This window comes from Apium graveolens, chromosome 7 (assembly GCF_009905375.1).
Source record: "Apium graveolens cultivar Ventura chromosome 7, ASM990537v1, whole genome shotgun sequence".
Taxonomy (NCBI): domain Eukaryota; kingdom Viridiplantae; phylum Streptophyta; class Magnoliopsida; order Apiales; family Apiaceae; genus Apium; species Apium graveolens.
In genome coordinates, this window is record NC_133653.1 from 204,569,652 (window position 1) to 204,641,740 (window position 72,089).

Below are 72,089 nucleotides of genomic sequence, written 5' to 3' on the forward strand. Positions count from 1 at the left end.
TTCCTGTCGTTTGGTACCGGGTTTGTGATTGTTGGAGTCCGTTTCGAGCTCGCCGGAGTTTAGCCGTCGCCGCCGTGTTCATCGCGTTTCCGGCCGTTGTGGTCGACGAAAACGAAGGAGAAAGGCTGAGGGGACGTCGTGGTATTGCTGTGCTTCGAAACCACAGAAGAATCGAGCCTGGAATCAAGCGTTTCGTGCTCACCGGAATCAAACGCCGGCGTCAGGTTCTGGGTTTTTGGCCGGTGTTCTTCCCGACCCGTTTGGGTTGGGGACGACCCGGTTGCAACCCGGTTTCGACCCGGGTTTGGTCCTTGCAACCCAAAACCTGTTCCTGATTTTGTGTTTCTGATTAAATTAATGATTTATTTATATTTTAGTAATTAAAAATCAGTTTTAATAATTCTAATAATTAATTAAAAATTAGTTTTATATTTTGAAAAATAGTATTTATAATTTCTGAATTATTTTATTAAATTATAAATTCGAATTTATTTATTTATTTAATTATTTAATTATTTATCTAATTATTTATTAATTATCTAATTAATTAATAATTGGGTAATTAATTAATAATTAGGTAATTAATTAGTAAATAAGGATTAGAAATAATTAAGTGAGGTGATTAATAATCTAATAATTAGTTAGTGCGAATAATGATTCGATAATTAGAATTATTATTCGAGCATTAGTTATTCGAATAATATTGTGATAATCATTCGTATCGTATAAATAGTTATCGGTAATTATCTGTTTAGCGAATTGTATGAGTTTCAATAATAACAGAATAATTCGATAATTAGGCGAGAATCCCGAGTAGCTCGTAGTTATACGAGTGATTAATTGTTAAGTGATTTATAATTCGAGTAATTCGTAGTTATTCGATAAATAGCGTATCGGTTAATTAAGTTGATTGATTATTTGTAAATAATCGATCTGATCGAATAAGTAATAATAATTTGTAATAAATAATAATAATTCTTAATAATTAGAGATTAATTATTTTAAAATATAATAATTATTAATTAATTATTTAAAAATATAATTAAGGATTGTTTAATTATAATTAATTATTTATAATTAATTATTAATTAATTAAATCATGTTTAATTTATAATAATTCAACCGTTAGTCCGATTTGAGTGAAACGAAGACCTCTAGACTCAGAAAAATGAGACGAATCCAATAAAAATAGTTGTAAGTTATAATTTCTTTCGAAAAGAGAGTGGTTGGGTGATAATTGATAGTTCGTAGGTCCTAATAGGGGTATAATTGAGCCGAATAAATCCCGAAAAATTATAATAAAATCAGATAAGACTAGTAATGCAGGTATAAGTCTAGAATTGATTTTAAAAATAATTATAAATCTAGAAATTGATTATGTGCTTTATGTGCTACGTGCTTTACGTGATTATGTGAATAGATGTGCTGTATAAATGTATGTGTATATATGCGAGTCAGATAGAAACGCATGGGTAGACTGATAAAGTTGTGTGATATCAATTCAAGATACACGTATATAGTAAGTTATCTAAACGCCTATCTTTCCATGATTTGTTTAGTGTTAGCAAGGCAAAGCAAGCTAGGGTCAGAAGGCGGTGAGTTAAACCAGGTTAAGTACGCGCAAGGCAAGTTTTTTCCCCTATTCTAAATTCAGAATAGTGATTTATATTTCTTTTCTATCGTATCAGTTCTCTTTGATAATCATTGTTCATATACACTGTTACCAATTTATTATTGCTTGTTTCCAATTTCATTTCAATTCTTGATTCACCCAATTTATTGAATTCCCTGTTCATATTTCAATTCCTTTACCCTTGTTACATATACTCTGGTATATCCTGGTGTTGGGATATATCAATAGCATTCCGATTGTTCCGGATGCTAAGCCTTGGACTGGATGGTTACTATACAGGCTGGGTTTTACCCAGACCATTATTTAATAGGCCATAGTTGCCTGAGTACTCCTTATGTTGGCTGAGTCTATGCAGTTGGGTATAGATCCGCACTATATTCTGACTGATCAGCAGGTTATAGTGCATATGTTGGTTCTTGTTTCCAGTCTTGTTCATTTGGTACTCGCCAGCATTGGCAAATTACTATCCTATACAGATTCAAATGGTTGTTCCAACCAGCAGCTTATTGGTTCACTCATTTCTCTTTCTTTATAATATATATTTTGTTGCAGGCTTGTTGAGCAATTTCGGCTCATCCCTTTTTATTGTTACTCCTATTGTTTTACAGTTAAGGTAGAGAATGAAACCCATCAGGACCCGCATAGTCAAGAAGTGAGTCAAGCAGCGGGACCCTCTTATACCAAGAGTGTTCCTTCCTATTCCCGAAGAGAGCTTTGAATTGCCAGATCAGGTGTACCCGGATAATTAGTAATGTTGGGTTGAATAAAAGTCTTGTGTAATTGAATAAAAGTTGTGTAGTGAGATTGTAGATAGAATAAAGTTTTGTAACAAAGAGAGTTCTTGAGACAGGATTTATTTAGTTGGGTTTGTAATAAAGTGTAGTATGTGGTTCTTGTTTTCAAACTCAGACCTTAAAAGATCATGAGTAGTGATAATTCAGGGTAATTATTATATTTATATTCCGCTTGTGCAGGTTTAGTTGGTAATTGTTGTTAATAATGCCCCAAATCTATACCCCGGATTTGGAGGGTGTTATAGTTGGCATCAGAGCTTAGGTTTGACCTTTGAAAACAAGAACGTTAGGGCTAAGATAAGATAGGAAAATGAGATAGGATGAGAGTAAGAGTGTTAGGATTATTTGTTTATGTGATTATAAGTTATGAGTTTTAGGATTGCATTTTGATTGTTTTTGTGTTATTATTTTTATGTATATTAGATGGCTTCTTTATCATCGTCTACGGAGAGGACCGAGATAGATCCAGTGGATGCACCGGTATTAGCCCCAGTGTCAGAGCAGATCTTACCTCCATTGCCACTACCTCCACCATTGCCACCTGGACCACCACCAGAGATACCACTTCCCCCAGAGGTACCAGGTTTTGCAGATTATTTTCCATATTTTGAGCCAGAGATACCAGATTTTCCACCTTTAGAGTTTCTGATGTTCGATATTCCTGACATGGTTAATCTTCCGCAGTGGGAGGATTTAGAGCCTCAGATTCCTATGCCACCAGTCGAGATTCCAGAGATGCCACAGATGGAGCCAGAGGCAGAGCCGCCAGTGTATGCACCTATGGAGCAGCCTGTCTTATTCCCTGCCCCATTAGCCATTTATGCACCTGTTCCGGGAGTTTATCAGTTTCCTCAGCCAGAGTTTATGGATGAGATCGTGGTAGATGGACCATTACCTTCTCGAGGTTCCAGCACTGATCTTCGTGAGCATCATACAGTGACTTACCAGCGCTTTCTGGCAGAGAGGGAGGAGAGGATTAGATGGCAGAACCAGTGTAGAGAGATCCTTGGATTGTATGAGACGCAGGCAGATGGACCTGTCAGAGCATTACGACCAGATTATATACTGAGAGAGAGGCTACATCAGATTCACCGGATTAGTTCTCAGCAGCTTACTGATTTGAGACAGCAGGATCTTAGTGCGGAGACAGCATATCGCAGAGCATTGTGACTTATCGAGGCAGTGCTAGAGGCATTGCAGGAGGAGTTGAGCCACGTGCCACCAGGATTTTGAGACTAGCAGATCGATGAGTGTGGTATTATGTATATTTTGTAGATAGAGGCAACATAGTATTGTATGACTAGTTTGTATGAGTGTAGCTACTGATTTTGACTGATAGTAGTAGCAGTATGACTGTTATATCATAGGTTTTTGTATCAAGCACTGACACCTGTAGCTGGTGTTCTACCTATATATATATATGAGATAATCTTTTGCACATTTTCTTTATTTTATTTCCAGTTATTTAAGCATTTATATTTATTTCAGTACCATTACATATTTACAAATGTCATTTTATTCACGATCATGTTGTACCCTTATGTTTTTAAAAAAAAAAAATTTTAAGCACATCATACTGTTTTATCTATTCAGTTATTTAATAAGCTATTTTATTTTCCCAAATCGACTGTTTTAATATACGTTTAATATATTGTTATTAAAGAAGACCCATTGTTTATTTACTAGAAAGATGGCACCCAAAAGAAAAGCACAACCCGACTCATCGAATGGAAACACCGAGGGCCAAAACAATAATAACCAGATGGATCAGATGTTTAATCTCATGCAACAATAGATCTTGATGATGCAACAACAAATGCAGCAGCAACAGCAGCAGTTCCAGCAACAGATGTTACAGCAAGCCGCTCATCCAGGACGTTAAGTACCACCAGCAGCACCTACGGTCACCTTCAAGCAATTTCAGTCGGTGAAGCCACCAAAATTTATGGGTTCTACGGATCCTACAAAAGCGAGAGCTTGGCTGAAAGAGATGGAAAAGGCTTTTTCGTTGGTAAAGGTTGAGGAAGAACAGAAGACGGATTTCGCTAGCTACTTTCTGAAAGGCGAAGCTAATTACTGGTGGGAATCGAAGAAAGCTTTGGAAGGAGAAGATGTGGTGACCTGGGATAGATTCACTGATCTTTTCTTGGAGAAATATTTTCCTCGTTTTATGAAGAACCAGATGGAGATCAAGTTCCTGGAGCTGAAGCAAGATAACTTATCGGTTGCGGATTATGAGACCAAGTTCACTGAATTGGCAAGGTTTGTTCCAGAGCAAGTGGATACGGACGAGAAGCGGGCCAAGAGATTCCAGCAAGGACTGAAACCATGGATTCGTAGCAGGGTAGCTGTGTTTGAACTGATAACTTATACGGCTGTTGTTCAGAAGGCTATGATTATTGAAGGTGAAAGTGAAGCAGCTCAGAAAGAGAAAGGACCAGGAAATTTTCAGAATCATTTCAACAAAAGGCCGGGATTTCAAGCTCGAGGAAAAGTAAACTTTAGGAGGCCAGAACAAAACAACCAGAGGATGGGTAATCGACTACCTGCCCCAACTCAGCAAAGGCTTATTCGACCGCCTGTACCTGATTGCAGAACGTGTGGTAGAAAGCATACGGGGATTTGCAACAAGCCAAATGTCACGTGTTTTAAGTGCAAGCAAAGGGGACACTATTCTGGAGAATGTCCAATGGGAAAAGCAGAAGTTACTTGTTTCCAATGTGGGAGAAAAGGACATATCGCCAGAGACTGCAGAGGAATTGCAATGGTCGCTAGTATTTCAAGAGTTTTAGCGTTACCTCCACCTCCACTACCACAGCAAAATCAGCCTAGAGCAAGGACTTTCAATATGTCAATGAAGGAAGCGGTACAGAGTCTGAATGTGGTTGCAGGTACACTCCCTATAAATTCTGTAAATGCTTTAATATTGATTGATTCAGGAGCTACTAGATCTTTTATTTCTGAAGATTTTATCTCTAAGATAGATTGTGAGATCCAGTGGTTAGATGAAGTGTTAGTCATAAAATTAGCAAATGATGATCAGGTTGCAGTAGATAAAGTATGTCCGAGTTGTGATATTGAGATAGGGAGATGTCATTTTTCAGTTGATTTGATACCTTTTAGGCTAGGGGAGTTTGATGTTTTTCTAGGAATGGATTGGCTATCTAGTAATAATGCTCAGATTGACTGTGCGAATAAAAGAGTGAAATTGCAAACTGAAGAAAATGAAACGGTAATATTTAAAGGTGAGAAGCAAAAGCAGAAATTCCTATCAATAGTGCAGACGAGAAGATTGCTACGCCAAGGATGTCAAGCTTATTTAGCCTATGTACGGGATGCTGATAAGGGTAATCCGAAGATTGAAGATATTCCTATAGTTTGTGAATTTCTTGATATTTTTCCAGACGAATTACCAGGACTTCCACCAGATCGAGAAATCGAGTTCACTATTGACTTGATGCCAGGGACTGAACCAATTTCGAAAGCTCCATATCGAATGACACATGTTGAAATGAGGGAATTAGCAAAGCAGTTGCAAGAACTTCTCGACAAAAGAATTATAAGGCCAAGTGTATCCCCATGGGGCGCACCAGTATTGTTCGTGAAAAAGAAAGATGGTAGTATGCGACTGTGTATTGATTATCGTGAGCTGAACAAGTTAACTATCAAGAATAAATATCCTTTACCTCGCATCGATGATTTATTTGATCAACTAAAAGGAGCAGCATGGTTTTCAAAAATCGACTTACGATCAGGCTATCATCAGTTAAAGATCAAGGCCGAAGATATTCCTAAGACAGCGTTCAGAACGAGGTACGGACATTACGAATTTCTTGTGATGGCTTTTGGATTGACAAATGCACCTGCAGCGTTTATGGATTTGATGAATCGAGTATTCAAGAAGTATCTGGATAAGTTTATCATTGTATTTATTGATGACATCTTGATCTACTCAAAGACAGAAGAAGAACATGCAGCGCATTTAAGAACGACATTGGAGATATTACGAAAGGAGCAGCTCTACGCAAAATTTTCAAAATGTGAATTTTGGTTGAAAGAAGTACAGTTTCTAGGGCATATCATCAGTAGAGAAGGCATTCAAGTTGATCCAGCAAAGATTGAAGCTGTTTTGAATTGGGAAAGACCAAGGACGCCGACAGAGGTTCGAAGTTTCTTAGGATTGGCAGGATATTATCGAAGATTTGTCAAAGATTTTGCGAAGATAGCAACACCGCTGACCAAGTTAACTCGACAAAGTGAAAAGTTCGAATGGAATAGTAAGTGTGAAGAAAGTTTTCAAGAGTTGAAGAATCGGTTGGTGACCGTACCAGTATTAGTACTGCCAAACGAGCAAGGAAATTTTGTTATTTACAGTGACGCTTCGTATCGCGGGTTAGGATGTGTGTTGATGCAACATGGTAATGTCATTGCATATGCTTCGAGACAACTTAAACCTCATGAGCAGAAAATATCCTACGCATGATCTGGAATTGGCAGCAATTGTATTTGCATTGAAGCTTTGGAGACATTATATGTGCGGTGAAAGATGCGAAATCTACACGGATCATAAAAGTCTGAAGTATATCTTCACGCAAAAGGAACTGAACATGCGACAACATCGATGGCTGGAATTGATTAAAGATTATGATGTTACAATCAGTTATCATCCAGGGAAAGCAAATGTTGTAGCGGATGCGTTGAGTAGAAAAGAAAGGTTAAATCGGTTAACTTCATGTGAAGAATTGGTTAAGGAATTCGACAAATTGGAGATTGAGATTCGTATTCCCCATGAATCTGCAGGAACTATCTACGCTATGACTTTTCAACCAGGGTTGCTAGAAAAGATTCGCCATTGTCAAGATAAAGTGATGAGTCAAGACGACAACTTAACGGGAGAGGAGATTACAACTCAGAAAGATAATGAAGGAATTTTACGTTTTGCGTCAAGAATCTGGATCCCTATCGTGGCAGAATTAAAAGAAGAGATTATGCGAGATGCGCATAATTCGAAGTATTCCATTCATCCAGGAAGCACGAAAATGTATCGCGATTTGAAGGAAAACTTTTGGTGGCCGAATATGAAGAAGGAGATAGCAGAATGTGTGAGTAAATGCTACACGTGCCAGCGAGTTAAAGCAGAACATCAACGTCCGAGTGGGTTATTGCAACCATTAGACATTCCAGAATGGAAATGGGAACATCTAGCGATGGATTTCGTAGTGGGACTTCCAAGGATGAAAGCAAATCACGATGCAATTTGGGTTATTGTTGATCGATTGACGAAATCAGCACATTTTCTTCCAATTAACGAGAGGTTTTCACTGGACAAGTTAGTGCACTTATATCTTAAAGAAATTGTGATGCGTCATGGAGTACCAGTATCGATTGTATCGGATCGAGATCCTCGTTTCAATTCAAGATTTTGGAGACAATTCCAAGAATGTCTAGGAATGAAGTTGAGTATGAGTACAGCCTATCATCCGCAAACCGACGGTCAAAGTGAAAGGAGAATTCAAACGATTGAAGACATGCTACGAGTTTGTGCGATCGATTTTGAAGGCAGTTGGGATGAACATTTACCCCTAGTGGAATTTTCTTATAATAACAGTTATCACGCCAGTATTGGAATGCCACCGTATGAAGCACTATATGGGAGGAAATGCAGATCACCAGTACATTGGGATGAAGTTGGAGAACGCAAGATTTTGGGTCCAGAATTAATTCGGCAGACAAAAGAAAAGATTGAACTTATTCGAAAACGAATCGAGGCAGCGCAAAACAGGAAAAGCAGATATGCAGACCAAACAAGGAAGGATATGGACTATCAGGAAGGAGAACACGTATTGCTCAAAATATCGCCATGGAAAGGATTGACCAGATTTGGCAATAAAGGGAAATTGAAGCCACGATATGTTGGACCATTTGAAATTTTGAAGAAAATTGGGAAGGTTGCGTACGAGTTAGCTTTACCACCCCATATGCAGCACATTCACAACGTATTTAATGTATCTATGCTTAAGAAGTACAATCCTGATACAAGGCATGTAATAGAATATGAACCAGTAGAACTTCAGGCAGATTTGTCGTATATAGAGCAGTCGATAAGGATTTTAGATCGGCAAGAGAGGGTATTAAGAAATAAGTCTGTGTCATTAGTAAGAGTCTTATGGAGAAACCCAGTGGTTGAAGAATCAACCTGGGAGCTTGAGAGTGAAATGTTAGAAAGGTATCCTCAGTTATTTGCATAGTGTGATTCTGAGGACAGAATCTTGTTAAGGGGGGAGAATGTAACGACCGAGGAATTACGCTTGTATTATATTATAATAGTGATAAATTATGTGTATTATTATGTGATTAAATGTGTTAAATTATTAAACCCTAACTGCTATGTGCTATGTGTTGGCTGTTTTGATCCAAACGTGTTTTGGATATTTATTGAGCGTTTTATCGTCAGTTATATATATTATATCAAAACCTGTACAGCTCAAAACTATGTTTTAAAAGCCCATATTTCAAGCAAAATCATTGGCTCTATTTTATTAAAAATGCCCTATACCATATCGCTATTCTGAACCCCTAGACGTTTTACAAATTGACCTTTTTCGCGAAAAATGACTTTTCCGGACCCCTTCGGGTATCAAAACCCCACAAAAAAATTATATTTTTATTTTATATGATCATGAAATTATCATATATTAGTTTTCTTTGTATTTTTGTAATTTTCACAATTTTTGGGAAATTTTGTATTTATTTAGTATTTATTGGATATTTAAAAATTCAATATTAATACCCAAAAATTATAAAAATTGGGGCCAAATATTTTTATTAGGAGTGTAATTAGACCCTTAATTTTACTTAGGGTTATTATTTTCATAAATATAAATACCTGATTTATTAGTAATTAAATCAGTTAATTATACTTAAAAATCAGAAAATAAAAAGAAAATCAGAAAAGGAATTAGGGTTAGGATTTTTGGTGAAGAACAGGGCAGCAGAATCAATCGTGAATTTGAAGGTGATTCCGGAGTCCAAATCGTTCATGTAAGTAGTCAAATTGAAGCTGGTGATTCGTAGTTTATGATTATGTCAACGTTTTTGTTGATTGATTTCTTGATTTTTGATTTGTTATTTCGGGTTTAATCTTTGAATTCGGGTTTTGATTTCTGTTGATTGTTTGATGATTCCGTTAGCATAGTCGTGTAGATCGTTGTTTTTCCTGTCGTTTGGTACCGGGTTTGTGATTGTTGGAGTCCGTTTCGAGCTCGCCGGAGTTTAGCCGTCGCCGCCGTGTTCATCGCGTTTCCGGCCGTTGTGGTCGACGAAAACGAAGGAGAAAGGCTGCGGGGACGTCGTGGTATTGCTGTGCTTCGAAACCACAGAAGAATCGAGCCTGGAATCAAGCGTTTCGTGCTCACCGGAATCAAACGCCGGCGTCGGGTTCTGGGTTTTTGGCCGGTGTTCTTCCCGACCCGTTTGGGTTGGGGACGACCCGGTTGCAACCCGGTTTCGACCCGGGTTTGATCCTTGCAACCCAAAACCTGTTCCTGATTTTGTGTTTCTGATTAAATTAATGATTTATTTATATTTTAGTAATTAAAAATCAGTTTTAATAATTCTAATAATTAATTAAAAATTAGTTTTATATTTTGAAAAATAGTATTTATAATTTCTGAATTATTTTATTAAATTATAAATTCGAATTTATTTATTTGATTAATTATTTAATTATTTATCTAATTATTTATTAATTATCTAATTAATTAATAATTGGGTAATTAATTAATAATTAGGTAATTAATTAGTAAATAAGGATTAGAAATAATTAAGTGAGGTGATTAATAATCTAATAATTAGTTTATAGTGCGAATAATGATTCGATAATTAGAATTATTATTCGAGCGTTAGTTATTCGAATAATATTGTGATAATCATTCGTATCGTATAAATAGTTATCGGTAATTATCTGTTTAGCGAATCGTATGAGTTTCAATAATAATAGAATAATTCGATAATTAGGCGAGAATCGCGAGTAGCTCGTAGTTATACGAGTGATTAATTGTTAAGTGATTTATAATTCGAGTAATTTGTAGTTATTCGATAAATAGCGTATCGGTTAATTAAGTTGATTGATTATTTGTAAATAATCGATCTGATCGAATAAGTAATAATAATTTGTAATAAATAATAATAATTCTTAATAATTAGGGATTAATTATTTTAAAATATAATAATTATTAATTAATTATTTAAAAATATAATTAAGGATTGTTTAATTATAATTAATTATTTATAATTAATTATTAATTAATTAAATCATGTTTAATTTATAATAATTCAACCGTTAGTCCGATTTGAGTGAAACGAAGACCTCTAGACTCAGAAAAATGAGACGAATCCAATAAAAATAGTTGTAAGTTATAATTTCTTTCGAAAAGAGAGTGGTTGGGTGATAATTGATAGTTCGTAGGTCCTAATAGGGGTATAATTGAGTCGAATAAATCCCGAAAAATTATAATAAAATCAGATAAGACTAGTAATGCAGGTATAAGTCTAGAATTGATTTTAAAAATAATTATAAATCTAGAAATTGATTATGTGCTTTATGTGCTACGTGCTTTACGTGATTATGTGAATAGATGTGCTGTATAAATGTATGTGTATATATGCGAGTCAGATAGAAATGCATGGGTAGACTGATAAAGTTGCGTGATATCAATTCAAGATACACGTATATAGTAAGTTATCTAAACGCCTATCTTTCCATGATTTGTTCAGTGTTAGCAAGGCAAAGCAAGCTAGGGTCAGAAGGCGGTGAGTTAAACCAGGTTAAGTACGCGCAAGGCAAGTTTTTTCCCCTATTCTAAATTCAGAATAGTGATTTATATTTCTTTTCTATCGTATCAGTTCTCTTTGATAATCATTGTTCATATACACTGTTACCCATTTATTATTGCTTGTTTCCAATTTCATTTCAATTCTTGATTCACCCAATTTATTGAATTCCCTGTTCATATTTCAATTCCTTTACCCTTGTTACATATACTCTGGTATATCCTGGTGTTGGGATATATCAATAGCATTCCGATTGTTTCGGATGCTAAGCCTTGGACTGGATGGTTACTATACAGGCTGGGTTTTACCCAGACCATTATTTAATAGGCCATAGTTGCCTGAGTACTCCTTATGTTGGCTGGGTCTATGCAGTTGGGTATAGATCCGCACTATATTCTGACTGATCAGCAGGTTATAGTGCATATGTTGGTTCTTGTTTCCAGTCTTGTTCATTTGGTACTCGCCAGCATTGGCAAATTACTATCCTATACAGATTCAGATGGTTGTTCCAACCAGCAGCTTATTGGTTCACTCATTTCTCTTTCTTTATAATATATATTTTGTTGCAGGCTTGTTGAGCAATTTCGGCTCATCCCTTTTTATTGTTACTCCTATTGTTTTACAGTTAAGGTAGAGAATGAAACCCATCAGGACCCGCATAGTCAAGAAGTGAGTCAAGCAGCGGGACCCTCTTATACCAAGAGTGTTCCTTCCTATTCCCGAAGAGAGCTTTGAATTGCCAGATCAGGTGTACCCGGATAATTAGTAATGTTGGGTTGAATAAAAGTCTTGTGTAATTGAATAAAAGTTGTGTAGTGAGATTGTAGATAGAATAAAGTTTTGTAACAAAGAGAGTTCTTGAGACAGGTTTTATTTAGTTGGGTTTGTAATAAAGTGTAGTATGTGGTTCTTGTTTTCAAACTCATACCTTAAAAGATCCTGAGTAGTGATAATTCGGGGTAATTATTATATTTATATTCCGCTTGTGCAGGTTTAGTTGGTAATTATTGTTAATAATGCCCCAAATCTATACCCCAGATTTGGAGGGTGTTATATTCTTTAGCTTGAATCTGTTCACAGAAAAATCCTCTAGTCTAATCTTCTAACCTTTTTACAGACTCAAGAAATAAAATACAGAATACAAAATTAATTATCAAACAACTAAATCTTAGGGTTTTCAATATGACTTAGTCTTGTTATTGTACATGCATGTCTTTCACAATAATATGTTTTACCAAAAATATTTTCAATCAGGATTATAGTGACATATATTTTTCACATTTATTTCTTGCAACAATTTTATCTATTATTAACATCCCATTCGATGCTCACATCGTAATAATCAACACATTCAGGCATGTCTGCCAAATAACTTATTTACCCAACGTACTCTTAAAGTACTTGATCATGATCCTCTTTACGACCTTTTGATGGCCACAATCAAAAAGTTTTTCAAAATTTACTTATTAAAAGTGTGTCAAGTCAAGTCAATCGATGAAATAAAAAACAAACTTTCGACCACTTGCACGTATAATACACTTATTATAATATACTTATTATTTCCTAGTTCTATATTAATCACTTTCCCATAATTTTAACGATTAGAAAATTTAATTCCAATAATTTTTCAAGTTCAAACTCAACGAACTTAACTTGTTCAATCCCTTAATATATGGACTTTTCGAATATATAAGATTTGGGAAAAATCTTTTCGTCAAATGTTTTTAAAACAAACTACCAATTTTTAAAATAAAGACACAAATTTTCAGTTCGTCAATTACAAACTTTTTAAACGAACTTCCACTTCTTCTCAAAATGCAGAAATAATAGTCTAATTATTTCTTAACATAAAAATTTACAATTAGACAAATAGCAGGGTAGCTGTGTTTGAACTGATAACTTATACGGCTGTTGTTCAGAAGGCTATGATTATTGAAGGTGAAAGTGAAGCAGCTCAGAAAGAGAAAGGACCAGGAAATTTTCAGAATCATTTCAACAAAAGGCCGGGATTTCAAGCTCGAGGAAAAGTAAACTTTAGGAGGCCAGAACAAAACAACCAGAGGATGGGTAATCGACTACCTGCCCCAACTCAGCAAAGGCTTATTCGACCGCCTGTACCTGATTGCAGAACGTGTGGTAGAAAGCATACGGGGATTTGCAACAAGCCAAATGTCACGTGTTTTAAGTGCAAGCAAAGGGGACACTATTCTGGAGAATGTCCAATGGGAAAAGCAGAAGTTACTTGTTTCCAATGTGGGAGAAAAGGACATATCGCCAGAGACTGCAGAGGAATTGCAATGGTCGCTAGTATTTCAAGAGTTTTAGCGTTACCTCCACCTCCACTACCACAGCAAAATCAGCCTAGAGCAAGGACTTTCAATATGTCAATGAAGGAAGCGGTACAGAGTCTGAATGTGGTTGCAGGTACACTCCCTATAAATTCTGTAAATGCTTTAATATTGATTGATTCAGGAGCTACTAGATCTTTTATTTCTGAAGATTTTATCTCTAAGATAGATTGTGAGATCCAGTGGTTAGATGAAGTGTTAGTCATAAAATTAGCAAATGATGATCAGGTTGCAGTAGATAAAGTATGTCCGAGTTGTGATATTGAGATAGGGAGATGTCATTTTTCAGTTGATTTGATACCTTTTAGGCTAGGGGAGTTTGATGTTTTTCTAGGAATGGATTGGCTATCTAGTAATAATGCTCAGATTGACTGTGCGAATAAAAGAGTGAAATTGCAAACTGAAGAAAATGAAACGGTAATATTTAAAGGTGAGAAGCAAAAGCAGAAATTCCTATCAATAGTGCAGACGAGAAGATTGCTACGCCAAGGATGTCAAGCTTATTTAGCCTATGTACGGGATGCTGATAAGGGTAATCCGAAGATTGAAGATATTCCTATAGTTTGTGAATTTCTTGATATTTTTCCAGACGAATTACCAGGACTTCCACCAGATCGAGAAATCGAGTTCACTATTGACTTGATGCCAGGGACTGAACCAATTTCGAAAGCTCCATATCGAATGACACATGTTGAAATGAGGGAATTAGCAAAGCAGTTGCAAGAACTTCTCGACAAAAGAATTATAAGGCCAAGTGTATCCCCATGGGGCGCACCAGTATTGTTCGTGAAAAAGAAAGATGGTAGTATGCGACTGTGTATTGATTATCGTGAGCTGAACAAGTTAACTATCAAGAATAAATATCCTTTACCTCGCATCGATGATTTATTTGATCAACTAAAAGGAGCAGCATGGTTTTCAAAAATCGACTTACGATCAGGCTATCATCAGTTAAAGATCAAGGCCGAAGATATTCCTAAGACAGCGTTCAGAACGAGGTACGGACATTACGAATTTCTTGTGATGGCTTTTGGATTGACAAATGCACCTGCAGCGTTTATGGATTTGATGAATCGAGTATTCAAGAAGTATCTGGATAAGTTTATCATTGTATTTATTGATGACATCTTGATCTACTCAAAGACAGAAGAAGAACATGCAGCGCATTTAAGAACGACATTGGAGATATTACGAAAGGAGCAGCTCTACGCAAAATTTTCAAAATGTGAATTTTGGTTGAAAGAAGTACAGTTTCTAGGGCATATCATCAGTAGAGAAGGCATTCAAGTTGATCCAGCAAAGATTGAAGCTGTTTTGAATTGGGAAAGACCAAGGACGCCGACAGAGGTTCGAAGTTTCTTAGGATTGGCAGGATATTATCGAAGATTTGTCAAAGATTTTGCGAAGATAGCAACACCGCTGACCAAGTTAACTCGACAAAGTGAAAAGTTCGAATGGAATAGTAAGTGTGAAGAAAGTTTTCAAGAGTTGAAGAATCGGTTGGTGACCGTACCAGTATTAGTACTGCCAAACGAGCAAGGAAATTTTGTTATTTACAGTGACGCTTCGTATCGCGGGTTAGGATGTGTGTTGATGCAACATGGTAATGTCATTGCATATGCTTCGAGACAACTTAAACCTCATGAGCAGAAAATATCCTACGCATGATCTGGAATTGGCAGCAATTGTATTTGCATTGAAGCTTTGGAGACATTATATGTGCGGTGAAAGATGCGAAATCTACACGGATCATAAAAGTCTGAAGTATATCTTCACGCAAAAGGAACTGAACATGCGACAACATCGATGGCTGGAATTGATTAAAGATTATGATGTTACAATCAGTTATCATCCAGGGAAAGCAAATGTTGTAGCGGATGCGTTGAGTAGAAAAGAAAGGTTAAATCGGTTAACTTCATGTGAAGAATTGGTTAAGGAATTCGACAAATTGGAGATTGAGATTCGTATTCCCCATGAATCTGCAGGAACTATCTACGCTATGACTTTTCAACCAGGGTTGCTAGAAAAGATTCGCCATTGTCAAGATAAAGTGATGAGTCAAGACGACAACTTAACGGGAGAGGAGATTACAACTCAGAAAGATAATGAAGGAATTTTACGTTTTGCGTCAAGAATCTGGATCCCTATCGTGGCAGAATTAAAAGAAGAGATTATGCGAGATGCGCATAATTCGAAGTATTCCATTCATCCAGGAAGCACGAAAATGTATCGCGATTTGAAGGAAAACTTTTGGTGGCCGAATATGAAGAAGGAGATAGCAGAATGTGTGAGTAAATGCTACACGTGCCAGCGAGTTAAAGCAGAACATCAACGTCCGAGTGGGTTATTGCAACCATTAGACATTCCAGAATGGAAATGGGAACATCTAGCGATGGATTTCGTAGTGGGACTTCCAAGGATGAAAGCAAATCACGATGCAATTTGGGTTATTGTTGATCGATTGACGAAATCAGCACATTTTCTTCCAATTAACGAGAGGTTTTCACTGGACAAGTTAGTGCACTTATATCTTAAAGAAATTGTGATGCGTCATGGAGTACCAGTATCGATTGTATCGGATCGAGATCCTCGTTTCAATTCAAGATTTTGGAGACAATTCCAAGAATGTCTAGGAATGAAGTTGAGTATGAGTACAGCCTATCATCCGCAAACCGACGGTCAAAGTGAAAGGAGAATTCAAACGATTGAAGACATGCTACGAGTTTGTGCGATCGATTTTGAAGGCAGTTGGGATGAACATTTACCCCTAGTGGAATTTTCTTATAATAACAGTTATCACGCCAGTATTGGAATGCCACCGTATGAAGCACTATATGGGAGGAAATGCAGATCACCAGTACATTGGGATGAAGTTGGAGAACGCAAGATTTTGGGTCCAGAATTAATTCGGCAGACAAAAGAAAAGATTGAACTTATTCGAAAACGAATCGAGGCAGCGCAAAACAGGAAAAGCAGATATGCAGACCAAACAAGGAAGGATATGGACTATCAGGAAGGAGAACACGTATTGCTCAAAATATCGCCATGGAAAGGATTGACCAGATTTGGCAATAAAGGGAAATTGAAGCCACGATATGTTGGACCATTTGAAATTTTGAAGAAAATTGGGAAGGTTGCGTACGAGTTAGCTTTACCACCCCATATGCAGCACATTCACAACGTATTTAATGTATCTATGCTTAAGAAGTACAATCCTGATACAAGGCATGTAATAGAATATGAACCAGTAGAACTTCAGGCAGATTTGTCGTATATAGAGCAGTCGATAAGGATTTTAGATCGGCAAGAGAGGGTATTAAGAAATAAGTCTGTGTCATTAGTAAGAGTCTTATGGAGAAACCCAGTGGTTGAAGAATCAACCTGGGAGCTTGAGAGTGAAATGTTAGAAAGGTATCCTCAGTTATTTGCATAGTGTGATTCTGAGGACAGAATCTTGTTAAGGGGGGAGAATGTAACGACCGAGGAATTACGCTTGTATTATATTATAATAGTGATAAATTATGTGTATTATTATGTGATTAAATGTGTTAAATTATTAAACCCTAACTGCTATGTGCTATGTGTTGGCTGTTTTGATCCAAACGTGTTTTGGATATTTATTGAGCGTTTTATCGTCAGTTATATATATTATATCAAAACCTGTACAGCTCAAAACTATGTTTTAAAAGCCCATATTTCAAGCAAAATCATTGGCTCTATTTTATTAAAAATGCCCTATACCATATCGCTATTCTGAACCCCTAGACGTTTTACAAATTGACCTTTTTCGCGAAAAATGACTTTTCCGGACCCCTTCGGGTATCAAAACCCCACAAAAAAATTATATTTTTATTTTATATGATCATGAAATTATCATATATTAGTTTTCTTTGTATTTTTGTAATTTTCACAATTTTTGGGAAATTTTGTATTTATTTAGTATTTATTGGATATTTAAAAATTCAATATTAATACCCAAAAATTATAAAAATTGGGGCCAAATATTTTTATTAGGAGTGTAATTAGACCCTTAATTTTACTTAGGGTTATTATTTTCATAAATATAAATACCTGATTTATTAGTAATTAAATCAGTTAATTATACTTAAAAATCAGAAAATAAAAAGAAAATCAGAAAAGGAATTAGGGTTAGGATTTTTGGTGAAGAACAGGGCAGCAGAATCAATCGTGAATTTGAAGGTGATTCCGGAGTCCAAATCGTTCATGTAAGTAGTCAAATTGAAGCTGGTGATTCGTAGTTTATGATTATGTCAACGTTTTTGTTGATTGATTTCTTGATTTTTGATTTGTTATTTCGGGTTTAATCTTTGAATTCGGGTTTTGATTTCTGTTGATTGTTTGATGATTCCGTTAGCATAGTCGTGTAGATCGTTGTTTTTCCTGTCGTTTGGTACCGGGTTTGTGATTGTTGGAGTCCGTTTCGAGCTCGCCGGAGTTTAGCCGTCGCCGCCGTGTTCATCGCGTTTCCGGCCGTTGTGGTCGACGAAAACGAAGGAGAAAGGCTGCGGGGACGTCGTGGTATTGCTGTGCTTCGAAACCACAGAAGAATCGAGCCTGGAATCAAGCGTTTCGTGCTCACCGGAATCAAACGCCGGCGTCGGGTTCTGGGTTTTTGGCCGGTGTTCTTCCCGACCCGTTTGGGTTGGGGACGACCCGGTTGCAACCCGGTTTCGACCCGGGTTTGATCCTTGCAACCCAAAACCTGTTCCTGATTTTGTGTTTCTGATTAAATTAATGATTTATTTATATTTTAGTAATTAAAAATCAGTTTTAATAATTCTAATAATTAATTAAAAATTAGTTTTATATTTTGAAAAATAGTATTTATAATTTCTGAATTATTTTATTAAATTATAAATTCGAATTTATTTATTTGATTAATTATTTAATTATTTATCTAATTATTTATTAATTATCTAATTAATTAATAATTGGGTAATTAATTAATAATTAGGTAATTAATTAGTAAATAAGGATTAGAAATAATTAAGTGAGGTGATTAATAATCTAATAATTAGTTTATAGTGCGAATAATGATTCGATAATTAGAATTATTATTCGAGCGTTAGTTATTCGAATAATATTGTGATAATCATTCGTATCGTATAAATAGTTATCGGTAATTATCTGTTTAGCGAATCGTATGAGTTTCAATAATAATAGAATAATTCGATAATTAGGCGAGAATCGCGAGTAGCTCGTAGTTATACGAGTGATTAATTGTTAAGTGATTTATAATTCGAGTAATTTGTAGTTATTCGATAAATAGCGTATCGGTTAATTAAGTTGATTGATTATTTGTAAATAATCGATCTGATCGAATAAGTAATAATAATTTGTAATAAATAATAATAATTCTTAATAATTAGGGATTAATTATTTTAAAATATAATAATTATTAATTAATTATTTAAAAATATAATTAAGGATTGTTTAATTATAATTAATTATTTATAATTAATTATTAATTAATTAAATCATGTTTAATTTATAATAATTCAACCGTTAGTCCGATTTGAGTGAAACGAAGACCTCTAGACTCAGAAAAATGAGACGAATCCAATAAAAATAGTTGTAAGTTATAATTTCTTTCGAAAAGAGAGTGGTTGGGTGATAATTGATAGTTCGTAGGTCCTAATAGGGGTATAATTGAGTCGAATAAATCCCGAAAAATTATAATAAAATCAGATAAGACTAGTAATGCAGGTATAAGTCTAGAATTGATTTTAAAAATAATTATAAATCTAGAAATTGATTATGTGCTTTATGTGCTACGTGCTTTACGTGATTATGTGAATAGATGTGCTGTATAAATGTATGTGTATATATGCGAGTCAGATAGAAATGCATGGGTAGACTGATAAAGTTGCGTGATATCAATTCAAGATACACGTATATAGTAAGTTATCTAAACGCCTATCTTTCCATGATTTGTTCAGTGTTAGCAAGGCAAAGCAAGCTAGGGTCAGAAGGCGGTGAGTTAAACCAGGTTAAGTACGCGCAAGGCAAGTTTTTTCCCCTATTCTAAATTCAGAATAGTGATTTATATTTCTTTTCTATCGTATCAGTTCTCTTTGATAATCATTGTTCATATACACTGTTACCCATTTATTATTGCTTGTTTCCAATTTCATTTCAATTCTTGATTCACCCAATTTATTGAATTCCCTGTTCATATTTCAATTCCTTTACCCTTGTTACATATACTCTGGTATATCCTGGTGTTGGGATATATCAATAGCATTCCGATTGTTTCGGATGCTAAGCCTTGGACTGGATGGTTACTATACAGGCTGGGTTTTACCCAGACCATTATTTAATAGGCCATAGTTGCCTGAGTACTCCTTATGTTGGCTGGGTCTATGCAGTTGGGTATAGATCCGCACTATATTCTGACTGATCAGCAGGTTATAGTGCATATGTTGGTTCTTGTTTCCAGTCTTGTTCATTTGGTACTCGCCAGCATTGGCAAATTACTATCCTATACAGATTCAGATGGTTGTTCCAACCAGCAGCTTATTGGTTCACTCATTTCTCTTTCTTTATAATATATATTTTGTTGCAGGCTTGTTGAGCAATTTCGGCTCATCCCTTTTTATTGTTACTCCTATTGTTTTACAGTTAAGGTAGAGAATGAAACCCATCAGGACCCGCATAGTCAAGAAGTGAGTCAAGCAGCGGGACCCTCTTATACCAAGAGTGTTCCTTCCTATTCCCGAAGAGAGCTTTGAATTGCCAGATCAGGTGTACCCGGATAATTAGTAATGTTGGGTTGAATAAAAGTCTTGTGTAATTGAATAAAAGTTGTGTAGTGAGATTGTAGATAGAATAAAGTTTTGTAACAAAGAGAGTTCTTGAGACAGGTTTTATTTAGTTGGGTTTGTAATAAAGTGTAGTATGTGGTTCTTGTTTTCAAACTCATACCTTAAAAGATCCTGAGTAGTGATAATTCGGGGTAATTATTATATTTATATTCCGCTTGTGCAGGTTTAGTTGGTAATTATTGTTAATAATGCCCCAAATCTATACCCCAGATTTGGAGGGTGTTATATTCTTTAGCTTGAATCTGTTCACAGAAAAATCCTCTAGTCTAATCTTCTAACCTTTTTACAGACTCAAGAAATAAAATACAGAATACAAAATTAATTATCAAACAACTAAATCTTAGGGTTTTCAATATGACTTAGTCTTGTTATTGTACATGCATGTCTTTCACAATAATATGTTTTACCAAAAATATTTTCAATCAGGATTATAGTGACATATATTTTTCACATTTATTTCTTGCAACAATTTTATCTATTATTAACATCCCATTCGATGCTCACATCGTAATAATCAACACATTCAGGCATGTCTGCCAAATAACTTATTTACCCAACGTACTCTTAAAGTACTTGATCATGATCCTCTTTACGACCTTTTGATGGCCACAATCAAAAAGTTTTTCAAAATTTACTTATTAAAAGTGTGTCAAGTCAAGTCAATCGATGAAATAAAAAACAAACTTTCGACCACTTGCACGTATAATACACTTATTATAATATACTTATTATTTCCTAGTTCTATATTAATCACTTTCCCATAATTTTAACGATTAGAAAATTTAATTCCAATAATTTTTCAAGTTCAAACTCAACGAACTTAACTTGTTCAATCCCTTAATATATGGACTTTTCGAATATATAAGATTTGGGAAAAATCTTTTCGTCAAATGTTTTTAAAACAAACTACCAATTTTTAAAATAAAGACACAAATTTTCAGTTCGTCAATTACAAACTTTTTAAACGAACTTCCACTTCTTCTCAAAATGCAGAAATAATAGTCTAATTATTTCTTAACATAAAAATTTACAATTAGACAAATATCAAATTTAAAACATACCAATTGATCTTACATTTTCTTTCCAACATTCCCTCACAAACTCGTGAATTTTCTATCTTTTGGAATAACAAACAACTCCGACATTTATTTGTTTTCAACTAACTCAATGATTTTAATTCACGAGTCAAATTTTAACGATCTCGTTTCCCACATTCACTTCGATACAATTCCCGATCATTTAATTATTTTCAACCATATACAATGGTTAATTTTTAATATTTAGATTTGAATCATTACCTTAATATTCATTTTAAATCTTTCAAAAACATTTAAAATTTTAACGAATAAATAATTTATGAATTGTATTAAAACAATTCATTTTCCATTATGCAACAAAACGGGTCGCACGTAATTTAATCCACCCTCAATCTATATCATTGGTCAAAAAGTCAATGTTGCATTCAACCAAAGTAATAAATTAAAGTTCCAATTACTCTCTATTCCGAGCATTACGAGAAACTTTTCTAGTATAATATCATTTATTTCAACGATGATATTTTGATTCACGCACAATTAAATTCATTGACAAAATTATATATGACCAAAATAAACATAAAAATAACTAATAAATATAATAGAATATGATGTACACAAAAACTCGATAAACATATTATAATATTAAATATAAAATAGGCAGGCCAAACTACGGAATTAAGTATGATACGAATATACATAAACTAATTAAACAAATGCCAAATATAAATGGATCACAAGTACTGTAACGATTAACAATAAAAAATTGTGCATTCTATCTAATCCAAACACAATATATCGATAATAGAAGCTATTTGTCACACGGAATGAACCAAAACAATTAAATCTGATTTTTATAATGAAATCAAGCAGACAGTAGAGTCCATGAACTAATGGACAAAACAAAAAGATGATGTTAAAAACAACAAAAATAATATGTATCCACATAAAAAATAATTTACATTTATATCATATATCATATAATTAGACCAACAAGTTACAGAGATCAAAAGATAAAACAACTAGCATAATACAAAATATATATAAGTATATATACGTATGAGCCTAGCAATTTAAAAAACACCTAGAAAAGTAGTAACGGTCGGATATGACACCCAAGTCAAGAGAAAATTTATCATTTAAGGTTCCAAAAAATAGAAAATCAGAGGACAGCTAGTATAGGCAAACAATTACGCACAAAAATAGGCAAAAACTTGACAAAACAAAAACAACTAATGAAACCTTTAAAAAAAGAGTCAAAGAAGCTATTGATTACATTGGCACGTGGGAATGTATAGAGACGTATATAGTAAAATAATTGAACAAAAACAAATAACGAGGGGTGGTGGCCCTAAATGTTACTTTAAGGTGAAAAAATGGTCCAAATGTCACTTCTGAAAATTATGGCCCTAAATGTTCAAATGTCACATGTTCGAATCTCACGGGAGGGAAATTTATGATTATGCCACCTGAGTCAAAGTGTGTCGCTTAAATACAGTTTACCTTGGTTCACGTGGTTTGCAGGCTATTGTGTGAGCCCGTGGGGTTTACACTGTGCGCACCCGAAGGTTAGCGGTTGAAGGTTCCCAACGATAAAAAAAATATTAAAATTATTCATTTAAGTTACTCTTTTAAATTTAAAATAATTTAATTTTAAATTTATATTTTTGGTTTCTAGGGTTTAGTGCCTTTACTTAAATTAGGATTTAGGCTCTACGGTTTAGGGCCTAAAGGCCCTAAACCCTAAATCACTAGAACATTTATTAATTTTTTTAATATTTATAAAACACAAAAGAGGATTGACGAACCCTAAATGTTAACAATTATTAAATTATGGTAAAATTTATAAATTTTAAAAATATTACAAATAAAGAAATATCGAAAACGTAACATTAAGTGATTTTTCCAGACCCCTAAACAATACACCAAAAGAAGACCAACAAAGAAAAAAAAACACAAAACGTGACATGAAGTCATGTTTCCACTGAAAAGTAAAAAAAAAACAAACGCTACATCATGTAGCATTTTGCGTAGTTTTCCAAACGCTACATGATGTAACGTGGTGAAGTGAAAATTTGGGTCATAATTTTCATAAGTGATATTTTGGAACATTTTACACCCCAAAGTGACATTTTGGTCCATTTCTCACTAATGAGGCACTAGATGAGATCCGGGAAAAAAACTTTGGCCGAACAAAATCAGATCAACAAGATGATTGCCGTAGAAGAACAAAATCCAACAAAAATGATAAAGTCGAAGCAAGATCCTCCTTAGCTTTGATACCAATATTATATATAATAAAGATAAAATTGTTTAAGGATTTTTTATAGAGGATTGAACATATTTTAATATTTTCATGGTATTTTTTCTTAATACGATTATCCACTGTATTTGAGCAAAACACCATCTTCCTCCTCCGCCCCATAGAAAAGTAAATGCAAAATCCTTACTTATTACATTTAATGCCCAATTAATATAATAATAACTATACAAACATTACTCCTATATTTATTCATCTTTCTTTTATTTCTATTTTGAAATATAAGTCAAAACTAACACCAAACAGGTTAAGTAATGAAATTGATAAATAAATTTATACAACAACCAAAACTCCTGACTGGTAGTCCCGAATTCTATACACCCAAAATTAAGATCTAAGAATTAAGAGATATCGCAATAAGGCAAAGAAAATGCCTTCGAGAAGTAATATTCTATTTTTCGTCTGTGTGATAATAGCAGTGTCCTAAAAGACGAGAATCAGTATTGTTGATGGAGGTACCTTTTAGTGATTAATCAGATAACTAGCTCTACAGCCCGTGCAATGATGTTGGTGAAACTGCGTAGCAGTATAAACAGTTACGTGATAACTCAACACGAGAACAACACTAGAACATGATAGGTTAATAATACTACGACTACATAAGAAATCAGAAGAAATGAAGATAAGGCAAATACAAAGAATCAGAAGATTAGAAGAAAGCTTGAAGTCTGTTTACAGGTCACTGAAAGAAGCTCATTAATATATTCATGCCTCAATGAAGAATAAAGGTTAAAGACTTTCAGGGTTTCGGAAATGATGAAGATTCAATGTATAAGTGCTACTAGAAGATTTCAGTGTATTAGCATTGATTGAAGATGTGTATGAAGCATAGGAACCTGAAGAATTGAAGATAGGGTATAGACAAAGGTTAAAAAAGACAACTGTAGTTTTGAAGTTATACTCACTAACAGGAGTTCATTTATATGTTCAAGCGTCGGTGAAAGACAATGAAGACGTTGTCTATAGTGCTAGAAAGGATTCTAGTGAAAGTACATTTGTTTATTGACAGTCAGTGTCCGAAGTGATAAAGTTGTTGCAAGTTTAACAATGTAATCAAGGCAAAAATACGAAAACCTGAATCGGTGTTAGTCGTCTTTGAACCAGACCAGTTACACTAGGCGTCAACAACTCGTGAAAGGAATTTGGGTATAATTTATAGAAAAATTGTTAAGTTGAGGAACGTACTTGAATGTTTATCTATTAAAGTACGAGAAGAGGTGCGCAGGGTATACAGCTAAACGGCTCGAGGGATTGACATAGTTCAAAGTTTAATTGTTAAATTAAATAAATTTATTTAATGGACTTTAATATAATTTATTTAATAAACTTAAAATGATTTATTATATAAATTTTAAATAAGTTTATTTTATAAATCTAAATTAGTTTATTTATATAAGTTATATTTTAAGTTTATTTTATAGATTAATTTAGTTACAATTTAAACTTATATAAAAAGAAAAAGAAAACAAAGGGAAAAGAAAAAAAACAAAAGAAAAAGGAAAAACAAAAACAAAAAAAGGAATCAAATAAACAAAACAAAAGAAACTAAGGTCGCAGGTTACAAAATCATGGTCGCAAGTTAGATGAACTTGCAAAGTGACCTCATTTTGATTAAGTACAAATTATGTACTTTTAGGTCGCAGGTTAGTCTACAGGTCCTGGTTGCCAGTTGGTTTTTTGTAAGAATAAAAGCTAAGTAAAAGATTCCCTCTTTTGTCGCAGGTTACAAAAGAATATACCCGGTCACAACTTACTCCTCAGCCACAACTTTGTTGAACATTCAATCAATTTGTGGGGTTAATTTTTAGCCACATATTGCAATTGAATATAAAGTCTGCACTCAGCAGTAGAAGCATTCAACAATTAAATTTTGTTATGTTCATCATCTTCTCCCAAGAGAGCTGGTGAAATAAAAGCAAAGATTTTCAGAGAAGTTCAAGGAAATTTTATATCCGTTGAACTTCTCACCGGAGTAACGTTATAATGCCGGGTTTAACTCTTGTATATTCATAGGGGCATTAAAAATGTTACCCGGTAATTAAATCCTTAGACAAACAAAAGCTAGATCATTATATAGGATTTAATTTGTTGATCTTTGTAAAAGCTATGAACTTTGTTGTTGGCCAATTAATTTATTTACCGGAGTGTAGCAACACCCCTCGCAGATTTATATATGAATATATATTTCCCCGAATATCTTGTATTTCCTCTTTTTATTTTTCCAAACACTATTCACCTCAAGAACACGGAGCCACTAACCAAACTCTAAATTTTATATCCGCAAAAGATTCGAAAGAATTTTTTAATTTAGTGAGTATGGTATTCAACCCTCCTTCTATGATAATTCGGGACCTAACAATTGGTATCAAAACTGACTGATTGATATACAAATTAGGATCCTTAAATGAATTTATTTTAATAAATTTGACTAAATTAATTTATTATTTAAATTATAGTAAATAAAATTTTTAATTTAAATTTCATTTCTTGATTCATTTTTTTTTGTTTTTGGCTGCAAATTTCTGTAGCTCAAAGGTGATCATTTTGTTCATTTATTTAGCTGTCATATTAAACCTATTCGACAACCTTGGATAAAATGGATTGTAAATAAAATGGCTTCCATTTTCTTTATTTGGCACCATTTTATAACCTGCCAGTATGTTGTTAACGAAGTAATGCGAGAAAGCAACTTTGATTGAAGCACGCGCGGAAAAAACTAATTACCGGTCGGAACTCATGCACTAAACATTCACGCGCAGGAGAGCAGTCGCAAATTAGCAACCAACGGCCTGTGGACATCTAACTTGCCACAGCAGACACTATACTATTCTTAGTCACAAGTTAGAATTAGTTTATAGGTCACAAGTTAGCACTTGTGTTCTAATCTGTAGCACCAAATTTTTATTTTTAATTTATTTATATTTTCCAGAAAATTTAAAAATTCTTAAATTTAAAATTTTCTATTGTATTAGTTTACGTTTTATTTTAATTTTTAAGAAAATTCGAAATTCTTGAAAATTAGATTTTTCGTAAATATTTATTTTTTATTAATTTATTTTTTAAGTAATTTAAACTTTTGGAAATTTAAATTTTTTTTACATATTAAATTAAGGGTTTTCAAAATATTGGTAGACTCGAGATTCCTCCAGGCTTTAAAGATGATTTTAATTTTTCAAAGAAATATTATTCCAATGAAGCTAATTTCAAGACCTACAAACGAAAATTGAGGAACTTCCTCAAATGCTTACTCCATAGGATATCACTGGATTTTCAGAAGTAGGAAATGAATGAAATTTCTATGAGTACAAGTTTTTTCGAAGATTTTTTAAGAAAACTCTATGATTCCAGATTATACAGTCACACAGTGGTTTGTACCAATGCTACATTTATCCAGGAATCACAGAGATCATAAAGGCAGGAATTGTGGAGGTCAGAGAGAATAGTGAGAACATACAAACATCTCAATTACATGCAGTAAAGTTGGAACCTCAGGATAGAATGTAAGAGTTACTGATAGCTAAATCAGAGGAAGCTCAGGTAGAAGTACTTGAGGGACTGGACGTCAGGGCAGTGTTTCACTTGTCAGGGAAGTTTAGTCGCATCAGATTCACAAGGAGTACATAATCTATATCCAAGGATCAAACCTATCTATTCTGAAGCAGAGACTGTTATAGATTCAGTTCAAGAGGTGATTACAAGACTGAGATTGGGACAGAAACAAGATATGATAGTTACAGTTCTGATAAGATATATGTGTCAAATAACTATCTGGGGTTTTGCTATAACAGAACAAGAAACTTGACAAACAAGGATGAGTAGAGACTCAGTTGAAGAGTTGAGACAAAGGTGGAATATTTTCTTAGGGAAGCAGCCAGTCAAACCTTATAGTGCACGGGAAAGAGTTGGGATGGATCAGATGACGAGAAGGACGATCATGAATATCTTGCTTTTACAGCAATCTCTGAAGATGGTCCAACTCACATATCTCAGGTTTTAATTTCTTGAACCACTGTAATATTTTATTTTTAATGTTCAATGCATGATAAGATTTTAGTGTTTAAATGTTTAACTCTCGCACAAGCATGATAGCATCACACATAGATAATGCTAAACTAGTTCACTAGATTATTTTTCTGGTAACTAGGATTGATGTTTAACTTGTGCATGTTACTTTAGATGATCTTAAATATGTATTTGAATATTTGTTGAACACGATTAATTGCTTTAGTGAGATATAGGTTTTTCAGCATATAAGACCTTTGTTTATGCTTATCTCTTGTTCCTATTACAATAAGATTTATGTATTTGATCTAAATTGTTTGTTAAGATGTATTAATTTATATTTGAATTGAGATAGTTAGATGAGATATATCAACAGGATTGGACTAGATAGAATTGGTGATTTATTTGTTAATTCTGTTTGTTCCATGTCATGCCTGTCTTGCTTAATTCTTATGTGTAATGTTTCTGAATGAATGTCATCTATTCTTAATACAATGCTTGCTTATTTTTATGCCATAAATGCATCTCTTAGTACTTTCATTAATTGTAGTAAAAGCATGTTTAGGATTACAATACGGCAAAGACTTCTAGTCCTTCTTAATGTAAGGTTAGAACCATTTTTTTTAGCCTAGAGACAATTTTTCCAATGGTATTAAAATGGAGAAAATGGTCAGTCAAAGATAAGAATTAGCATGATAAGGTTGCAACTGTTGTTAACTCTGTTTATAGTAAAATCTCTAATCCATCTGAACCCAAACTGATAAGTTGGGTACCAAGAAATGTTAATCCATTTGTGAGTGCAGTGAAGGGTTTCGAGCACATAAATGCAACGGAAACAGTAATTAAAAATGTAAAAAACCAGAATTTTCGAAACCCACCACAGGATTCATGCGAAAAAACATATATTTAATTCATAGATCAGATTGTTTACCTTAAAAAGCTTTACCAATTGGTTGACTAATGGAGATCCAAAGCTTGTTCAATCACCACGCATCCCGCTCTAGGGATCTACGCTCTATCGGTATCTACACGAATGCTTGAACTCAAAGATTGGATGTGTACTAGCACAAACTCGTTTCTTCTTGCTCTCTCCATCTTCTCTCATGGTGGCTAGGATTTTAGTAAAAGTCTTGCGCACAAAATCAGCCACACAAGAGATATTATATAGAGAGTATAATAAGAATTATAACTCTTAACTAATTAGGAGTTATTATTAATTTGAAATTCCTATTTATATAATAATTAAGTCATTCTAAATTATTTAACAAATAAATTTCATAATTAAAATTAGTAAATTCGAATATCAATATTTATCTAATTAATTAAGTCATACTTAATTAATATTATAAATAATTCGAATTACTTTAATATAATTTAAATCCAATTTAAATTAAATAATCCTTCAAGTATTCTTAGTGTGTGACCCTATGGGTTATTATTACGTTGACAACGAATTTTAAATCTAATTTAAAATCGTAAACAATGAGCGGCATCTAGTAATACATCATTGCTACCCAAGTAATAATAATTGAATCAGTGATCGATTAAACCTTTCGTGAATAATGTATAATGTAATATAATCCCTTTAACCAAATATTAAAGATTAAACTAGAGGCATGTTATATGTCATCCTCATCATAGTTTAATCCAAGTTTCCTTGATCAATGAGTAGACTATCATATCAAATCAACATTTGAGCGTGGCCACGCATTTCATAGTCTAGCTCACACAAGAGGCCAATAATATCACTCCTAAAATATGAGGGTTATATCCCATCTAGATCATTCATATTTCTCATACGATTCATAATATACCCAATGTCCACTTTTATCATTACCCGGTCAAGGATAACTTTTAATGGAATCAATGTATATTAATTCTCTTATAGAAATATAATGACTCCAGGTCTAAGGACCATTACATCATTATCACTGTGAGAATTACTTATGACGCAACAGACATGTAGAATCTCATATTGGGTCTGTCCAACACCATGTACATATACATCTTCCTGTGTTTTTGACTTTGGTATCATCATACCTACGATCAATAAGATGTGATCATCAGTCAACAAACACACTAGTCTTAATGCATTATTATTGTCCCTTAATAATAATACTCGACTAGGGACCTTTAGGAATATTGATACTATTCTCAAAATCTCATTTCTAAGTCACGTACTTAGAGATATAGAATTGCATATCATATTCCAAGGACATTTATTAATCTAACATTTATATCGCAGTAAATTAAGAATTAACAAATTATAAAGGGAATAATCGATAGAATATAAACATTAATAATCCTAATGTCTTAAACTAAAACATCATAGTGTTGTCTCTAGGGCACAAACACTAACAATCTCCCACTTGCACTAGAGCCAATCACCTATGTATCTAATACTCATGGAACTAGTATGATCATCGTGCTTCTGCTGCGACAAAGCCTTAGTCAGTAGGTATGCAACATTATCATTACTATGCACTTTAAATTTATATCTCCTTGATCATTAATCTCATTAATAAGGTGATATCGCCTAAGGACATTCCTAAACAGTCTCCTTGGCTGCTTCAAAAAAATATCAATATATTCGGCATCCTCTATAGAATCATCAATGTTCTTGCTGTGAACTATTCCAGCTAACATCACTTATATTTAGACAAAACACAAACCAGACATAGACACATATTCATCCTTGTCTATCCAGAAATTAGGTTAAGAAACTAGTATCAGTGTAACCCTTTACAACCAGTTCCCTATCTTCTCCATACACCAAAAATAAATATTTAGTCCTTTTTAAGTACTTAAGAATATTCTTATAAACTATCAAGTGACCCTCACCTGGATTAGACTGGTATCTGATCGTCATGCTCAAAGCATACGAAATATCAGGATAAATACATATCATTGTACACATTATAGATCCAATTTCTAAAGCATATGGAGCTTTCTCAAACAACCCTTATCATCTAATGATTTAGGGGAAATTATCTTTTGAGATCACTATCCCATGAGATATCGAAATATATCCTTTCTTTATCTCCTGCATCCTAAAATGATGCAATATTTTATCAATGTATGTACTTCACCTAGGTCGATTAATCTTTTCAATCTATCTCTATAGATCTTGATCCCTAATATATAGGTAGCATCGCCTAAGTCTTTCATCGAGAAACTATTTCTCAACCAAGTCTTAACAGCTCGTAGAGAAGGTATTGCATTACTTATCTATTATATGTCATCTACATATAATACTTGGAATGTCACATGGCTCCCACTAACCTTTTTGCAAACACATGGTTTATCTTCATTTTGAATAAAGCTAAACTCTGTGACCGTTTCATCAAAATGAATATTCATTCTCCTTGAGGCTTGCTTCAATCTATAAATAGATATAAGTTGTTAGGTCACACAACACTGTAGAAGGGGGTTAAATACAGTGTTTAATACAATCAAATCGATTTTAAACATAAGTAACAGTAAACATATATATTCAATCAGATAAACTCTGTTACAATGGAACTGTTCTCTCTCAGTGATGAACAAATATCACTAAAAGCTGCTAGGTTACAATGTATAATCTTCTCGATAATGATAACACATATAGTTTAAACCCAAAGTCTGTGTTTATATAGTACACAGTTACAAGATAACTTCTAATTGATATGGAATATAATTCTATCTCCTAAAATATATCAATCAGATATCTTCAACAAGTCTTCCAGTCTTCTAACCCTTTCCATGCATATCTTCTTTTATTTATTCTCGATCTTCTACTGTAAATCAGCTTCCTTCCTTAACTGTAAGTCTTCCCGCACTTAAATTCTGATATGACCTTATGTTCTGATATTAAGTTCTGACTTCCAGTAAAACCTGATTTTAGTAAGTCCTGATATGTCCTGTTTGTTAAGATCTGAAAACTAAACATGAATCATATTAGATATGACATCTCAAATATATCTAACAATCTCCCCCAACTTATAAATTATGCAAATTATACAAGTTAATAGATTTGATGATGTCAAAAACATTTAAGTACAAATGCAAATAAAAGTTTAACTAGATAAGTAACTACCACTTACAGTCCTTGTAGCTTTTACCAATCTTACTGAGTCAATTTGAATCCAGAATGATTCTTGACAAAGCTTGATATCAACTTTTCTTCTTTAATCCTCAGGACTTGAGACATTGTAGTCTTGACTTGCTTCATCTCTTCATTCTGACTTCCAATTTGGTAGATTGCAGTCCTTAAAGCAGAGATATAGTTTCTTTCTAAACTATCATTCAGTCTTATTACCCTAGGATGAGAAGAATCTTCATTATAGAATATACATTTCCCTTTCAGAATCACTTCAAGCTTAGCAAAATTCTTCTTCATTGGAATTTCACTTCCATCATCTTCAACAATATGAGGAATGAATTCTGTAACTCTTGAACCAGAAATTCTTGCTTTATCTCTGATGGCCTTCAATATAAAGTTTGGCCATCTCCTGGTAATATCAGACTTTACCTCTAAAAGGTAATGAAAGAATTGAAGTTCTTTCAGTGATTTGTTTAGTACATCTGATTCTAACATCTGATATGTCCTTCCATCTTCAAGAAATATAATCAGATTTTCCTTGACATTGTGCTTGTCATGAGCATCCAATACCACTTGAACAGAGATAACCTTATCAAGGTGTTTTTGTGTAACATCTTCAAGAGGTTGATCAGTTAAAAGAAATGGATCTCTAGTCAGCACTTCAACTCCTATTTTAATCTTAGCTTCATCAGAACCTAGTCCAGCTCTATCTCTTGCTTTTCTGGCTTTCAATCCAACAGTCATGAAATCAGATAACAATTGGCTTTTCTTTGGATCTGATGGTTTGAAATTTTTCCAAAGGAGTTCCTTTTTGTCAGCTACTTTCATCTTGTCCAAATCAACTTGAGCACTGTCAGGGGTTGATGTCTTGATAATTTTATCAGAACTTGCTGTTTCTGTTGTAGCTTGAAATTCTGCACTCTGAACAACTTGAGCCTTGTCAGAGGTTGTCTTTGATTCTTCAAAAATCTTCTTTCTTTTCAGAGTTTGAACATCTTTATCTTCAGCAAGATTATCATCAGTAACTTGAACCATTTTACACACTGGCTTTATCAGAATTTGAGGAATTTTCATCTCCAGTGGCTTGATTGGTTCATCAACTTTTCCTTTCCCTTTGTCTTTGGGATCAATCTCAGATTGTGATCTTGTTTTGGGCTTGGATGCCTCAGTATGTGACTTCTCCTTGATCACAATGCCTTTTTCCTTAGACCTTGGAGGTTTCTTTGCAACAGATGCTTTTGGCTTTAGATTTTTCTTTTCAACTTTAAATCTAGCTTCTTCCTCGAGATTTTCAAAATCCATTCCTGGATTATGCTTCAAAAATAATCTTCTAGCAATTTCCTCATCAAGTGTCTGAATCTTAGGATCCTTGTAGTAGATAGTAGTCTGTTTCCCCTATAACTTCAGAGTTTGCATGAACTTTTGAGAATCTTGACTTCCACCTTGTATCAGAACATCAGGCTTTGTCATCAGACTTTGCTCATCAGAACTTGATATCATATTTTGAGTTTGAATACTTGCTATCAGATTTTGAGTTTGAGCTGTTTCAGAACTTGTCTTCTTTTAAGTAGAAGATTTTCTTGCTTCATTAATTAGTTTCCTTGAAGAAACCTTGCTGCTCTGCTCTTTACATTGAACACCTCTACCCTTGCTAGGGTTTCCCTGGTCATCAGCTTCATTAACTTTCTTCTTCAGTATTTGATCATTAGAGCATTTGGACTTAAACTAACTTCTCCCCCTTTTTGGCATCATCTGATAGTAGGAGTGAGAGAAGAAGTTGAACTGAAGATTGGATTTCATCCAATTGAGTCTGTTGAGAAGCTTGATTAGTCAGAACCTCAGAGATTTGGGCCTATTACTTTTCTTGAGCTTTCTCAACTGCTTCTACTTTCTCAAGTGTAACTCAGGATATGTCGATTCAAAATCAACATTTGTTTGTCAAATCAGTACAAATTATTAGTAACCACAATTTTAATCAAAACATTCATCAAGAAATACAGTTCAAGTAGATGAAGTAGAGATTAACAGGTTTCAATGAGATCATTCACATGCACATAATACGAGATAAACAAATACTAAATCTTACAATCGAAAGAAATTTCATTAAAATATCAAAAGAGTACATTTTATGAAATTTATAGATTACATGCAAAGATTACAAGATAATCCTAGTCTAAGATTAGTTCCTGCTGCTGTTGACAACTAGCACTGCAAGACGAATGATCCGTTCTTGCTGAAGAAGAGCCTCTCTCCGTTCTTCTTCCAAGCGATCAAGATGGAGTTGATAGTCCATCTCAAAGAACAAGAGATTTTTCCGAATCTCTTGTGGAACCAAGTTCCATATCTCATCAGGAATGGCAGTGACGTGTCATTCCTGTTCCCAGTAACCACAACTGAACTCGACATTGAAGTTTTCATAGTTCATAAAAATGTTTACAAGAACCATTTTTATGAAGGAAGAAAATGGTGAGAATTAAAAGAGAGAGTATGATTTTGTGTGAGAATAGAATATGATATGTCTGAGATGAAAAGTATGTTAAATAGCCAATGGAATATTAAGGGACTAGAGGACTGATTAATGATTAAGTGTAGAGTTAATGATGCCTCGTCTCCCTAGACTGATGTGTAATAATAACAGTCAGTAAAAAGTTAAAGCAGGAGTTAATGGGTACGAGAAATAAGTAACAAAAACTGTGCACATGCAGTTTTCAAGGCAAACACGTTTACCACTAACCCAAATGATTATGACTGTTTTTATCTCACCTAATTATATTCTGATTAAATATAACCATTTCAGTATTTACCATAAATAAGTCAAGTAAAGAATAATGCCACGTAAGCATCAGAGTGTCCATCGGGATTTAATATCAGAACTTGACTATCATCAGTTTTAACAGTCATCAGAACATGGCTTCTGTACTCAAAAAGTGAATGTTTGTTACTGTGATTCTTCATATAAATAGTGACTTGTGTCTTCAGGGTCTAATCATCAGAACTTCCATCAAAACTTGTCCTCAGAATTTATGCATATGACACTTAACTGTTTATCTGAAATAACTTGATCACCACAGTAATATCATCATTCATATGGAGTGAGAGTGTGTGTATTAGCAGAATATCAGATAAAGATTAAAGTCTGATAAACTTTAGTACATCTTAGAAATAAGGCATAACTAAGAAAGGTGCTTAAAATCTGTCATTAATAATGAAGTCTACTATAGAATGAATTTATGCAAAAGTCCACCTAAACTGTTTGTGCTCATTTTATGCATCTTTTTAAATTTATTTTTATAGTGGCTTCTCAGTGTAAGTGAGTCACAACTGCTTATCAGAATTTATGCTATTATCAGAGTATTTCTCCAGTAATCAGAGAATGTGAAAAGTCACCAACAAAATTTTATTTTCTTTTCTAATGCATATTACTTAATACCAGCAATGCACTTGGGTCTTCCTTTCAACATATTTACTCTAGATCTCAAAGGAGTACCTGACTTTAATTTTCTTTTCTTTTCTTTTCTTTTCTTCAAATAAGTGAGGCTTATCAAGCATGTGGTTCATCCTTAAGATTTACTGACATCTGAATTTGACAGATAAGAAGCAAGAATCTAGTTTGTGACTTAGTAATAAGATACATAAAGTAAATTTGACTAAGCTCAGAATCAGAATTTGCTTGTGTTAATGAGTTTCCACATAAACAACTAATTTAAACATGGGATATCTCGTATGTTAAAGACTACTAGGTCAGCATCTAACACATTAATCCTCATTGGATTGAATAGTCACAGAACATTCAAATCACTATCAGAGTATATAGATCCATATCGTATAACAATTAGCATTTAATATATTTCAATTTAAGCACATATTACATGAAGATAAGATAATCTGTAAACACTGATCATAAAGTCTGATGCATGAGAACAAAAACTAAGCAGATTTAGAGAAAGAACTTGAAACCATTCCAAGCTCATTTAGTAGTCTTGTAAAAGTAGATTCATATAGTGGTTTTGTGAAGATATCTGCTAGTTGTTGATCTGTTGGAACAAAATGCAATTCCACTGTACCTTCCATCACATGTTCCCTTATGAAATGGTACATAATGCTGATGTGCTTTGTCATTGAGTGTTGAACTGGATTACCTGTCATAACAATAACACTTTGATTATCACAGTAAATAGGTATTTTAGAAAATTTTAACCCATAATCCAGTAACTGATTCTTCATCCAAAGAATCTGTGCACAACAGCTTCCTGCAGCAATATATTATGCTTCTGCAGTTGATGTGGAAATTGATTTCTGTTTCTTGCTAAACCAAAAAACTAATCTGCCTCCAAGAAATTGGCAGCTTCCACTAGTGTTTTTCCTTTCTATTTTGCATCCTGCAAAATCTGTATCTGAGTAACCTATTATCTTAAAATCTGATTCTCTAGGATACCACAATCCTAGATCAGTTGTACCCTTGAGGTACTTGAAAATTCTTTTCACAGCTATTAAATGAGGTTCTCTTGGATCAGCCTGAAATCTAGCACAAAGACAGGTAGCATACATGATATCAGGTCTATTAGCAGTTAAATAGAGTAATGAGCCAATCATACCTCTGTAGTTAGTAATATCTACTAATGAACCAGTATCTTTATCTAACTTGGTTGCAGGGGCCATGGGAGTGGATGCAGTTGAACAATCTTGCATTCTAAATTTCTTGAGTAAATTTCTGGTGTACTTGGATTAATTGATAAAAGTACCTTCTTCATTTTGCTTCACTTGAAGTCCCAGAAATAACTAAGTTCTCCCATCATACTCATTTGTTATCTTGACTGCATTAGCTTTGCAAACCTTTCACAGAGCTTGGCATTTGTAGAACCAAATATGATATCATCAACATAAACCTGTACCAAAAGTAAGTCATTTCCATGGTTGAGGTAGAACAGAGTTTTATCAATTGTTCCTCTGTGAAATCCACTTTTCAGAAGAAATTGAGCTAAAGTCTCATACCATGCTCTTGGAGCTTGCTTAAGGCCATAAAGTGCTTTGTCAAGCCTGTAGACATAATTTGGAAATTTTGAATCTATAAAGCCTGGAGGTTGTTCCACATAAACCTCTTCTTCCAATTCTCCATTGAGAAAAGCACTTCTTACATCCATTTCAAAGACTTTAAACTTTTTGTGAGCAGCATAAGCCAAAAAGATTCTTATGGCTTCCAATCTAGTAACTAATGCAAATGTTTCATCATAATCAATACCCTCCTCTTGAGAGTAGCCTTTAGCAACCAGCCTTGCTTTGTTCCTTGTAATTATGCCATCACTGTTAGTTTTGTTTCTGAACACCCACTTTGTGCCAACAACTAATCTGTTCTTTGGTCTTGGCACTAGGGTCCTGTTAGAAAATTAGGATTTTAGAGCTTAATTTAATTATGTTCTTGATGTTAATCCTAAAATCTAATGATTGGAAATTGTTCAATGATATTTGAACTTAAATTTTCATGTATGGTGTTAAGAATTTTCTTAATGAAATCCATATGAAATGAGAGTTGAAAGTAGCTTGGAAAAGCTTGGAAAATTTGAGAATGTTTGTCCCACATTGAAATAAATAAAGGGGGTTGTGTGCTTTATATGGTATTACCCACATGAGTATTATACAACTACTAAGGTGTGTGATGGTCCATTGTGTTGTTGTGTGCTTCACGCGCACACACACACACGCGCGCCCCGCCCCGCCCCGCCACGCCACGCACCGCACCGGACCGGACCGGACCGGACCGGGTCGGGTTGAAGGGCGATTTGGGCGAATGTCTCGGCGTCTCGCATACGCGAGGCGACCTGGGCGAGGATTTTATTTATTTGAGAATTATTTTAATTCGAATTTATTTATCGGTGACTGGATTATTGGGCTGGGTACTGAAATAGGCTAAGTCACTTTGTTAGTGGGCTTAGTCTAAATACATTGAACCTGCAAATAATCTGATCTGTAACAAGTTCTGATATCAGAATCAAAATTTAAGAACTGATGAATAAAATCAGAACTTAACAAGTTCTGATATCAGAATCAAAACTTAAGTAATGATGAATTAAATCAGAACTTAACTTAAGTTCTGATAATAATATGGGTGTTAATGTGAAAAGCTGTTACAAATAATTTAAATTCAAAATCTGATCAGTTTTGATTTTTTCATTAATGAAGCAGTTTAATTCAGACATTAAGTGTGTTGACAGTTTCATTTTTCCTCTCTTATAAATAGAGGCTAAACTGAATGTATAAGAGATACACACGACATTCTCTTCTCTTCTCTTCAACCTCTCTGCATTTCTCTCCCAAAAGTCCTGAAGTGCTGATATTTTCCGGCGACTGAGGTGCTGGTCGAAGTGGAGCTTTTGTTGCTGCTGTTAACATAAACTCCGAGCTATTTTATCCTGGTGGAGATATTGTGCGCATCCCAAACGCAGCAGGTAGGGGCAATATTCTCTTCAAGAGCAGCCAGGACTTCGAGCAAGGCCTGGTGACTCAGCTGTGATCATTTTTCTTGGCATTTTGTATCTGTGAACCTTTATTTCAGTCACTGTTAAAAGCTATGGTTTCGGGTACATCTTTCTTTCTCTCCTCGTTATTTCAGTTACTGATTTTGTTTACCTGCATGTTTTGTTTTGTTAACTGTGGTCTTGGCCTAAACTTGCTAAATTCTTTATACACTTGCTTCTATGTTGCTATATTTGTTAGTGAGATTTACAACATTCTTGAAGAGAATATTAGTTATATAGAATTTAGCATAATGGTTAACGAAAGTGAGGTTATCATTGGTGGTGGTAGCAGTTCGGGTGCAACTGCTGGGGCCATTGATTGGACCACCTATAGTTTCCCACAAGCTGTTGAACTAACCGGTTTACCGGAGAAATTCAACGGTGGCATTGGCTTTTCTCGCTGGCAGAAAAGGATGAAGTTGTGGTTGACTATAAAGGGTCTGTGGCCGGTTGTGGAATATGAGAAACCAGTAGTGGATCAAGAGAAGGCTGACACAGTTAAGGCTTTTGTGAAGTGGGCTGAGAAGGATGGAGTGGCTAGGGCGGCCATTCTGGCGGCACTAACAAACACTTTGTTTGATGTCTATTCTTCTGATGCCTACTCTGCAAAACTCTTATGGGAGAAGCTGGACCAGACACATAATACTGACTCACAAGGTCTAGAAAAGTATTCTGTGGCAAGGTTCCTCGAGTTCAAGCTGGTGGACAATAAGTCCATGACTGAGCAGGTGCATGAATTCGAGATGATAGTGCATGCTTTGAAGGAGTCTGGAATGAATCTCCCGGAGAAGTTCAAGGTGATGAGTGTGATTGAAAAACTCCCGAAGTCTTGGGAAGAGTTCTCTCTCTCCCTGAAAAGACAGAAGGAGAGATCACCTGGACCAACCTTATGCTGGACATCTCGGTGCAAGAACAACACAAGTCCAAACAGGGACATGTGATGCCAACTGAACACGGTACCTCGAAGGTAAACATAGCAACTATAGGACAAAAGAGGAAGGCTTTTGCTAAGAAAGCTAATAGTAATAAACCTAAGAGTGACAAGGACAAGGCCAAGAAACCCAAGGCAAACAAACCATGCTGGTCTTGTGGGCAGGTTGGGCACTGGAGTAAGGACTGCCCTACGAAGAAAGCGAAGAAAACCGAGGTAGCGCAAGCAAATGTTGTGCTTGGAACCGCAAGTGGGTCTGTAGTGAACATGGTTGTTGGTGAGGCTACGGCTTCTGAAACGGTGTGCAGGGAAATAGAAGAAATCTATGGTACTTGGACAGTGGATGTTCAAGACACATGACAGGAGATTTCTCCCTGCTCACAGAGTTTAAGGAAAGAGCTGGCCCTAGCATAACCTTTGGAGATGACAGCAAAGGGTTTACTATGGGATATGGCTTGATTTCAACAAGGAATGTCATCATTAATGAAGTTGCATTAGTTGATGGTCTCAAACATAACTTACTGAGCATCAGTCAACTATGTGATAAAGGGAATACAGTTTCCTTCAATTCTGAAGCCTGTGTTGTCACTAGTAAGAAAGACAACAAAGTGGTTCTAACTGGAGTTAGAAAAGGAAATGTGTACTTAGCTGACTTCAACTCTGCAAATGCAGAATCTATTACTTGTCTCTTCAGCAAAGCAAGTTCAGTTGAGAGTTGGCTATGGCACAAGAAGCTATCCCATTTGAATTTCAAGACAATGAATGATCTAGTCAAAAAGGACCTAGTAAGAGGAATTCCTCTTGTTGAATTCTCAAGGGATGGTTTGTGTGATGCTTGTCAGAAAGGCAAACAAAGGAAAGCATCATTCAAAAAGAAGCTTGAAACAACAATTGATGAACCATTACAGCTGCTACATATGGATTTGTTTGGACCAGTCAATGTATTGTCAATTGCAAGAAAAAGATATTGCTTAGTGATTGTAGATGATTTCTCAAAGTTTTCATGGGTCTATTTTCTTGGATCAAAGAATGAAGCAAGTGAAATCATTATCAATCACATCAGGCAAGTCAATAATCATCCTGACCTGAAGGTTAGGAATATCAGGAGTGACAATGGAACTGAGTTCAAGAATTTATCAATGAGGCTGTTCTGTGAAGAAAATGGAATCATGCATGAGTTCTCAGCTCCAAGATCACCTCAGCAAAATGGGGTAGTTGAAAGAAAGAACAGATCTTTAATTGAGGCTGCCAGAACAATGCTTGAAGAATCAAAGTTACCAACATATTTCTGGGCTGAAGCTGTTAATTGTGCCTGTTTCACTCAAAATATCTCTTTGATCAATCAAGCTAAAGGCATGACTCCTTATCAGTTGTTCAAGAGAAGAAAACCAACTCTAAACTTTCTTCATATCTTTGGATGTAAATGCTTTATACTAAGGAATCAATTTGACCATAAAGGGAAGTTTGATGCAAAGGCTGATGAAGGGATATTTGTTGGTTATTCAGCTGGAAAATCTTATAGGGTCTACAATCTAAGAACCAATATTGTTATGGAATCTGTGCATGTTGTGTTTGATGATAAAAAGATTGATGGACTAACAGATGAGGGACAATATGAGAGACTCAAATTTGACAACATTGAGATATATTGTGATGATAGTGAAGAGGAGACTGATGGAGATAACACTTCAAAAGGGATTCAAAACATGCCCTTGGATAATGCACAAAATACTGCATCCGTTGAAAGTCAGAATTCTGCATCCGTTGATAGAGGCAATGCAGTATCCGTTGAAAGACATGGTGTATCATCCGTTGAAGTACTAAATGAAGCATCCGTTGATCATAGTTTATCAACGGATAATCGATTTACATCATCAGTTGATAGAACTCCAAGTTCCCTGCAAAGGACCAACAACTCAGGGGGAGTTTCAACTAGTCAACACTCTGTCTCACATCATGACAATACTGAGGCCACCTCATCTAGAGCACATCTTCCACTTCAAAGGAAATGGACCAAGAATCATCCCTTTGAACTGATCATTGGTGATGCATCATCTAAAGTGCAAACAAGAAGAGCTACTCAAGATGAATGTCTGTATAGTAGTTTTCTATCTCAGGAGGAACCTAAGAAAGTGGAAGAAGCCTTATTGGATCCAGATTGGATATTAGCTATGCAGGAAGAGCTAAACCAATTTGAGAGAAACCAAGTTCGGAAGCTGGTACCCAAACCAAAGAACAAGAGTCCTATTGACACAAAATGGGTATTCAGAAACAAGATGGATGAAAATGGCATTATCATAAGGAATAAAGCCAGATTGGTTGCTAAAGGCTATTCTCAGCAAGAGGGAATAGATTTTGATGAGACATATGCTCCTGTTGCAAGACTTGAAGCCATCAGAATTTTTCTAGCCTATGCAGCTTATGCCAATTTCAAAGTCTATCAAATGGATGTCAAGAGTGCATTTCTAAATGGGAAATTAGAGGAAGAAGTCTATGTAAGTCAACCTCCAGGATTTGAAGATCCAAATTTTCCAGACTATGTATATTATCTGTTGAAAGCACTCTATGGACTGAAGCAAGCACCTAGAGCCTGGTATGAAACCTTATCAAAATTTCTTTTGGAGAATCACTTCACTAGAGGTACTGTTGATAAAACTCTCTTCTTTAGGAATGTTAATGGCTCTAGTATACTTGTTCAAATTTATGTAGACGACATAATATTTGGTTCTAAAGATGATAAACTTTGTAAAAAGTTTGCTAAGCTAATGCAAAGTAATTATGAAATGAGCCTTATGGGAGAACTAACCTATTTTCTTGGTTTACAAATTAAACAAGTTAGTAATGGAATTTTCATTAGTCAAACTAAATATATTCATGATCTTTTAAAGAAGTTTGACTTAATGGAATGTTCATCTGCAAAAACTCCCATGGCCACTGCCACCAAACTTGAATTAAATAAGACTGAAAGGTCTGTGGACATTACAAGTTATAGAGGCATGGTTGGTTCACTTTTATATTTAACTGCTAGCAGACCAGATATAATGTTTGCTACATGTCTGTGTGCTAGATTTCAAGCTGATCCTAGGGAGTCTCACTTAATAGCTATCAAAAGGATTTTCAGATATCTCAAGGGTACACCAAATTTAGGTATTTGGTATCCTAGAGAATCTGGCTTTGATCTAATTGGTTATTCAGATGCAGACTATGCAGGTTGCAAAATAGACAGGAAAAGTACAACAGGCTCCTGCCAATACCTGGGAAACAAGCTTGTATCATGGTTTAGCAAAAAGCAAAATTCAGTCTCTACTTCTACAGCTGAGGCTGAATACATTGCTGCTGGAAGTTGCTGCTCTCAAGTGTTATGGATGAGAAATCAACTCCTTGACTATGGACTTCATGTTGATAGAATTCCTATCTTTTGTGACAACACAAGTGCCATAGCCATAACAGAGAATCCTGTACAACACTCAAGAACCAAGCACATTGATATCAAGTACCACTTCATTAGGGAGCATGTCATGAATGGTACAGTGGAACTATATTTTGTTCCAAGTGAACAACAAATTGCAGACATATTTACCAAGCCACTTGATGAATCAACATTCACAAGATTAGTAAGTGAGCTAGGTATGCTTAATTACTCTTAAAATTCATGTCCTTATTGCAATTTGAATTGAAGCCTGAAATATATTAGTTGCTAGAACAAATTTGACTTTTAACAAAGTTTATACCATCAACGGATGTTTCCTATCCGTTGAAAGTCAAAATTGCTCTATCAACGGATATTCATTATCCGTTGAAAGACAAATATATTTCTGGAATTTTTTATCCGTCAACGGATAAAACTGAAGTACCTTTCAACGGATGACAATTTGCCTTATCCGTTGAAATGTCACATCAGTCGATTCAGGTGTTTCACAGCCGTTGATTCTATTTTCTTAACCGTTGATACTCATACATACATCTGTATGTATTGGTTTTAAAGGTAGTTGTTAGAATACTTACAGTTTATTCTTAAACGGCTGAAATTCACTAACATATACTTATTGATTAATCTTTTACTAATTTTTTTTTTTGAAAGCATATAAGCCCTTCTGATTTTTCATTTTTACTTTACGCTTTCTTAAAATTTCAAGCATTTACCATTTTCTCTCTGCAAAACCTTCAAGTTATTCTCTGCAATTTCTACTCACAACAATGGCACCAGTCGTGAAAATTATGTCTCAATCTGGGTTCATCTATGAGAAGAACAATTTCATAGCTTTGGTAGAAAAGAATGAAGCCCATTCAGACTATCACAAAATGATGGACTTCATCAAAAACTGTAAACTTAGCTATGTAATGCTGGAAGCCCCAACGATTTACTGTGAAGTAGTTGAGGAGATTTGGACAACTGCTGAGTTCAACTCCATAGATATGACTATCTCCTTCACTCTCAAAGGTAAAAATCACTGTATTAACTGTGATGATTTACAAGCATGTTTTAAATTACCTGAGAACAATGCCATGACACCACACACTGATAATGATGTATCCAGCATGTTAGATTCCATAGGTTATTCTCTTAACTCTGCTAGTTTAGGGAGTATTAGAAGAAAAGGCCTTAGGAAAGAATGGAGTTTTCTTGGGGATGCCTTTATAAAGGTTTTCTCTGGGAAAATTAGTAATTTTGATGCCATAACTTCATCTCTTGTTAATATGCTCTATATGCTTGTTTCTGATAGGTATTTTAACCTTAGCAACTATGTGATGCTAGAATTGGGTACTAGATTAGGTAACAAAGCTAATAGACCTAATAACATCTATTATGCTAGATTCTTTATGTTATTGGCTAACCATGTTGCTGAAGGTTTGGTCATAATCAATGAGAATAACAAACTCAAGTGCTGGGCACAAGAGAAAAGAGTTCTTGCAGATTTATTGAGAATGGATCTCAACAGCAGTGTGCCATTGGTATATTTACCAATCATGAATGCACCTCAGGTAGGTGAGGTAATTGCTTCTACAACTCCTACTTCTTCCAACCCCTCTATTTCTTTATCTTCTAGTGTGGCCATGAAATCTGTGACAATGCCCCAACAGATTTCTACCAAGGTCACCAAAACTAAACTTTCAAAATCAAAGACAAAGAAAACCACCTCTGTTGTTTCTCAAAAGACAACAGTTGTAACACCAACCATTAACCCTGAGGGGAGTGAACAGGGTGTGAGTGGTGAGGGGAGGGGTGAACATCAAAGAAACCCCCAGGATAAGGAAGGAGAGTTAAGTGCTTCCCAAGCTAGCCAAGCCACAGTTTCTCAAAAAGCTGTGGTGGTTGAAAAGGTATCTAGCACATCCCTAGTTGCATCCTCCCAAAAGGATGTTACTATTGAAAATAGTTCCCAACCAGGAACACAGAACAAACGAGGGAGGGACACTGAAGCCAAACACTCACCAACAAAAGCTTTTATTAGAAGAAAGAAGGCTAGAACCCAATCTTCTACACAGGGTGCACACACTGCACAGATACATCCATCTGTATCTATGCCTTCTCAAACTCAGTTTGATGTGGCTCCAATAAATGTGGAGTCACAGCCCCATTCTCTCACAATAATCACACATCAATCACCAAACACTTCATCACCATCTCTGGATGTGGATATGTTATTCCCATCAATTCCTGATTCTCCCTCTTTACAACTCAGGGAGGAGCCCCACTCAAATACAGGTGATCATCATCTCTTAGATGATTTGTTGGATCACCCGCAAATTCTTTCAGATATAATTGAAGGATCTGTGTCACCACATCTCAAATCAATCTACACAGATTCAACAGTTATATCACTTTCAATTTCAACTTCTTTTCCTTCTTCAACGGATATCACTCATCTGTTGACAAGTGGTTGCTCTTCAACGGATAAGCTTAACAGCAGTTATCCGTTGATAACATCAGTTTCACCTTCAACGGATATTCCACATCCGTTGATAGTCTCTCCACACATAACTGAATCAATTCCAAGTGTAGAAGACATGAATACTGTGCAATCACTCTTAGGATTGAGGGAAGGGAGTGCAAATTTGAGTGAGAGGCTGGGTTGCTCCCAGGCAAAAGGAGAGATTGAGAGCTCAAAAATGCATGCTATTTCTTCCAGCATGGCAAAAGTAAGTGAGAGGAGTACCACCTTAGTAGGTGAAGGTGAGGGAGTGAGTTGTGTGAGCCAGGGGGAGCCCCTGATGCAAGAAAATAGAGAAAAAGAGAGAAAGGCAGGTACAGTAGATATAAGGGTGGAACCAGCCATTGCTAGTGAGTCAATGATTGTGGATGATGCTGAAAAGGAAAGACAATTTCAGCAACATTACAAAGCTGTAATTGATAACATTTCCTTGGATGCTGACACTTTTACTCATCCTGTGTCAGCCTATCAAATGTTGGCTGCTCAGGGCAATGAGGAGGCAGAAAAGATACTACATCTAGTACACACAACAGAATCTCTTCAAAGGGATAAAGCTGCTATTACCAAGATGCCTTCTACAGCTGGTGAGCCATCTGAGGAATTTGGAGTAAATTCTGATGATGATGACTCTGTTTCTTTTGATGGAAGCATGAACTTAGGGGGAGATGAAGGCCCTAGTTCAATTCCAAATCTACCTGAATGGGCTTTGACAAAGGAGTATAGATCAGGGGAATTCAATGTCTCCTTAGTCAAACAAATCAACACTATTCAACAGGCCATTCAGAACACTTCACATGCAAGTATCAAGGCTATCCTTCAAGCTCACCTGGACTCACTGCATCTCATGAAGTTGCAGCAAGTAAAGCAGAATCTGAGTATGGATGATCTCAGGAAGGATATTGCTGACTTGAAATCCTACAGTTCTGAAAAATTGGATTCAGTCATGCCCTATGGTACATTGCAGGACTTGGTTTTGAGATTGAAAAAGGAATCAGTTACTGAGAAAAGGCTGGCCAAGTTGGAAGACAGAGTTCAAGTTATTGAAGATTCTGTGGCCACCATTCTTCACAACCAACAATCTCAAACCAGTCTCCTAATGCAGCTGGCAAAAGCACAAGGCTTGACCCCTCTCCTTGATGATAACAAAAAGGGGGAGAGTAAAAGGGAAGGGGAAGGAGAGCCATCTACAAAAATCAAAATATCTAAAGTGCTAGTTCCTGCCATCACTACTTCTCCAATCATTCAAATCAAAGGAAAGCCTGATGGAATTGATTTGATTCAGCTAGCAGCAGCTGAAATTCAAGTGAAAGAGCAAAGGAGGAGAATTGATGAAAGGTTGCAACTGTTGTTTGGCTCTACACAAGATAAATCAACATCTGTGAAATATAGCACAAAGATTGAACCAATCAACATGGAGCTCAAGCCAGTAGGGAGACATAAGGATGGAGAAACTTTTTCCAAAGAACTACAAGCTATAATTCTCAAGCCCAATAAAAGATCCAATAAGGACTCTACAAAGAATCCTTTAAAAGAAGTGGACTTTCCTCCTCCAAAAGCTGATGAGAACAAGCTTTTAGGTAGGAGTATTGCTTATCTCAAAGAGACCATGGATGAGGCTGTAAGGAGAAATAGGGCTATTATCTCTAGAGAGGGAAAGAGCATATGTGTGATGCAAGGACATCCCAAATTCTCAATAGCCAAGAAGGAAGAAGTCAAGCAACTAAAGGCTGACAAAAGAGCACAAGCAAAGCTTGAACAACAGCTAAAGTCAAGTCAAATTGAAGAAGAGAAAGGAATTGAAGTCAGGGGTGAAGACAAGATTGCAAACCTAGATGAGGTTTTTGGGAGTATATTTGGTGAGAGTATGGAAGAAAGAGAGGAATGGCAGAAGGGAAACAGAAGAAAGGCCAAGGCACATAGAAGGAGTGAAGATAATACTGAAGTAACCAAATCTATATCTAAACCACTACCTTCCATACCTGAACCTCTTGTTGCTAATCCCACTATAAACATCCATGGTGAACCAATCATTCCAAAAGAGGAACCTATTGATTGGGACACCATCAAATTGCCTACCTTTCTAACCACTCTTCCACTACCAAAGAAACAGAAAAGAAAACCCAAATCTACACCTCCCATAACCTCTAAGAAATTCACTCAAAAACAAAAGCCTAAGCCTAAGCCATCCATTTCTAAAGATGATTATGTTCACATCTGTGACATAAAAGAAATTTCAGACATTGAACTCTATCTGGATGAGCTGGAGGATGTAAGAGGAATAGCTGCTTACAGACAGCTACCAGAGAGATTAGTGTTTAGATACAAAGGAGCTGGGGAAAGAACATGGCCTCTCCACAGGATTCTGAATGAAGGCTACTCTACCTTGATTAGAGTCTTTTCAGCTATACAAAAGGATTCTGGCTTTACCAGAACTGCCAAGACTGAAATTCTCAACAAGATTGCCAATATAAGGAAAACTTGGAGGGAGCCCAATGCTTTACCCAGGACTTTACTCATTCAAGAAAGGGGAATTACAATTCACAAATCACCTCATTGGTTGATGGAATTTAGAGATGATAAAGGAGTCAGAAGATTTTTCAGACTTGAAGACCAACTCAAGATTGCCAGCAATGAAACTCTCAAGGAAATGCAATCTAAGTTGGATATCAGTGTTGAAGATGAAGCTGAATTCTTCAGACAACTCCAACTCCAAATTGAGGAAAATGACAAAGGGCTAGGAAAGAAAACCAGGGAACAAAGAAGAAAAAGATGATTTGCTCAGGCTAAAGGAGTATCCTTGGAAATACTGTAAATCTTCAATTTCCTCCTAGTACATACATTTTTGCAGCATTTTCAAATTTCTACTTAGTTTCAATTCATATATCTGTTAAGTGTTTTGTTATCATCAAGTTAACCCTGAATTTATGCCTACAATTCTTATAGACATAAATAGGGGGAGATTGTTAGGAATATATGTGCATTAGTTTGATGATATGTTTAACAAAACACTTAAGTAGAAATTCAGTGTCTGTAGCCTCAACGGATAAGACCACTTTGGCTATCCGTTGATGGTGTAGCTTTACTTAGAAATAAGTCTAGTGTTGTAGCATATTTCAGTCTCTGTATTTAAGATGTAATTCTTAGAAGTTGAGAGAAACTATGAGTCATGTTGACTACTAGAAGATATGCAGATAGGAAGGCCAATTGTAAATATTTCATGCCTTGTAATTTTGTATAAATGAAGTGGTATCAACGGATGACTTAAAGACCTTCAACGGATGAGAAGCTAAGCTTCAACGGATGTCTCTAAAGCTTTAACGGATGAGTGCATCAACGGATGAAAGCTTCAACGGATGTTCTGTTGATTAACCGTTGATAAGTGGTAGTTGTACCTACAAACAGAGGCACGTGGGTGAACAGAGATAACTGAAATGTGGCAGCCTAATTTCAGGAACATCAGAAAAAGCATCCGTTCTACTCTAGTATAAAGAGACATTAAGTCAACAAAGTACTGGAGTGAACTGGAGAAGAAACAAGTGGAGATCTTACTTTATTATTTTATATATCCTTGTCTTCACTTGTAAACTTGGCAATATATAAACCAAGTAGTAGCTAGTAATTAGATAAGAATTTTTCCAGAGCTGTTTAGAAAAATCTTGAGAGAAAAATTATCTAGTTTGTACTAGGATGCAGCTGTGATCAAATTCTTAGATCACAGAATTTCTGAAATACCATCTCTGGTGGAACAACAAATCCACCAGAAAAGTTTTTAAAGGTTTATTGTGTTCTTTACATTTGTGTTTGAATATATATCTGTCTGTATCAGCTTAAAGCAATTCACACACTTGTTCATCTAGAACATACAGTCTTTATAAACTGCTCAAAACTTGAAAAAGTTTTGAGATTTACATTCAACCCCCCTTCTGTAAATCTCATTGTTAGTTCTCTAGAAATAACACCATGCAAAGATCAAAGCACTGCTAAATATGAAATCTCCCACCAGTGTGAAACAGGTGCAAAGCCTAACTGGAAGGATCGCCGCATTGAACCTATTTGTCTCTAAATCAACCGACAGGTGCAAAGAATTCTTTAAGGCGATCAAAGTGGAAGGGAAAGACTTTGTATGGAAACCAGAATGTGAGCAAGCTTTTAGGAGGATCAAGGAACAACTAGGGAACCCTCCCATGTTATCAAAGCCATTAGATGGGGAGTCTCTGATCATATACCTTGCAGTTTCTGAGTATTCAATTAGCGTTGTGCTAGTAAGGGAAGAGGATGTGCAACAGTCACCAGTGTATTATGTGAGTTTTGGTGAGACTACGTAGTTGTATGAACAGTTACGTGATAATTCAATACGATAACAACACTAGAACATGACAGGTTAATAATACTATGTCTACACAAGAAATCAGGAAGAATGAAGACAAGGCAAATACAAAGAATCAGAAGATTAGAAGAAAGTCTGAAGTCTGTCTACAGGTCACTGAAAGAAGTTCATTAATATGTTCATGCCTCAGTGAAGAATAAAGGTTAAAGACTTTCAGGATTTCAGAAATGATGAAGATTCAATGTATAAAGTGCTACTAGAAGATTTCAGTGTATTGGCATTGATTGAAGATAGACAGTGTATGAAGCATAGGAATCTGAAGAATTGAAGACAGGGTATAGACAGAGGTTAAAGAAGACAGCTACAGTCTTGAAGTCATACTCACTGACAGAAGTTCATTTATATGTTCAAGCGTCAGTGAAGAACAGTGAATGAAGTATTCAAGATTGTAGTAGTAATGAAGACATTGTCTAAAGTACCAGAAAGGATTCCAGTGAAAGTACATTTGTTTGTTGACAGTCAGTGTGAGAATCAATGGATATTCAACCAATCTGTATCAACTCAGAATCACAAGACAAATTGAATCAGGATCCTCTCAGTACTAGTTGTTTGTGAACCAGACCAGTACACCAAACATCAACATTCAAGGAAGTATTTTGATTCAATTAACAGAAGAAAATTGATTGATATATTGAAGAATGGTTTGACGAAGAGCCAAAAATATTCTAAGTAAAAGACAGCTCTCTCTACCTGTCGCCACAGGAGATGTAACCACAAAGAAATGGCACCAAGGCACCCCTGTCGCCACAGGAGATGTAACCACAGAGATATTTCTCTAAGGCAACTCTGTCGCCAAAGAAGCTCTTGTCGCCACAGAGGTATTGGAACAATTGCTCAAGGCAACTGTCGCCATAGAGATGTCGCCATAGAAGCTTGTCGCCACAGAGGTTGTGACCACAGAGAATTACAAGACAACTCTGTCGCCACAAAGCTGTCGCCACAGAGGATACACAGAGAAAGCTTGTCGCCATGAGATGTCGCCACAGATGTGTTCATTGATTCATTTGCAGCAATTCAAGGATTTGTGTGGACACAAAAATGCCACCTGTCCAATTGAATTGATAAAAGACTACACTTTGCAGCAGATCAAAAAGAAAAGTTATGTTCATCTTCTCTCTCATGAGAGCTGATGAAAACAGAAAACAAAGAGAATACAGAGAAGCTCAACACATTGATATCCATTTAACTTCTCACCGGAGTAACGTTATAATGCCCGATTTAACTCTTGTATATTCATAGGGGCATTATAATCGTTACCCGGTAATTAAATCCTTAGACAAACAAAAACTAGATCATTGTATAGGATTTGATTTATAAATCTTTTTAGTAGCTAGGAACTTTGTTGTTCTTAGATTGTAGCCGGTTAATTGATTTACCGGAGTGTAGCAACACCCTCGAGGATTTATATACGAATATATATTTCCCCGAATATCTTGTATTCCACGTTTTTATCATTCCAAACACCATTCCTCTCAAGAACATGAAAACACTAACCGAGCACTAAATCTATATCCGCTAAAGATTTGAAAGAATTTTTAATTTAGTGATTATCGTATTCAACCCCCCTTCGACGATAATTCGGGACCTAACAATTGGTATCAGAGCTTACTAATTGATACACAAATCAGGATCCTTAAAAATAATTTATTTTATTAATTTTTCATTTACATAAATTTATTTGGTAAATCTGATTTAGAAAATTTATTTTATAAATTTAATTTAAATAAGTTTACTATAAACTTAATTTAAATAAATTTATTTTATAAATTTAACTAAATTAATTTACTACTTAAATTTTAGTAAATAAAGGTTTTTAATTTAAATTTATTTTTAATTCGGTTTAATGGATGCCAGTTTGAAGGATGTCAGTCTGTTGTATTAAGGGTACTCAAGGATTGGTAGACTCGGGATTCCTCCGGGCTTTTAAAGTGGATTTTAATCTTTTGAAGAAAACGAAGACCATGTGCTATTCAGATGGAAATTATAGATAATGGTTTTCTTACTACAAGGGAATTGATTTCAAGACCTACAGACGAAAATTGTGGAACTTCCTCAAAGGCTTATTCCATAGGATACCACTGGATTTTCAGACGCGGGAATTGAATGAAATTTCTACGGGTACAGTTTTTATTGGAGATTTTAAGACAACTCTACGATTCCAGATTATACAGTCACACAGTGGTTTGTACCAATGCTATATTTATTCGGGAATCAATGAGATCATACAGGCAGGAATTGTGGAGGTCAGAGAGAATAGTGGTTGTGGAGGTCAGAGAGAATAGTGGAGACAAACAAACATCTCAGTTACATGCAATAAAGTTGGAACCTCGGGACAGAATGTAAGAGTTACTGATAGTTGAATCAGAAGAAGCTCAGGTAGAAGTACTTGAGGGACTGGACGTCAGGGCAGTGTTTCACATGTCAGGCAAGTTTGGTCGTATCAGATTCATAAGGAATACTTAAGATATATCCAAGGATCAAGCCTATCTATTCAGAAGCAGAGATTCTTACAGATTCAGTTCAAGGGGTGATTACAAGACTGAGGTTGGGACATAAACAAGATTTGATAGCTACAGGTTTGACAAGCAATATGTGTCAGTAACTATCAGGAGTTTTGCTACAACAGAACAAGAAGCTTGACAAACAAGGATGAGTAGGGATTCAGTTGAAGAGTTGAGACAAATGTGGAATGTTTTCTTCGGGAAGCAGCTAGTCAAAACTTATAGTGCACGGGAAAGAGTTGGGATAAATCAGATGACGAGAATCATGAATATTTTTGCTTTCATAGCAATCTCTGAAGATGGTCCAACTCATATATCTCAGGTTTCAAATTCTTGAACCACTGCAATATTTTGTTTTCAATATTCAATGCATGATAAGATCATAGTGTTTAAATGTTTAACACTCGCACAAGCATGATAGCATCACACATAGATAATACTGAACTAGTTCACTAGATTATTTTTCTGGTAACTAGGATTGATGTTTAACTTGTGCATGTCACTTTAGATGATCTTAAATATGTGTTTGAATACTTGTTGAACATGATTAATTGCTTTAGTGAGGTTCATGTTTTTGCAGCATATAAGACCTTTATTTATGCTTACTCTTTGTATTCTATTATATTGTGATTTATTCATTTAATCTGAATTGTTTGTTAAGATGTATTAGTTTATATTTGGATTGAGATAGCTAGATGAGATACATCAACAGGATTGGACTGGATAGAATTAGTGATTTATTTGTTAATTATGTTTGTTCCATATCATGCCTATATTGTTTAATTCTTATGCGTAATATTTCTGAATGAATGACATGTATTCTGAATACAATGCTTGCCTATTTTAATGACATGAATGCATCTGTTAGTACTTGCATTAATTATAGAAAAAGCATGATTAGGATTACAATGGGGCGAAGACTGCTAGTCGTCCTTATGTAAGGTTGAAACCATTTTCCCCTAGCCTAGAGACAAATCTGTCAAGGGTATTAAAATGGAGAAAATGGTCAGTCAAAGATAAGAATTAGCATGATAAGGTTGCAGCTGTTGTTATCTCTGTTTATAATAAAGTCTCTAATCCAACAGGACCCAAACTAATAAGTTGGGTACCAAGAACTGTTAATCCATTTGTGAGTGCAGGACATAACAGGTCAATTGATTCATATATATTCTTGGTAACTCATACTCAAGGTATATGATCAAAGAAAGAGCCTCACAATCAAATGTGATTGACATAAGCTATTCCGTCAGTAATCTTTGGAGATGACATCAAAGGTTTTCATTACGGGACAAGCTATACAGATAAAGGGATGTCATCATGAAATGGAAGCAACTTTCTTGCTAGAGAATCAAGGCACAAATCCTCTTATCAGACAGTTCTGCATCAAGGAACAAAATGTCAATTCAATGAAGAATTAGTGTCTCATCTGAAGCAGGAAGGTTGAGAAGCTTGCTCTTCTTAGAGTAAGGAAAGGAAATGCTCGTATCTAAACTAGCCTCTCAAGAAAGGTGAAGTCAATGGTTTCTACTATAAAGCTTCATTTGACAAAAGTTTAGCTATGGCATTAGAAGCTCTCACCCTTGAACATCAACTCAAGGAACTCTTTTGTAAAAAGTGGTTAGTGAGAGGACTGTGTAACACCCCCAGATCCGGGGTCGGGGATCCGGGTCGTCACGGTCTTTCTTTCCACAATATCACTTCACTTAATTAATAATAAATAACCTTATGCTGTGACCCCACACTAACACACACCACAACCCGTTATAGTCTCAGAGATGAAATTTAAATAAGTACAAGTCTTTGAATCCACAATTTAAAAGTTATTACAACCCAAAATGATTACTTGATAAATTTACAGTTAATTGCCATTATCTGCCACAAGTTATAATTGTACATAATTGATTCTCAAAAGTAGATGGTCTGATCTACAATAGATCTACCTCTGCAGCTATAGCAGCTACAACATCAACGGGAAGACGCGGGACGCTTCCCACGCGCTTGCGCTGGGTCTGCTGGAGTCTGGCCATCTTTCCTAACTGTTGTTGTGTGATGAAGAAATAAAGCAAGGGTGAGCAGCAAGCCCACCAAAATAATATGTATAATGATTTACAATATATGAGCCTACTCATAATACTCATGAAAGTCTTGGTCAAAAGAAATGAACCAAGTTTGATATCTTAATGCGATGAAGTCGCAAAATATTCAGTATATATACATATATACTTTTCAAAATATTGGAAGTCCTCTTCCATGCATAATATACACAAAGTCCCAGTGTATAACTGTATAAAAAAAATATCGTTGCAAGGTGATCTCATATATCTAACCTTGTTTCAACGTTTTTCTGAAAATCTTTGTCATTCATAAGACAATTATTAATTAGATATAAGTTTAAAAGATGAGGTTACCAAATACCCCAATATACTTATATCTTTCCCAATACTACTTGAACTACCACCGTTCAAGTTATAATCAGTTTCAAAAGTTCATCACATAGATGAGACTACAAGACAAGATTTGAATAGATTCAATCTTTGAAATATTATTGAATGAAATAAAGTTACGAGATACTTTATTTAGTCCCGATATATATATATCCACATATATATATCTCTTAAACATTTCCTGGAACCTCTGTTATGTAAAGTATGAACAGAGTTTGAAACATCCAATGAATTTTGGAAAGGAAAAGAATTTTGGCATAGACCCGATATCTCGCTGATCAGGCAAAGATACCAATAAGTAACCTTTTCTACTAGTAGATGGACGAATTCCCCACTGGTCATCACCCTGGTCATAATTAAGACCTATGCTGGACTGCCACTCAGCCACCTATGCATTTGATGGACTCCCACTGAGCCACTTACACAATAATAGACCGTACCCCGGCCTGTCGCTTATGCCGACTCAATGAGAGGGGCTTACTTCCCGAACGTTGGGCAAGTAATCAATTCATTTACCAAATCTGCAACCTCGTTGCGAATATAAAATACACCACAGAGCCGGATTCCCCAGGTTTTGAGCGAGTATTTAAATCCCCTTAAAAAAAGGAAGATCTTAAATATAAAAATGAGTTTTGGGATCCGCTCTGACTTTAAAAATCATTTTGAAGACTCGAAAACACTTTAAAGAGTGTTTGGAGTAAAGCTGATTTAATGAAGTAAATCAGTCCCCAGAATATTTAGAAAATGACTGAATATTATTATTTAAATAATATTCCCATAAAGAATAGTCTTTATAAAAATAATTGAAGTAGAAGTATTAAAACTTATACTTGAAACGAGTATTAAATAACCAAAGATATACTTATATGAAAGTATTATCTTTATTTGAATAATCGAAAATAAGTTTGATTATTAACAGTTTATTCTCTAATGAAATAAAGAATATATTTCAGCAAATAATCGGAGTCATAGATCCTCAAATGAATATTCAAATAATATTCATTAAATAATATAAACTGAGTCATAAGCCCTCGAATGAATATTCAAATAATATTCAATAATAATATATAAAGGAGTCATAAGCCCTCGAATGAATATTCAAATAATATTCAATAATAATATAAAAGAGTCATAAGCCCTCGAATAATATTCGAATAATATTCAATAATAATATATAAAGGAGTCATAAGCCCTCGAATGAATATTCAAATAATATTCAATAATAATATAAAAGAGTCATAAGCCCTCGAATAATATTCGAAATAATATTCAAATAAATAAATAAAGTTAAAGTTATCGAATAAACCTTATTCGATTAATAGTTTGGAAAACTATAACCATATATATATATAAATATATATATATATATATCCATATCCATATATACAAAATCTACTCGGGATCCTCGACTCCCGGTTTTAGAAAATATTTTCACCTTTGGGTCCCTATACTAAGGGTATATGCAAGATACCGCTATCATCTAGCATAGGTATTATCAACTGAACCAACAGATATATATTTCAAGAATATGAAACAGGCATGCATATATACCATATCACATGCTACAATATATCGCAAAATTTGCTAATAACAATCATGCAATATCACAAGATAATGCATATGCATACATTTACATCACAACAACAGTGTATCGGATAGAATACTTGCCTGAGCGACTTGGGGGTGAGAAAGGCTCGGGACGAGTCTGATAACCTATAAACAACAAGTAAGTTGGAATTAAACCAAAATCACTTGTAAACCTATACTTTAACTAACTTAGACTCTAACGCTTATTTTGCGCTCACCGATTCGCTTAAGTCACTCGGGTACCCTCGGCTCCACCATTTTTAATAATTTAACCTTTATGAGTTTTAAAGCGATTCCTTCACGAATGTCTTACCAACTGCCTAACACACTTACCATAAATGTTTCATACATTAATTAACCCTTTTTGGTCTTTAACCTATGTTTCAAAGTAAGGCGAGGGGGAAAGTTTCGTCCGCGAAACGCCGTTACTTGAAACGGTCGTTTCTCCTAAACCGTAAATCGGAATCGAACGAACTACATATCAAAACGAAGCTCGTAACATGAGCTATCTAAACATGGCAGTGGTCACAATCTAGCAGGGGGTTCTCGGGTCCTAATGCTATGCACAAAAACAGTCCAAAGAAAATCGGACGTTACTACGGCTATGTTTACGCGATTTCCCATTTTTTAAACTACCCACAATCAACACAAACCATCCTCAAATCCAACACACAACAAACACCCATCCTTATCACATCATAACAATCCCAACCAATTCAATTTTACTCATTCATACTTATGCTTAACCTAACTTTAATCATGCTTAAGTTTCTTTAAATCAAAACCACAAAATTACCATCTCATTTCACTACCATACCAAATCTCAAACTCTAATCATAACAACAAGATACCATAACATCCTACTCATCAAAATCACTTATAATATATATGAACCTAGGGTTTGAAAATGGTATACCTTCCTTGGATTGGTGGGTGGAGCTAGGAAGCCTTAATAAGCTTGGAGAAGCCTTAGGAAAGCTTGGATCTTCAAGAAAAACAAGAAAAAGTTCAAGTTAAAAACTTGAAAACACTATTCATTGTCTTCTTCATTGATTAAATGAAGAAGCTAGAGAAAGAATTAATGGCTTAAACTCATGATATAGCCATAACTAAGCATAAAGATGGTTAGGGAATTTTCTTACCAATTAAGGATGCTTGGATCTTGATTTTGGAAATTTTTTTCTTTGAAAAAGGCAAAAAGCCGAGAGCTAATATGAAGAACAATGCCTTGGCTGATTTTTTGATTTTTTTATGAAATGATTTGCTAGTTGGTTGGCTTGGTTTTGTTTTTGATTTAGCAAATTACCACCTTGCCCTTGAATTTGTGTGGTCCTTAATCAACCACACCTCCCTTCTTCCATGTCATGCTTATGTCACCCTTATGATGCCATCCTCCCTTCCTTGTCTCCTTTCTATTGGTTGGATGACATCACTCCCATTAAACCCTTTGATTAGCTTCCTAATCGTTTGCCTAATGACCGCTGATCTGTTGTACGGTTCGCTTAACTTTCGTTCTCGTTTATCGTTTGAAGGATCATACCCGGGATCTTATTACTTAGGTTCCCTTAACCTTTCTCAATACGTTATATTCCTTTTTATGATCCTCTATTATAATCCTTTAATTTAAATCCTTTTTATCCTGTTACCTTATACTCAATTCTCTCCGTATCTTGTGGATTTCCGGGAAAAACCAAAGTGTTCGGATTTGGATTCTGACGATCTTTACATACACTTATATCCCATATAAAGTACTAATAAAATCTCAGAATATCCATATCAGAACCCCTACATAGTGTGGCATGAAAAGTTTTCTCATTCAGCAAAAACACTATTCATAAGGGTTTCAAAAATTTCCAAAAATTGGGGTTATTACAGTCTCCCCTCCTTAAAAGGATTCCGTCCCGGAATCAGATAGAAATAAATAGGGATACTTTCTTAGTATTGCACTTTCTAACTCTCAAGTCAATTTTCCCACATTGTGGTTCTACCATCAAACTCTTACTAGTTTGATAACCCTTCTCCTAAGCACTCGTTCCTTTTCACTCTATAACCCTTCCTGGTTGCTCCATATAGGTTACGTCGGGTTGTATATCTATGCGCTCATATGCCTCTATTTATCTGGCATCCGAATTACATTTTCTTAACATTGATACGTGAAACACGTTACGACCTGCTACATGTTCGGGGTTAGGGCTAGCTCATATGCTAACTTCCCAAACGTCTTAATATATCCAAGGGTCCAACAAATTGTAGTCTTAGCTTTCCTTTCTTTCCGAACCTCATCAATCCTTTCCAAGGGATACCTATATCATTACTAGGTCCCCTATTTCATACTCTTTATCCTTTCGTGTCAAATCAACATACTTATCATGTCCATCTTGGGCTACTACCAGCCGTCCTCTGATTAGATCTATCATATCCTTGGTCCTTTGGACTACTGCGGGTCCGAGCATCTTGCGCTCTACAACTTCATCCTAACATAAGGGAGATCGACATTATCTTCCCTCAAGGATCTCATAAGGCGACATCTCGATAATGACATATGATCTATTGTCGTAAGATAACTCAATCCGAATTAAGTGATCATTCCAAATTCTTTCAAGTCTATTGCACAGACTCTCATTATAGCTTTTATCATTAGAGCTTCTGCTTCTCAATACCCATTCTTTTCCAGTTCGTAATCGCTACTACCTTCCGTTCCTAATATTATACTGGTTATACTTTTGCTCGTTAGCGTTCTATAACCTTTTAATAACCACGTCAACCTTAGTATCACGAATGTGTTCCCATTCCGCATACTACCACCACTTTATTACTCCTTTTTCAGCTGCTTCTATCTTTGGAAGCTTGATCAATCATATAGAAGTAAAGGAATTTGTTGAGAGATCACTATGATCATGAACACTTGTTATATCGCATAGTTAGTACAGAAGGTGGCCAGCCTTTAGTACTTGACAAGCAACTAAACAATAGATGGTATCCTACTAGGCTTCTATCACAAAGATAGATAGTCATTCGGCAATACCTCCCCTTCTGGAAGGGTTGTTCTTCTCAGCTTACATGAAATGAAAAGAAGAGAAAAGAACGAATTGAAGAGAATTGTATATATGAAAAAATATACAGCCACAAAATATCTGGCTTGGAACCTACCTCTGAACTATAGAGGTTTGTCATAGGAGAACAAAACATATATGTATTTATATCAACATCAAGTATTATAGCATCGCATTTCACGTGCCTAAATATTTTCTCTATCCCGTCCATCATTCTATGGATCCATGCTCTTCCTCGAGCTTATACACAATCACCTTTGAAACTCCCTCGACATCGAAAATCGAATCTGGGATCTCATTCTATATATCACCGTTACTAGGATTCTATGCTCGCATCGCAATCTTCCTCGTATAATAATACGACTCTCTATTGATAAGAAAGAATAAATATTCACTAGGTAGATACTCTACTTAATTAGTCTATCAATGATAACTTATACACTACCACGACCTGATTAGTGGTACTCAATCTCAATACCCATTCCAATACAACTCTCACGGTTGTAATCAGCTCACTACTCGCAGAATCATTGCTGCCTTACTATGGTCCACCACTGACCTACTGTAGTCATTCATTTTCCATGAAGTCTTAATAGCTAACCATACGGAGTCCATACATATCATATCGAATTCTTCTAAGGAGGTAACATAATCACCATTCATGATTCATGAAGAACACTCCTGATCCTGACATACATACATGACATGAAGCAAATAAAATTGCAGAAGAGTTTCCATCAAAGCAACGATAGTAGGTTAATACCATTCGTAATCATATGCCTTCAATAGAAGACTTAACTCAAGGGTTCATCTAGTCCTTTTTGAAACATGGTTCTGGCTTATCTCAAGATAGGACCTCCTAAGATAGATAGCCCGTTCATGGCGATTACACGAATTAAACCTTTACCAACTACTATTACGGTTGGGTATTGCACAGTCATCAGAAGGAATGTCAATCTTCCAAACCATAATACAACCTTCACAGCTTTAACCATCATCACTGTATTCCTCTCGTACGAGCGCCTATAATTATCCTCTTACCTTTAAAGTGTCGGCCACCTCTTTGGCCTTTCCTGATAGTAAAATTTCCTTACAGTCAATGTCACTTTAACCATCTCCAAATAAATTTTCTACCTTATTTCAATCACAGCTTATGTGAAAATGCTTTCCTTAAAATCTGATGAGTAAAAAAAAAAAATCACCATTTTTCCATAAGTTATTGCCTCAGTCTTTAGAGGTTAATCACTGTCATGACTGACTCTCAATCATAATTAGAACATCTTTTATCTTAAGTCCTAATTGCCCTGCACAATTTCGACCATTACTGGTTCGATCCATACTTTCTCGTGGTTTAACACGTGCCCCACTTGGCATCATTATAATTACGTCATATTTCCTTTATCCACATTTCTATTCTTGAGAATTTTGAATATTACCTTTTTCCTTATAAAACTTCTAAGGTTATCCTTCAATCGTTCCTCCTGTATTCCCTAGATACAGGGCATATCACAATACCATTTACTAATAGTAGAACCATTGTCTATATACTTCTGCAAAATTTCTCCACTGATTCTTAAAGGTTGTTGTTACCTTAACCCTTTCCCAATCATACTGTCAAAACTCATACTGTCCCTATTAAGGGTGACATGCCAACCTTTATGCAGTCCCCTAGGATTCATTTTAAGTTACCAATGTTCTATCCTTAATTCCACCTTTAAAAGGTACCTGCATCCTTCCACAGATAAATTAAGTCATATATCCCTGATAGATTATCATATTCATCATTCGCACCTCGATAGTCTATACCTAACTTCATAATAGCATCCTTATTCAAATTGAGGTCAATCCATATGGCCTCTAAAAGATAACAATGGTCATCCGCTTTTCTTTCCTGATTTGGTAATGATAACATGGATGTTCTGGAAGATATTGGTCATGTTCAACGTGAACTTCTTCTTAATAATTCCTTATTTACTTTTGTTGTTTATCTCAACAGTCACCTCAATGTTGGGATATCTTTCATACCTGACGTCTCCCTTCCTGGGTATCAAGCCACCGGTCTTACACTTCACATTCTTGAAGGTCACTTCCTTCATCCAATTTTATTAATTTCTTACTTTCTTGTCTCCTCAGTCTATCCGCGTCTCATTATTTATCCTTCGAACTATCTCAAGGTTTCCTCGAATCCTCCCAACTTACAGGGGATAAACTATATGCATCTCTTATGCCTTCAACCGTCAACTTTAACTCATGGTGAATCACCCTCATCCTGATGATCATATACTTTTCTATTTCTATTAATAGGAGTCTTTAGGGTTTCCTCATACCCAACTCCCTTATCATTTCTCAAACTCTGTTGCCTTTTTATTCCTTTCCACTTCAATTCCTTTTTATTTTCCTTTCTCTTATCATTATTTCATGAACCAACACAACATAAGCATTGATTTTAAATATCCCGTCATTCTGGATTCGCATCTTCAGAACGAATCTTAACAACTTTTACAGCTTAGATTCATAATTCATCATACTCGTCTGCCTTTGTTCTGGCTCTAAAGCTTTTACACTATTCCATAACCTTGGGAATTACGATCCCGAAAACAATTGGCTGAACTTTAATCAGTTTATTATAATCTCTTGCTCCGTGCCTTCCTTGGCCTTTCACCAGCGGGTGGTCTCTCTCTTGGGAGGGTAAGTGACAAAACAGTCTTTTGTGGTTCGTCAATCATTTAAAATCTCAAATGATTCATCTATTTCCTTTAGCCAGGCTCTTGCCTCGACTGGGTCAGCTTGTTCCTTGGAACTCTGAGAGCTTAGCGACTTAAAGGTCATGAAAGAATTTCCCACCGCACTGTCTCCTCAGGGTGGTGGTTGGGGATAATAGTCTAAGTTATGTCTAGACAGGTCCATGAATTGCCGTATAGGGGTACCATCTCGGGTCTCCTTTCCTTACTCGACTTTTTGTTTCCTTAGTATGAAATGTTTCATCCTACTCCCCATAATTGGGGTCATCTTTTAATTTAAAATCCTCATTTTCCACTCCATTATGTCATGGGTTCCTTCTATCTTGATGGCGACCTCCCTGACTATCACGTTCAGGGTTTGCTCTAAATCTTATTCCTCCAACTAGCTTTCATCTAAGATCTCATCTTTAAGCTCTTGAACATTTGGAACCCAAATTCTGTAGGAATACCTCATTATTCCCTTCTCATTCTTCTCGGTATTAACCTCTTATCTATTTGTTGGCTCTCTGCCTTCATTCATAACTTTTTCTGGCACAATATGATCTTTTCCAATAATTCGGGCTGTATTGCAATCTCAAACAGCTTTTCGGTACCGGCTCCGGTTACCTTCACTTCTATTTCCATTTTCTCAAAATCTCTTATAAACTCTCCAAAAGGCATTATCATCTTGAGTCTCTCCTTTTTACTAAGGGCATCAGCCACCATATTGGCTTTCCCCGAATGATAAAGAATCTCCCAATCATTATTCTTGATTAGCTCTAACTGCCTCCTATGGCATATGTTGAGCTCTTTCTACGTGAAAATGTACTAGAGCACTTATGGCTTAGGTAATTCTCGCACTTCTCTCCATACAAGTAGTGCCTCCAATCTTTAGGGTAAAACTATTGCCATGAGCCTAAGCTCATGGGCGGGGATATCGAATTTCATATTACCTTAATTGTCTTGACATGTACGCGATTATCTTGCTGTGCTATATAAGAAGCACCCTAATTCCTTATACGAAGCGTCACATACAAATCACAAAATCTCCTTTTTCCCTCCGGCAACGCCAACATAGGGGCCGTCACCAACCTTTGCTTCAGTTCTTAAAAGCTATTCTCGCATTTCTCTGTCTATTCGAACTTCTCAGTCTTATGAGTAAGCCGCGTTAAAAGGGCTACTATCTTTACAAACTTGAACGAACCTCCGGTAGTCGACCTAACCATGGTCATCAATTCATCAGTGGTCCTTTATCCAATCTTGTCAGGATCCTCCATGGGATCCTCCTCAACAACTATCCCTTCTAGGACAACATCCTCAACCGCTACATCCTCAATATCAACATCATCTGGTCCTGCATTAGGACACTCTATCGGATCCACAATCCGATCTCCAATTAGTAATAAAACATCATCGCGCTGTTGCTCCTCAACCTCAGGGTTCGGAGTCCCGCTACTCTATACGATAACGAACTACGCTTCTATCGCTACATTTATAAGGGTTCCCATAAGGGTTTTAACTGTCAGTACTACGTTAGGTAGTCCGACTATGAACTTGGCAAGAGTTCTTATTATCTTAGTGAACTTATTATCTTAACGTCCCATCATCTCTGAGGTTTATAACGCTTAGCTCTGATACCATTTCTGTAACACCCCCAGATCCGGGGTCGGGGATCCGGGTCGTCACGGTCTTTCTTTCCACAATATCACTTCACTTAATTAATAATAAATAACCTTATGCTGTGACCCCACACTAACACACACCACAACCCGTTATAGTCTCAGAGATGAAATTTAAATAAGTACAAGTCTTTGAATCCACAATTTAAAAGTTATTACAACCCAAAATGATTACTTGATAAATTTACAGTTAATTGCCATTATCTGCCACAAGTTATAATTGTACATAATTGATTCTCAAAAGTAGATGGTCTGATCTACAATAGATCTACCTCTGCAGCTATAGCAGCTACAACATCAACGAGAAGACGCGGGACGCTTCCCACGCGCTTGCGCTGGGTCTGCTGGAGTCTGGCCATCTTTCCTAACTGTTGTTGTGTGATGAAGAAATAAAGCAAGGGTGAGCAGCAAGCCCACCAAAATAATATGTATAATGATTTACAATATATGAGCCTACTCATAATACTCATGAAAGTCTTGGTCAAAAGAAATGAACCAAGTTTGATATCTTAATGCGATGAAGTCGCAAAATATTCAGTATATATACATATATACTTTTCAAAATATTGGAAGTCCTCTTCCATGCATAATATACACAAAGTCCCAGTGTATAACTGTATAAAAAAAATATCGTTGCAAGGTGATCTCATATATCTAACCTTGTTTCAACGTTTTTCTGAAAATCTTTGTCATTCATAAGACAATTATTAATTAGATATAAGTTTAAAAGATGAGGTTACCAAATACCCCAATATACTTATATCTTTCCCAATACTACTTGAACTACCACCGTTCAAGTTATAATCAGTTTCAAAAGTTCATCACATAGATGAGACTACAAGACAAGATTTGAATAGATTCAATCTTTGAAATATTATTGAATGAAATAAAGTTACGAGATACTTTATTTAGTCCCGATATATATATATCCACATATATATATCTCTTAAACATTTCCTGGAACCTCTGTTATGTAAAGTATGAATAGAGTTTGAAACATCCAATGAATTTTGGAAAGGAAAAGAATTTTGGCATAAACCCGATATCTCGCTGATCAGGCAAAGATACCAATAAGTAACCTTTTCTACTAGTAGATGGACGAATTCCCCACTGGTCATCACCCTGGTCATAATTAAGACCTATGCTGGACTGCCACTCAGCCACCTATGCATTTGATGGACTCCCACTGAGCCACTTACACAATAATAGACCGTACCCCGGCCTGTCGCTTATGCCGACTCAATGAGAGGGGCTTACTTCCCGAACGTTGGGCAAGTAATCAATTCATTTACCAAATCTGCAACCTCGTTGCGAATATAAAATACACCACAGAGCCGGATTCCCCAGGTTTTGAGCGAGTATTTAAATCCCCTTAAAAAAAGGAAGATCTTAAATATAAAAATGAGTTTTGGGATCCGCTCTGACTTTAAAAATCATTTTGAAGACTCGAAAACACTTTAAAGAGTGTTTGGAGTAAAGCTGATTTAATGAAGTAAATCAGTCCCCAGAATATTTAGAAAATGACTGAATATTATTATTTAAATAATATTCCCATAAAGAATAGTCTTTATAAAAATAATTGAAGTAGAAGTATTAAAACTTATACTTGAAACGAGTATTAAATAACCAAAGATATACTTATATGAAAGTATTATCTTTATTTGAATAATCGAAAATAAGTTTGATTATTAACAGTTTATTCTCTAATGAAATAAAGAATATATTTCAGCAAATAATCGGAGTCATAGATCCTCAAATGAATATTCAAATAATATTCATTAAATAATATAAACTGAGTCATAAGCCCTCGAATGAATATTCAAATAATATTCAATAATAATATATAAAGGAGTCATAAGCCCTCGAATGAATATTCAAATAATATTCAATAATAATATAAAAGAGTCATAAGCCCTCGAATAATATTCGAATAATATTCAATAATAATATATAAAGGAGTCATAAGCCCTCGAATGAATATTCAAATAATATTCAATAATAATATAAAAGAGTCATAAGCCCTCGAATAATATTCGAAATAATATTCAAATAAATAAATAAAGTTAAAGTTATCGAATAAACCTTATTCGATTAATAGTTTGGAAAACTATAACCATATATATATATAAATATATATATATATATATCCATATCCATATATACAAAATCTACTCGGGATCCTCGACTCCCGGTTTTAGAAAATATTTTCACCTTTGGGTCCCTATACTAAGGGTATATGCAAGATACCGCTATCCTCTAGCATAGGTATTATCAACTGAACCAACAGATATATATTTCAAGAATATGAAACAGGCATGCATATATACCATATCACATGCTACAATATATCGCAAAATTTGCTAATAACAATCATGCAATATCACAAGATAATGCATATGCATACATTTACATCACAACAACAGTGTATCGGATAGAATACTTGCCTGAGCGACTTGGGGTTGAGAAAGGCTCGGGACGAGTCTGATAACCTATAAACAACAAGTAAGTTGGAATTAAACCAAAATCACTTGTAAACCTATACTTTAACTAACTTAGACTCTAACGCTTATTTTGCGCTCACCGATTCGCTTAAGTCACTCGGGTACCCTCGGCTCCACCATTTTTAATAATTTAACCTTTATGAGTTTTAAAGCGATTCCTTCACGAATGTCTTACCAACTGCCTAACACACTTACCATAAATGTTTCATACATTAATTAACCCTTTTTGGTCTTTAACCTATGTTTCAAAGTAAGGCGAGGGGGAAAGTTTCGTCCGCGAAACGCAGTTACTTGAAACGGTCGTTTCTCCTAAACCGTAAATCGGAATCGAACGAACTACATATCAAAACGAAGCTCGTAACATGAGCTATCTAAACATGGCAGTGGTCACAATCTAGCAGGGGGTTCTCGGGTCCTAATGCTATGCACAAAAACAGTCCAAAGAAAATCGGACGTTACTACGGCTATGTTTACGCGATTTCCCATTTTTTAAACTACCCACAATCAACACAAACCATCCTCAAATCCAACACACAACAAACACCCATCCTTATCACATCATAACAATCCCAACCAATTCAATTTTACTCATTCATACTTATGCTTAACCTAACTTTAATCATGCTTAAGTTTCTTTAAATCAAAACCACAAAATTACCATCTCATTTCACTACCATACCAAATCTCAAACTCTAATCATAACAACAAGATACCATAACATCCTACTCATCAAAATCACTTATAATATATATGAACCTAGGGTTTGAAAATGGTATACCTTCCTTGGATTGGTGGGTGGAGCTAGGAAGCCTTAATAAGCTTGGAGAAGCCTTAGGAAAGCTTGGATCTTCAAGAAAAACAAGAAAAAGTTCAAGTTAAAAACTTGAAAACACTATTCATTGTCTTCTTCATTGATTAAATGAAGAAGCTAGAGAAAGAATTAATGGCTTAAACTCATGATATAGCCATAACTAAGCATAAAGATGGTTAGGGAATTTTCTTACCAATTAAGGATGCTTGGATCTTGATTTTGGAAATTTTTTTCTTTGAAAAAGGCAAAAAGCCGAGAGCTAATATGAAGAACAATGCCTTGGCTGATTTTTTGATTTTTTTATGAAATGATTTGCTAGTTGGTTGGCTTGGTTTTGTTTTTGATTTAGCAAATTACCACCTTGCCCTTGAATTTGTGTGGTCCTTAATCAACCACACCTCCCTTCTTCCATGTCATGCTTATGTCACCCTTATGATGTCATCCTCCCTTCCTTGTCTCCTTTCTATTGGTTGGATGACATCACTCCCATTAAACCCTTTGATTAGCTTCCTAATCGTTTGCCTAATGACCGCTGATCTGTTGTACGGTTCGCTTAACTTTCGTTCTCGTTTATCGTTTGAAGGATCATACCCGGGATCTTATTACTTAGGTTCCCTTAACCTTTCTCAATACGTTATATTCCTTTTTATGATCCTCTATTATAATCCTTTAATTTAAATCCTTTTTATCCTGTTACCTTATACTCAATTCTCTCCGTATCTTGTGGATTTCCGGGAAAAACCAAAGTGTTCGGATTTGGATTCTGACGATCTTTACATACACTTATATCCCATATAAAGTACTAATAAAATCTCAGAATATCCATATCAGAACCCCTACATAGTGTGGCATGAAAAGTTTTCTCATTCAGCAAAAACACTATTCATAAGGGTTTCAAAAATTTCCAAAAATTGGGGTTATTACAGACTGCCTCATCTGGAATTCAGAAGATGATAAATGTGAGGCATGTCAGAAAGAGAAGTCAAAGACAACATCACAACAAAGTAAAGATATACCTTAGTGATGATGATTGACTACTCTTATTAAACAAAGTTGTTGTTCGTGCGTTCTCAAGACAAGACATCACATATGGTGATTGATCACATCAAAGAAGATCAAGCTGGAAGCTACTGTAAAAGAAATGATCTTATGGTCAGATAATGGGACTGAATTCAAGAAGCAGTTCTGATTAATATCTGTAACATCAAAAATATTTTGAGACATATTCAGCACTAGGAATTCCGTGTCAGGATGGAGTGGTACAAGGGAAGAATCAGAACTTGATTAAAGCTACAAGGGAAATATCAAGCTAATCAAGACTTTCTAAATACCAAAGGGCAGGAGCAGTCAAAACAGTTTGCAATAAGTAAGATCAAGCCTTGATTGGGATGTATACATGAAGACCACTAATGAGTTAATGGCCAATAGGAGCAAACACTGGATAACCTCAAAGTGTTTGGAGAGAATGTTCTACAGTTTGGATATTTTCCATGGCTACTCAGTGGAGTCTACAACCTACAGGGCATTTGTGGTTGATCAACAGAAGATGATTGAATTTCTAAGTGCACAGTTCAACAACTTAATGCTCCAAGCTGTTAAAGGAGAAATTAATGGTAGTGATGATTCATATCCAAGCAGTGGAATGGCAGTGAAAAATACTACTCATTAATTCAATGAAGCCAGTCAGCAAGGGTAAGGATTTTCAGGAAATCACAGCAACAACTTAGGGGGAGCAAAAGAAGGATCAACTAGTCAGACACAATACCACATTGAAAATTCAGAGGACACAACAAGAACATATCTGCTGAGACAAAGGGTTTGATGTCAAGTCTATTCCCAGAGTCTAGTTCTTAAGTGATCCAGATGGTGGAGTAATGATTAGCAGGGCTACTGAGTGCGAATGATTATTTCTCTAGTTTTCTATCTAAAGAAGAAACTGAGAAAGTTACAGAAGCTCTGATAGATCCGGATTGATTGGGTGATCACAGAGAAAAATGAACTCAATCAGTCAGCAAGCAGATTGTAGGGAAGCTGGTATCCAAACCAAATGACAATATTGTAACTGGTACAAGGATAACCAGAAGTCAAACTGGATGACAATGGCATTGTCACGAGGGACAAGGACAAACTGGATACTAGGTTATTATCAGGAAGCAGTATCTAACAGATAGCACCAGTGACGAGACTTGAGGATATTATGACATATCAGGCACCTGATACACATCATACTTGGAATTGGACTCTAGTAGATGTGTACAAGTGCACTCCTGGTTGGTGAGTCAAAAGAGGAAGTCAATGCAAAATAGTTCATGGACTTTGCAATAGCAGATCAATTGGACTCTGTATATCTCTTCTTCACAAGCTCACTTTAGGTTGGTATGAACTAGTATACTACTCAAGCAATCGTCAAGGACATGGTATGGCACTTTAACTGAAGTTACAGTTTAATATGAACTAGTAGAGTCGTTATACTAATAACTCTCTTATCACTAGGCACAAACATAATGTTATATATGTGCTCTGATATAATGATAATGTTATATGTTGGTCTACTAACAAAGACTTGTGCAAAATTATTTGCTAAGTAATTGCAGAATAGGTATGGAGGAGCATGTTGGAAAGGTTACAATTTTTTTTGGAATTACTTCAAGCAAGCCATTAGGATAATTCTTTTAGGAGCTCAAGCAAGCCAAAAGAACAATTCTTTTAGGAGCACAAGTAAACCAAAAGGATGATGGAAATACAAGTAAGTTAAGGATCTTTTGAAGATGAAAAATTTGGAAGATTCTAAACATTCCAAGACTACTTACCAACAGAAACCACTAAAGCTTGATCAGTGTAACTCAGGTATAATGACAAGCTATAGAGGTATGACGAGCTCACTCTTTTACTCAAATGCTAATAGACAACATGTAATGTTCTCAAGATGCCAATGTGCAAGGTTCCAAGTGGATCCTAGAGAATCCAATCTTATAGCTACTAACAAGATTATTAGATATCTTAAGGGACTACCAACTCTTGGAGTAAAGTACCCTAAAGATATTATGCTTAACATGTTTGGCTATATAGATATAGATTACGCAGGTTGTAAGAAAGACACGAGAAGCATCTCTGAAGCTGTCAACTTAAGTGACTGGAGAAGCATCTCGGGAAGCTGTCAACTTCGTGGAAGAAGATTGATTTCTTGTTATGATAAGAAACAACTTGAAATCCAATAACTCTGTGGAACACTCTATGACAAGGCACCTTGACACCAGGTATCATTTAATTCGGGAGCATGTCTTTTAGTTAAAGAGTTACTGACAGAAACATTTATTAAATCACTTAATAAAGTTAATTTTTCAAGACTGGTTTTTAAGTGTGGGATATCATTCATTGCACATTAGTTGGAAATCCCATCTGTAAGGAATTCTTAATATAAGTTCACAAGTATTAAATCTTCAATATTTAAAGGACTTGTGAATTTATCAGTAATCCATTACCTCGTACTTAGTGCTACTATCTTGATTATCATGATTACAATGTAATATACATTTGTGGTAGTTAAGTGTTATATCATTAAGTTTGAATATTATTTTAATTGATTTAAATTATGACTGTAGACAATTCCATTCTATATCAGTCTCATAACTTAAATTATATTAAAACAGTATGCAACATAGTTATTTGTATCTTGTACGAATAATTGTGATACTTTTAGTATTAGTGATATTATTTAGAATTTTTGTTCTAAGTAATCAATGCTTATTTCTAAAATCACTAATATTGAAAGTTGAAGTATTTTCTAAGTTATGTGTATAAAACTCTCAATATTTTATATGCTTAGGAAGTATTTCTAAAATTACTACTTATCCGGAAAGTGATTGCCATGTATATAAGTCATATATCCTATTGGTGATTATTCAAGGGTAATTATAAATACTTAAGTGCTAGTATCTAACTCATAGATATTTAGTCTTTATTTATTATTTATTTATTTTAGGTAGTTTGGATTATGGAAATTGAAGCAATTCAATGATTTTATTTCTCCATAATTCAAACTAACTTAAAATAAAATAAGCAGCATGATTGATTATAACTAAATTTGTCAACAATTGATATCTAGTATATTGATTGTAACTTATTTGTTATAAATTAATTATGAGATTTTGGTTTTAGTGAATTTAGCACTGCTTATATCTCAAGAATTCACTGAAATCAGAATATGATTGTATCATGATTAGTTGTGTGTAATTCTTGACTCATATCAGTCAATGATACTTAGTTAAGAGTTTAACTATGAACTAATTATGAAGTATTAGTATTTGTGACATTACTTAGAACTCCTCTAAGTAATCAATGTTTATCCTCAGTCACTTATACTAATATAAAAAGTATAAAAATATCTCTTGAAGTACAACTATGGTCAATGAAGATTTGGCTTTATTAGAAGTAACCATATGTTGTCCACTTAGAATAATTTTTGTACTTATTTGCAAATTCCTAAACACTTTGATAATAGATGCAATACTCAATGGATCAAAGTATATGGAACTTAGAATATTTTTCTAAGATTGCAAAAAAGACAATGTTGGTTAATGTTGCTTTATTTATCGAACCAATATTGTTTGAGATATTACAGTTGTTAGGAGTTAACAATTGTATGATATATGAAATTGAATGTTGATGTCTTTTTGATAGATAATTGGTATTTAATTCATTGATATCTTATTTTAATATTTAAAATAGGATGCAACATAATTATTGGTATCTAAAGTACTTGACAAGTATCATACAATGATATATTGTTAATATTTTGTTGCAGATAATTGTGAGATTTTGAATTCTAGTGAATTTTTATGAGTTGCTTCATCTGACAGATTCACTACAATTTGAAATTAGCAACATAGTCAGTCTTATTAAGATTATTTATCAATACACAATGTTGTTGATTATAATTTTATAAAGATAGATTATGGAGCTTTTGATATGAATGAGAATTGCTTAGACTTTACCCTAAGTGATCAATGCTTTTACAAAAACTCACTCATGTTGAAAGACAAAATCTTTCTTTCTCTTCTTAATACTGCTAGGTCGTCAGTCTGTGTCTTATCATATCATTTATCTTTTTAGGCATAAAAACAGACTTGTGCACTCAAACA